This window comes from Akebia trifoliata, chromosome 8 (assembly GCF_017979445.1).
Source record: "Akebia trifoliata isolate Shusen 1 chromosome 8, ASM1797944v1, whole genome shotgun sequence".
NCBI lineage: Eukaryota > Viridiplantae > Streptophyta > Magnoliopsida > Ranunculales > Lardizabalaceae > Akebia > Akebia trifoliata.
In genome coordinates, this window is record NC_141382.1 from 34,259,277 (window position 1) to 34,331,365 (window position 72,089).

Here is a 72,089-nt window from a genome sequence, read left to right on the forward strand (position 1 = left end):
GAAAATGGATTGGTTTGTGGTTGCTGTAAAAAAATGAGAAAGAATGAGTATGTGTTGCAGGTTTAATGAAATTTTTTCTTTTTTCGTTTTTTTTTTTTTTGTCAATGGCAGCAAACAAAAAGACTCATCCTCCTTTAGATCATGGTGGTTCTTTCTTTATAGTCAAGAGAGGGAGGGATGGAAGAAGAAGTGGAGATGACAACATGGGTAAAGGGAGTACGTTGGAGAGGAAAGTCATGAAGGGAGTTGGAGAAGAAGACAACTACAAGAAGAAAAAAAACGTGGGGGCATGGCCACGTTTTATTATTTTTTTTTAATTTAATTTTTTTTTTAACTTTTTTTTTTAGATAATAGGGTGTGATCTGGTGCTACTCGCCTTAATGGTAGTCTATTGTCATTGGTTAATTTTTATTTATTTATTTATTTTTGGTTGAATTTGAATTTTGGATTTGTCGACATTTTGATTTGATATTTTAAATTAAATTTGAATTTGTGTTTGGTTTTAAATTTTGAATTTTAATTGTTAGATTAAAATTTAATTTGAATTTTGATTGTTTATTGGTCGATTATATTTTGTTTTGATGGGTTGATCGGTTCAATTTAATTTTGATTGGTTGATCGATTTGATTTAATTTTATTTTTACATTTTAATTGGTTGAGTGATTTTAAATTTGATTTTAATTTGAGTTTTAATTGATCAATTACTTTTGATTTTGATTTTGATGAAATTTTAATCGGTCGAGTCATTTTTATTATTATTATTTTTTTAATTTTTATTGAATTTTGATTTTTAACTTGTTGATTTTTTTAATTTGGATTAGATTTTCAATTTGATTTTCGATTTGAATTTGATTTTAGATCTTAAATTTTTTTTTTTTTTTTTTTGTTTAATTTTAGTTAAATTTTCGATTTGAATTTTATTTTCCTAAGGATTAGGGTCTCTATGTTAGAGTTGGATATTGAAGGGCATTTTGGTCATTTTTACAATTTTTCTTGAATTTCTCTGTTTTCATTAGTTTGGTCTCCTTAGACTCAAAATCACATTCTGAGTGCAATGGAGGTACTTCCGAGATTTTTCGGGGTCCAAAATTTATGAGGGGCATTTTCGTCATTTTGATATTTTTTTACGAATTTTTTTGAATTATATCATAAGGTTTCTTTCAATCACTGTGTAAGTATTTCTAAGTTCTAAAGTTATGTTTTTTTAGCTTAGCGAGATCTTTAAGTTATCGAATTGTGTAAGGAACCTATGCGAACGTGCTTACTAAGTTAGGTGTAAGATGTAGCGATCCCAAGCATGCGTAAACTTCTATGTTGAGTCGTGACGAGTAAGGGGATAAAAAGAAACTAGAAACAGAAGGAATCAAGTAGTATTCACAAGCCTTTGAGTTCTTTTATATTCATTATTAGGAATCCACCAAAATCGGGTGACGAATTGTCGAATTAGGTAGATGCAATAATGGAGTGACTACAAGTATCAGATTTTTCTCTTAAAAATGCAACCTAGGTGAATATGGAGTAATCATCGACAATTACTAAAAAGTGTCTCTTACCCTCTTGACTTCTAACTTTTTTTGGAACCAATAAGGTCCATACGTAGCAAGATTTGTTATCTTTTTATGGGTACATCGAATTTATTTACCTATCTAGTATTCCCCACAAACATTTCTCACTTGTTTACCCAACTTGGGTAATCCTCTGACCAAGTCTTTCGAGGCTAGTCAAGATAAAATCTTATAATGAACATACCTGAGTCAATGTTATAACTGGACTTCATCAAACTGAGTCATGTAACTAACAGTGGGAAGGGTGGTCTTCCTAGTGTTCTCGATAACATAACAGTTATCGGATGTGCGGAGACCTCTCATCAAGATATTTCCTTTAGTATCAAAAATCTCACACACATTGCGATTGAATCTCACCATATGATTTTTGTCATATATCTAAGATATGATCAATAGGTTATGTTTCAAACCTTAGACATAAAACACATTTTCAACCTTAGGCATACCCAATCCACTGATTGTGCCTCGCCCAACAATCCGAGCGGTGTTTCCATTACCAAAAGTAATAGAACCTTCATCAAACTCGTCAAAGTGACTGAACTAACTCCTATCACCGGTCATATGTCTGGAGTAACCGTTATCCAGATACCATTGAGTGACACTTCTCGTTTGCAAAGTAGTTTGTATCACGAGGCACTCCTCATCCGAAGACTTGATTCTTCACATCAAGGTCTCTTTTGGGGATTTAGGTTTGTGTTTAGGAGGAGTGGAAGTCTTTCTTCTTCTTCGCTTACCGTTCTCCTTCCTGAGCGAGTTTTTATAGGGTGATCCGTGTTTGTTGAGTGCTTTCGACTTGGTTTTCATCTTGTTGTCTTTTTTGCATCACAATATTTTTTTTACTTGCACCAAGGATACTTAGTGATCAAGGCTAGTTGTTTAAATAGATCCCTTATATGGTTATCCAATTTGGGAGTATTGACTATCTTATTCCCTTTGGACTTAAGTAGTTCTTGGCTTTTTGGAAGAGCATCCTTCTTACTGTGCCTATCATATTTGACTATAAAAGATTTACCTATCTAGGATTGGGTGGTCTTGGAGTTGTTATTTTTAGATTTCGTACATTCAAATTTTAGATGTCCCAACACTCCACAAGTATGGCACGTGACGAGCTTAACAGGCTTTTTTTTAGAGGCAGAAAATTCTTCGTGAACAAAAATAGTGGGTAGAGGAGGTACAATCGTAGTATACCTATCGTAGCCTAATCCTCATCTATCCCCATACGACTTTTGAACTCGTAAGAGTTTCTCAAGCTCTATACTACCTTGAGTGTAGTTACGCTTTAATCTAGTTTTTTTAGACTGCATCTCATTGACCTTTGACTTAAGTTTCTCATTTTCTTCACGATTCCTAGAGAGTTCAATGTTTAAAAGAGTCACAGAGGCATTTGCCATATTGAGAAAAGATCTTAATTTATTCATATTAGTGAGCACCTCATCTTTTTCATCTGACAGCTTCTCAGAGTGTGTGAGAAGGCTAGATTGTTTTTCATGGGCTATTTCAAGTTGGATTTTTAAATCATTAAGTTCCATCCCCAATAAGTGTTTGTTTTCGACAGCCTTGTCATAGTCAATCTTAAGTTGTTCTAATTTAAGGTTTTCTTGACCATGTTTTTTGGTCAGCTTGACATGACACATGGCCAACTCATCATAGGTAGATTGAAGATCCATGTCTTCATCATCTTCACCATCTTCTTTTTCTTCATTTGAGAAGGTGTCATAAGGGGGGTAAATTGATATAACTCATCCTCTACCTCATCATCATCCACTTCTAGGATGAAATAGGCGGTGGATTACATAAGGATCTGAAGGGTATTGTAATCTTCAGTGTTTGAAGATGTTTTTGAAGATGTTTTTGGTTCTTCCTCGCCATCTGACCCATCCAAGTCATCCTACGTAGCTTTCGCAACCATAGTTGTGCCCTTAGTCTTGGGTTTTGCAGGACTTTTAGACTTAAGTTCAATGGGGCACACATTCGAGGAGTAACCACGGCCACCACACATGTAACACTCAACATCTTTCCTAGGTCTAAATGAAGGTTTTCCTATATGTGCACATCTCTCTACCGGAAGATCGCATTTACTGGTGTTACTAGGTCCTCTTCTTTTGGAGAACTTTTGAAGCTTCGAAACCAACAAATCCAAGTTTTCATCATCCGACTTCGTCTCATCATGCTCCTCATTAATGATTTTCTTATTGTCATAGGAAGATGATTAAGACTCGTTATGAGATGTTCGCTTCGGTGCGTATTTCGAAGAAGATGCCTTCAGGAGTTGAGCCTGCCTTTTTTATGGAGGACCTTCGAGATGGAGTTCAAAGGTTGTGAGTGAACCCATGAGTTCTTTAATTATCATAGTTTCCACATTTTGATATTCCTCGATTGCGGTGATTTTAGGATTTTTGCACAAATCCTACCCTGAGGAACTATCTCCCCAACATAAAACATAGAGTTACAAATGTCACTTAAGCGTGCATAAAATTCTTGGACAGTTTCACTTTCTCCCTCTTAGTATTTTCGAGTTGAGTTTGGAGGAGTTGAAGTTTGGACTTCTTGACAATACTTGTACCTTCATGTGCGGCCTCTAGAATTTTTCAAGCTTGCTCGGCCGACAAACACGTACATATCCATTGATACTCATAATTGGAAATGGTACTAGTAATGACATTTAGAGCCTTGAAGTAATTGCTATTGTCTATTTTATCTTGTTTCGACTATTTCTTTGATGGTCTTGAATGGTTGTAGAGACACCATCTACCTCAACGGTATCAACGGGAGGTTTCCAACCTTCTTCAATCATGTTTCACACATCCCTATTTAGGAAATTGATGTATATCATCATCTTGTTCTTTCAAAAGGCATACTTGATGCCATCGAACATGGGTGGATGAGTCGAGGACCATTTATCGACTCTAGACATGATTTAAAAGCAAATGATCTACTTAAGGTTGTTAGACCTTTCTAGAGTAACCTACTCAAATACCAATTAAAATTACGTGCTTTGAATGTGTCAAGTCCTAGAGGGGGGGTGAATATGACAACTTAAAATTCTTTTTAAAGGTGTGCATTAGATATTTATAATTTGCCTACAAGTACGTTCTAAGTGGCAATACCCAATTTGATGCTAAGTCTTACGTGTGCAATTTGATGAATTATGCAAAATCTGATTTGGGACTTTCAATACATGTCATTCATGTCATATGGGTTTAAACATACAAGATACATTCATTCATGACAAACATACAAGATTTTGCACAAGTTTGCAAAAATTGAAAGATGCATGAGACAAGTAATTTATAGTGGTTCGGCAATCGTGCCTACGTCCACTCTCAAGGAAACCAAATCAATTGTTCTTTGGTATTCACTAAATCATAGGTTTTTTGTTTACTTAAAACTGTACATAAAATTTTACCTAGGCTAATTTTAAAACATTAAGATCGAGTAATTCACGTCTACATGAAATGAAATTTTTCACAAAGTCAAACTACAAAATCTTAAAATCGAGTGAAAAACATCCACTCAAAATGTTTGAGTTTTGTCCTTCGAAAACTCAACAATTTTTCATACTTCACTTGAGTTCGTGACTCAAACAAGTACTTGATTTTTGAAAAGAAAAATCAAGGAAACTTTTACAATGTTTGGAATTTAAAAACAAACAAGGACTTACTTAAAATCAAAGGATTTGCCTATCGAGTACGTTGAGTTTTTCGGTCCTTGGTTCTTCGCTTCTTTCGAGTCTTTTGCTCCTTACTTGGTTTGATTTGCCTATTTGATTGCAAGAAATATGTAGAAAGTGAAGGTTGATCACTCGTGACGTTTTGACGTGATGGACATTGTCTCAAATTCACACGAGAATGTCTTCTATTGTTGGCGAGGCTCGTGAGATTTGCCTATGGGTATGAGCTTCGAAATAGGCTTGATAATCAAGAGGGAATGAAGCCAAGTGCTTCTCATTTATAGAAATGAGCATTCCAACGTCTTCCTAACAGTGGCACCTCCATCTTAGTGGTGGCACCGTTTGTGTCATAGCAGTAAAAAATATGACAGTTGGACACTGGAGGCAGCACTGGCGGTGGTACCATTAGAACTATGGTTCTACCACCTTCAAAACTTGAGTCATTCGAAATGACTCATCGACTTCGGAAGCACTTCCACGTGTTTTGAAAATCATAATTTTATCAAAATTTTGAAAAGGGGTGGGGATAAAAATGTTCAAAAATGAACATGTACAAACACGTTCTAATGTCCCATGGGTATGTCTAATGAGTCTTGAGTTGGTCCATATACTTGAGTTTGGCACTTGAAGGATAAGTCGATGAAGTGCGTGCGCGTCTATGTGTCTGAGTTGTGTCTGCATGTGTCACTATGTGTTGCGATGTGTCTACCATGTGTCTTCACGTGTCTTGGACGAATTTACCTATTGGTTACATACTCGACAACATACGGTTGGCTCGGGATTGACAAAATGAGGTACTAACAAAAATTAAACCTTAATTATCTTCTTTTAATTTTCATGAAAATAAGACTAAATTTTTTATTAGCTAGGTTTAATTACTAATGGATGTTTCAAATAATAAATTTATATTATCTTTCCCAGAATCTTATCTTGATAAAGATAATTTAAAATTTTGAACTATCAATTTATAAAAAAAAATGTATGGTTAATGTAGTTCTATTTGAATTGGGGCTTGTTTATTAGTTTAGACCATTCTTTAGTTTGGTTTTTAAAACACTAATAACTATTGCAGCAAATGCGTTGGGTTTTGATGGCTGGGGTCTTCATCTGGGGCACCTCTACTTACCTTTCTCAACCAACTCAACCTGTATGTGCTTGATGGTAGGCCAACAATATTATAAATTGGGTTGAAGAATGATATTTTTTCAAGGACCCAACATGATCTACAATGCCAAGATTTTGAAAAATTCTTAGAACGTCATAGAATTACTAGAAGATGGCATCTGGAAACCATATTTATAAAAAATGCTCCTTTATAATTTAATGTAGTCATGATAAACAGACTCATTATCATGATTCTCGTCACAACTCCTATTGTTTATCAAATTTTAATTGAACAGAGATGATGGATCATAAAATTATTATTATTTTTATCAATAATTATATAATTCTTAATTTTATAGAATAAAAAAAATTTCTATATATGTTGTAAATTCTTTTAAGGTTTTGGCATTTCATGGGTTTTATGCAATTTTCATGATTTACTTTGCACTTCATTGAAACAATTCCAACGGGTATATCTATTTTTCGTCTCTATTTTGGTATATTCTCACGTTTTAGAGATGATTCTCTTTTCTGAACAAAAACGAACTCTAATGGATCCCAACCTTTAAATCACTATTCACATATCTAATTCACTATTCATATAATAAAAAATAAAAAACAACAAATTTGCTATTGGCAATCCAACTTTACTTATTACACCCCTAGTTAAATATATAAAGTTTACTATTGGTAACTCAACTTTGCTTGTTACACACCAATTTAAATAAAAATCAAGCAATTATATGAGAAATCAAATTTGGTCTTATCATCTTATGTTTAGTAGAAAAATATAAATTTATACATTTAAATTAATTTCATTTATTAAAAAAAAATGAATATTTATGATCATTTTTTTTATTACAATTTTTTGTCGATTTTGATCAAATAATTGATTAAATCTGAGTTTAAAATATTTTTATAAATATTTAATAAAAAGAATTAAAAATATTGAATAATAATAAATGAAACTAAATAAGAGACAAAATTTATATTTAAAATATTTTTTATTGAAAAAAAAAATAAAAATGACATTTATGTAAAATGATGGGGACACGTACAAGATGAATAGTGAAATAGAGACTATCTGTATTTTTATTTTATTTTTGTTGCTTGGTCTCTAATTCTAGAGACATGAATAGTAATTTAGAGGGTGTCTTAGAAAGTAAGAGTGCGGTTGGAGCTTGGCTCAAGGTAGGGGTGTCAATGGATAGCCGAAATCCTAATCCGAATTCGAAAAATCGGATATTATCCGAAATTTTCGGATATTGGATATCGGATTCGGATAATTTTGAATATCCGATAACGTTTCGGATACGGATTCGGATATCGATAAATGAAATCCGATAATATCCGATCCGAAATCAATAATAAATAAATATTAATTTATTTTAATTTTAAAATTAAAGAAATTTACACTACAACATTTTTGGCCTACAGCGGCGTTTTATAACAGCGGATCCGTTTATCCGCCTCTATATATATACATGTTGCAGCGGATATAATTATCCGCCTCGATAGATACCTAAGCAAATGCCAACCTCATATATTCAATTGCTATAGCAGCGGACCAGTATGTCCGCCGCTATAAAACCAAAATTTCTTTTATATTAAAGTTCGATTTAGTGAGTTTTGCTTATAAAATTATTTGTATTTGAATATAGCAGCGGATATGAAAATCCGCCAGTAAAAATTCAATTTTTTTTAATATAAAACGTTCTGTTAATGTGTTGCTCCTTACCAATGTATTATAAAATTTAATATAGCGGCGGAGTTGGATATCCGCCCCTATAGAATGACTATTTTAAATATTTAATGAAAATTGACTATAGCAGCGGATTTATATATCCGCCACTAAAAAAAATCAGATTTTATTTTATTATTTTTTTTGAAGTATAAAAAGTTATGTTGATGAGCTCCTTATCAATTTATTTTTAATTGAATATGGCAGCGGATTATTATTTCCGCCGCTATAGAATGATTTTTATTGAATAAAAATAATTTATTTTATTGAGAGTATATATAGCAACGGATGAATGGATCCGCCGTTAAAAAATTATTTTCTTTTTTTTTAAAATTGAGTATGGCAGCGGATAAATTGTTCCGCCACTAAAAAAATTAGTTTTTTTAATATGAAAAATTCGATTTATGAATTCGTCTGTATTAATTTTTTTTAAAAAAATTAACATAGCAGCGGATGATGGTATCCGCCACTAAAAAATAGTTATTTTAATTGTTTAGGCTTGCGAATTTTTTTTTTTAATTTCCTATGAGAGCGGATTGTTTGCTCCGCCGCTATACCATATACTCCAAACGGCCGATCGATTTGGCGCAAAATTTTCGCGGTAATTTTAAAGGACGAAGGTTCAAAACTTCATTTTCGTTCAGCCATTTTCTCTTGTCTTCTTCTCATTCTCTCCATTTCTTTGAAATCCCTAAATCTTAGAGTTTTTTCCCTTTGTTCTTCCGTTTGAGCTCGATTGGAGTTTCAATCGACCCTTCTTCTGTTTAGAGGGTTGGTTCAGCCCTTGATCTCATCGTTATTTGTAGCGCCAGCTTCGTGGTCACTGTCGTGAGGGTTGACGTCGGATTGTACTGCTAGGAGCGAAAGGAGGGACTTGAACCCTCAACCTCAGCTGCCACAAACTCTCCTCAATCTTCAATTTGGATTCGCATCTCAGGTACTCTTTTGATGTTGAACTACGATTGTTCTACTTGTTGTCGGGTTGAAACCCTTGTTTTTTTATGCAAAAATTTGAAATTAACTTCGAGTATGAGATGACTGGGATCTCAGATTGGATGAGAGCTTTATTTCAGATTTCTAAATCAGAAAGAAGAATGAGGGTAGAAAATAAAGGGTAGAAAATAAGGGTAGATTTGCAGTCTTCATAATCAATGTTCTGATGAAATACATTGGAACATATAAAATTGAAAATTTAATGGGAAAAAAAAAAACTGTTACTTAATGCATCAGAGTCCTACAGAGTCTTGTAACAAACAAAACCATCCAAAACTGAGCTGTTTCAAACCAAGAAAAAGACCTTCACACCCTAAATAAAGATTGTGAAGTCCTAGCAAACACTTTATTTCCAGATGCATTTAGGGATATTATAATAGAAACCACCACCGATCATCCAACAAGCCTCCTCTAGTGAGAATCTTTGACCAATTTCTGTAATGAGATCACACAAGTCAGAATAGTTATTGGTGGTTTTTTTTTTCCCCTTGTAATTTACCTATTTCTCTATTGAATGGAATCTTTTTAGAGATCAAACAATCCTGGTTATTCACATTATCTCAATGGAAGATTGGGCATCTACACAGAATAGTCTTATTATTGAATGTAAATATTTTATTTTTTACACTTGTTAGCTCAATGGAAGATTGGGCAATACTTTGGTAGTCCTTTCAATATCTAAGTTCTAGCACAAGCAAAGCTTCTATTACATTGGGATAAATAGGGGGTAGTGTTAGGGGTAAATTGGGCAAGTGTTCGATGGTATCAAGGAAAACTAGGAAATAACTTGGGCAATTTTTGTGGGGGTTCAACTATGTGGGTTATTGGTGGCTCGATGTTTGAAATTAGGAAGGTTGGGGAAAGTGGACAAGTTTTTGAGGTTCGTTGAGAGATGATGCGGCTTCCAAAAATGGCAAGAGAATGAAGGAATGAGTAAGAGTAGGTGAAAGAAAAAGAAATGAAATTGAGAGTTCAAACGTGTGTGAAATTAGGAGGGGTGCAACCTTTTTTATAGTGCGGAGAACATACCCATCTTGAAGACCAGTCTACTGTTGTGGGGAAATGGGGACAGCTGCTGCTGTGGCTACTGTTGTGTTTGTGTTCAATGAGTGTTCTGTGTTTTTCGTAGCAGCTGATACATCCACCACACTTGTCTTAACCAACTGTTTAAGAAAATCCCAGCCAAGAGGTGGCATATGATTCATAAATATGAGTCGATTATTTGATCTTGGCAATGCATAGTATGGAAGTTGAGTCCTTTGAGAACTATGAACCTATGATTCGTCACATAGTTCTCAAGTGTTGTGTATTATCTTTGTTGTGCATACTACCATTGGATTCAATTGAGTTTTTACATATATAGTTTTTTATCAATCAAGTCTGCTTGCTTAAGAAATACTGAAGATATGTTTGCTACATGTGCCCTCCATTATGAATGCCCAATTGATGAGCCATATCTGATATTGCACACACTTCCCAGACTTGCACTGTCCTATCAATTGCATTAGTAATCTATTAACTTGAACTATTGCTTATGAAATTAAGCCATTTAAGATGGCTTAAAATCAATATGCCACCGTTGGTCCTGCACATTAGTTTTTAGAAAGGAAAAAAAAAGGTGTAGTTTTAATTTGTATATTTACTATGTTGCTACTTTGCTTCCATATTCTGTTTGTTAATTCATTTGTTTGTGTGAATGAGGTAGAAACTTACAGTGACTGGTCAATTGTTATGTGGTATGTATAGTGTGGCGTGTTTGTGTGCATAGAAACTACATTACTGATTTGTGATTTGTAAGTAGTATTATTATATTCCAGTTATTACTTCCTTTGGAAACTATAAATAGGGTTGCTTTGAAACATGGTTCAAAATTTTGTGGTTTTTGAAATGTTTTGGTGGGATGTTCTGGTTTTGGCTTGTGAAATAAGAATAAAACCTTCACTCGAGATATTTAATATTTCAAAAGGTTTATTATATTTGGTTGGGACTATTTTGGTTTTTCCTGAGATCGAAAAATTTTCCGCAAACATGATTCTAAGACTTGCTTTGAAGGCATGGTTTTAAAATGAGACTGAGTCTTACAGCAAGGTCCCGTTGTGACAATAAGATCTCAGAATAAGGTGTTTCGATTGTTATCAAAGTATTTCAATCTAATCTTAGATGGTACACCTCTTGTCAAGCATGGTTCTGATCTCATCCCCATGATGTTTTAATTTCGATATATGTAGACTGTTTTTAGTGATAATCAGTTTGCTTTTACTTATCACATCTCAATTTCTTCAATATCAAGTAATCAGTCCCATCTTCAGTTGTTCCATAGCTCACGATTGTCACTGCATGATCTAGGTGTTTGCTACAAGGTCCAGTGAATATACCCTGTGATCATAGTCAATTAAATTCAAAGACAAATACCACTCCCCTAGTAAGCTTTTTCGATATGGGTCTCGAAATGAACTCTATATATGAGTTCATTGCGTTCTTCTCGAGCTCAATTTTAACATTGTTTAGATAAACGGGCTGTGATTGGTCTTTTTAATGATCCAACTTTAAGCCTGAATGTGTTAACCCAAGTTATATTTTTGGCCCCAGATTATTCCTTAAGGGATATGAAAAATCCCAATTAGAAAATATCGATTTTAGCAAAATTACCAGCTTGAAAACCCAGGGGTGTATCAAACAAAAGGATTTGGGGCCCTTGTACTATTGATGAGGGCCACCATTTATGTGTGTATCTGTCTGTTTCTTTCTTGAAACTCTAGTGCTTTATTTTAGAGTGCCTAAGTTAGTCTTTTTTTCATTATTTTTTTACCTTTTTTCCAATCAAGACCCATACATTGCTTAGAACAAAACAATGGTCAAAAAGTCCATCATCTTTAATTAGAGATTTTGGTATTGTGGTTTGTGCTTTAGAACCAAAAGTATAATCCAAAGCTGCTTTCTTTCCATTTTTCTCAGAGCATCTTCACTAAAAAACAGAATTAGCTTTGCAGATTTTTAAGTTCTCTCCACCACACAAAGTGATTGATTATGAGGGATGTATTGCACACTAGAAAACTATTATTACACACTTATATTCAATTTGGGGGTTAGGGAAGAGTGAAATTAAACATGAAAGCTAGAGGTCTAAAAGAGGTACACAAGGAGAATCAATAAATGTTTGTTGTGCCTTGTATTCTATTGGTGGTTATCGAACTGTATGTGTAGTGTTTTATGTAAGTGAGTTCCAATAATTACTGATTAGTATTTTGATTTTAGAGTTATGTTGTTCGTTACTCATTACTAAAATCCTTCTCTACTTACAATTATCAGATTTTAAAATTCTTATAGCTTCCATTAGAGCACTTATTCATGAATGGATAGCTAACTTAATTTGTATGTATCTCTGGAGCATTCATGTCATGTTTGAGAGTTTGTAGTCATAAATTTTCATTGTAGGCCCATTAGCTTGTCTAATCATTTCTAAAATTTTCTCGCAGGCTTTTCTGTGAAGCCAATAGATTGATTTCTTGTGAACATTGGCTGCACTAACTTGTCTCTCAGTCTTATTTGCAAAAAGGAAAACGAAATTCCCAATTTATAAGAGATCACTGGCAGTTCAAGTTGAGTATAGGTATTATTTTTATTTTCCATTTTTTCTATTGCAAGTTGTACCAGTGATCTCTTGTCTACAAATTGAATTTTGCTGTGGTATAGGTGGGAAATGGGGAAGCAATTGAAGTTGGGGAGTTATTTGAACTTTGAAAGATGTCTATTGGTATTATGTTATGGGTTTTGTCACCTAATAGTAATTCAAAATAAGGCTCACATTACATGAGCCAATATCACAGATTGACACAAATACCATTGGCATTAGTTCTGCTTCATATAACATTAGTGATTGGTTTCAAAAGTAACAGATTGGGTAAGACTTTCTAGGTAACTATTATAGAAGTTCAATAGTTGAAATGAAATGTAGCAGTTTTGCCAAGCATATAACATTAGTGATTGGTTTCTAGGTAACCTTGTACAGATAACGGAAGTCATAACCATATTATTGTATTCACAAGCATCAAACTAAGAACTTACAAAAGCATAACAATGGCTTTGAGTAGAAAAAATGTCCTAACCTTTAGATGCAAGGTGACCCTTCCATCACTTGAGTCTGACAAAGGATATGCTTCAATGTAGCATAGATCACTACTACCAATCAAAGTATGTGCAGTTGGAGGTACCTATAGGAAAGTAGAGTCAACACCTTTTGTCAGCCAAAGAGTTAATTCACTAGGATCTGGCCTCCAAAGTCTTGAATAGCCTTGTGAACCAATCCCTCCAACTTTCTGTCTTGAGCTGCAGATACCTCATAAAACTAAACCGTAAGTTTGTGGTGGCTAAATGGGTAATCTCCTCTGCTTTCACTAACCCCAGCCCAAGTGAAATGATAAATGATTAACACAACTACCTCACAGGTTTGCTTGCTCTACATAAATCAAGTTTAGAGATCATAGCTGACATTCAACACCAAGGCACTTTAATAAGCCATGTACTTAATTTTAAGCAGAACACATCCAAGGTGGCCCTCACTATTAATAATAGTGGCAGTTTTTTGGTATTTGCGGCGGTTTTGGGCTCCATATGTCTAGATCTAGACTAGAAGAGACAATAAGCCAAGGTAACACTTGTGTGAGTGAAGAGAAACCCCTCATACAACACAAGTCAATCAACTTGGAAACTAGTGCTGAAAACATCTTAAAACAATAGAGATTATTTTATAACAACAAACACAAATTGTAAGAAAACCAACATAACAAGAAAAACCCAAACCTTAAAAACAGTAAAAGATTATTCTCTAACACACATAAATTTAATATAAGAGAAAACCCATATCAAAGAATAAATTTACTTCAACAATGCATTATCAAAGTTGAAAAACAACTAAAAATGAAGAAAATGAAACAAACCCAAGATCCTCAAAAACTGACCTTGCTCTCTGATTCTTCATGAAGTTTGGTCCTTGTTTAAGAAATTCTGTAGTCTCTCCAAAAACTGGCCACCCCATTGTACCAGGAGGCAAGCCTTTCCTTCTATATCTAACTTCATTCCATCTTAACAAAGCAGAGCAGATACAGAGCAACACAACCACTACAAAAACCATCACCAAAACAGCTATTGATGCTCCCAAGATGCTTCAACCCACTTCAGAGAAAACTGTTAATGAAATGGGTTGAAATGGTTTGATTTGATCCATTTTGATATGGTAACCTTGGATCTTGATTGAGAATTTGGGTTTTCACTAATGACCTTATACATAAGGCTTTGATTTGATAATCTACGACGTCAATTTTGAATCAACCACGCGCCAATCCAATCCCAATTTGTAAAAATTGTGAGATAGTATGTAAATTATACTATAGTTTGTTTAAATATATGAAGATTAATTATATTTGTAAATCAAGTCAAATTTGATCCAATCCACATAAATCTAATTGTTGTCATATCGACTTCAATACTAATGTTAAAACCCAATCTGACCAAGTTCAATCCAATCCTTATTTGAGTTGTCCCTACTCAACTCGATCCAATTTTGACCCAATTTAGTGACAACGCTATATGATTGGCCTTAGAGGTGTGAGAGGTCTGAATGCTTGTCTTATTTGTCTGGGAGCCAAGGAGATCACGTTATAATCTAATTTTTTTTAAAAACCACGTTGTAATCGATATGAACAAGATTTTAAAAAAATTCTTAAGAAGTGAGTTCATACCCACTTTTGCCATTTCAATTCACTTTTGTAAGGTTTTTCTTTCACTCCTTTATAACCTTCAAATCCTATATTTCTTTTAATTGGGATTAGATTATAATTGGTCTTTATTAAACTTACCAAAACTGTCTCCATTGACATTCTCTTGTTTATTATTCATTTGAACTATCACATTTTCTTGAATGCCTTAATTTATAATTTTGATTTTTCTCAACATCTGTATCACTAATATGCTCGATCTATTAACATGAGTCTCATTATCGAAGAACAAAATGCAACTTCAGCTTCATACCTGTATCAACTAATATCCTCTGGTGCCCACTGTGGGATGCTCTCCATTACAGCCACTCTTCACATACTAGAAGCCTACATTACAAATTCCATCCAAACCCACTGAACTTCAATGGATTGATAATGCTGGGAAGGTAGGAATGAAAATGGGTAACATAAAAGGGACTGCAAGACCTTCATTGGGAAATAAAATATTCTTTAATTTATTAATCAGGTTCTACAAATGACCATAACACCCGTGTCCAAAGTCACATGTTCATTTTCTCAGGTAAAATATCACTGCAATACTACTACTATTTTAGACCCTAGAACAGAAAATAAATCCTGATCAAGATGACAGATGGTGAATCACCATTAGCTCCACACCAAGGCCTATAACCAGTGTATATGTATTCAAGTCATGCCTCCACTTGTTGCTGTACGTATTATTTGAAATAAAGCTGAAATAGAACAAAGAAAGTAATTAGTAAAACCAGAGGTACTAAGTAGGCAACACCTAACCTTCTCGGACAATGAACAATATGACCAGAGATCGTTTTAATTCTGTTGATTTCTAGTCAGTAATATTATATGATGTGTTTTCCAAATGAAACTTTAATCCATTAATGACTCTATCATCGTTTAAGGCTAAAAGGAGAAGCTCGTGTCTCGTGTTTTAATCTTTGATTACTTGAAGAGATGCCATATGTTTTTTTTTAATCGATATATGCATTACAGAGATTTGAAGAAGAACCCTATTTTATTGATTTTGATTTTTTTTTTCCTTCATAAATAGGTTCAAAACAAAAAATATAAAAAATTCCTTATTTTTCTGTGGAAATGGGGTTTTTCAAATCTCCATTTTTTCTTTTAATTTCTTTACAAATAGTTTCATTTGAAGTAGAATAGATGAAGGAGTTTTTGTTGTCTCTTTTGAATCTTAGGAACTATGGTGAGCTAAGGAAATCATCTAAAGCAAGGATTTTGAACACTCAGAGAAAGAACGGGAGTTGCAGTAAGAAAAAGGTTGAAAATTATTAAAAAATAGGAAATTTTTTTAGAGAACGGGTTGGAGTCCCAGTGGCGTTCCATTGAAGATCGATTCACCGCAAACTAGGTATAACATTCGCTTATTATTTTTGTTTCCTTCCTCATGCATTTATTTTCATTGGGACCAAATTTGCATTGGATTTGGTTTGAAGGATTATTAATCTTATATGGTGTTTTAGAAAATAAATTTGAAAATTATTTTCCTTACCCCTTATAATATTTGGACCAGTGGCTCCACCCCCGTACCCTTGGGAAAGGATGCTACCCACTTCACCCCCTCATGTTGCTCGGTCAATGGGACTCTCAAAGCTCTGCATATTGCAATAGTGACATGTGAATATCTTATAATAAAAAAAGATTGAATTGTGTCAAATATATATATTTTGTGATTATTATGAGCTATTACTTAGGTTTCTATTGTATATGCCTTGGATTAACGAAGTAAAATTAACCATGAAAAGATTTATGGATTGGATAGGTTATGCCATCAAAATTAACCCAATGGCTTGTCGGATGGCCTGTTGGATGGTCTACCCAATGGCTTGTTGGATGGCCTACCCAATGGCTTGTTGGATGGCCTGCCCAATGGTTTGTCGGATGGCCTGTTGGATGGCCTACCCAATGGCTTGTCGGATGACTTGTCCAATGGCTTGTTGGATGACCTGCCCAATGGCTTGTTGGATGGCATGTCGGATGGCTTGCAGGATGTTTGTTTACTTGGGGTGTAAGTAGTAATAGTTGACCTGCCAATATTACCTATTTTTAGAAATTTTCAAAATAATTGGGACAAACTTTGAATGAAAAACATCATTCTCTTATCTTCCCTCATCGTATCTCCACTTTTGGAGATAACCAAATTTGACATTTTTTCCCTTTTCTTCCCTCTACTTTTCTTCGCTTTTCTCCCCACTTAACAATCCAAATAGGAGAAAGGAAGATAAAATTGCATATTTTCTCTTCTCTTCTCTTATCTTCTCTCAATCTAAATGGATTGTATAGAAAACCTCACATTTGTTATAGTCTTTATAGTATTGTTTTTTATAGTAATTTTTGAATTTAGGTGTTGAAGGAAGTGATGGATAAGAGTTGGATGAAAAAGTCGAGGTAAACTCATCTAGTTATGATTCATTGTCAATGTTTATAACTCAATGGGATTTGTTTTTAAAAATTCTCCTACATTATTTTCTAATGTAGGGTGAGTAGTGAATATATAAACGGTGTTAATAAATTCCTCGACTTCGCATTTGCCAATACATCAACCGGCCTCATCCCATGTGCATGTAAGAAATGTGTCAACCTTAAGCTCTTGAAACGAGATGTTGTCCAGGAGCATCTCATCATTTATGGAATTATGGAGCATTACACACTATGGAAATATCACGGGGAAACTTCTTCCACATCCACACCCACTATTCCATGTGATGATGCTCTAGGTGGTGTTGATATGAATGGAATCTTGCACGATGCTTTTGGTATGTCGGGTGTGGACAATGATGTACCTGATGGAGCAAGTGTTCCTACACAAGGACGCAATGCCGAAACAGAAAATTTCTTCAGGTTGCTTCAAGATGCAGATAGAGAGTTGTATCCCGGATGTACCAAGTTCACAAAGCTCTCTTTCATTGTTCGACTATATCACATAAAGTGTTTGTCTGGATGGAGCAACAAGTCCTTCGACATGTTGCTTACGCTTTTGAAGGAGGCATTACCCGAAGGAGAGTTGTTGCCAAAGTCTTTTTATGATGCGAAGAAGATCATTAGGGACTTGGGACTTAATTACAATAAAATTGATGCATGCCCCAATGACTGTATGTTATATTGGAAGGACACAACCAATGATCAATTATGCAAGGTGTGCGGTACTTCGAGATGGCAGCAAGTTGAACATAATGAGAATTATGAGAATATTTCTCCAAGGACGAAAGAAAAAAAGATTCCTGCTAAAATATTGCGTTATTTTCCATTGGTTCCAAGGCTTCAAAGGTTATTCATGTCAACGAAGACCGCATCATTCATGCGATGGCATGACGAGAGTCGGACCAAAGATGGGTCTTTGAGGCATCCAGCTGACTCTCTTGCCTGGAAAGATTTTGACATTAAACATCGATCATTCTCTTTAGACAGTCGCAATGTTAGACTTGGGTTGGCAACCGATGGCTTTAATCCATTTAGGACTATGAGTATTTCTCATAGTACATGGCCTGTCATTCTAACAGTATACAACTTGCCACCATGGATGTGCATGAAGCAGCCTTATCTCATGTTATCATTATTGATTCCAGGTCCTTGTGGACCCGGCAATGATATTGACGTGTATTTGCAACCATTGATAGATGATTTGAAACAACTGTGGGAGTTTGGCGTAGACACATATGATGCACACAACAATCAAACCTTTCAAATGAAAGCTGCGCTATTATGGACGATTAGCGACTTTCCAGGATACGCTATGTTGTCTGGATGAAGCACCAAAGGGCGTCTTGCTTGTCCTTGTTGCAATAAAGACACTTGCTCTCGACGTTTGAAGCATGGTAGAAAATTTTGTTACCTAGGTCACCGTCGATTTCTACCGACTGATCATAGGTTTAGATTTGACAAGAGATGTTTCAATGGAGAACAAGAACATCGAATTATGCCAATCTCGCCATCTGGTTATGAGGTTTTGGAACAAGTAGAGGGCATGAACATCACGTTTGGAAAGATTTCTAAGGTTGCAAAAGGTCGCAAGAGAGGGCGAGAAGATGATACGAGAGATTTTTACAATTGGAAGAAGAAAAGCATTTTCTTTGACTTACCTTATTGGAAACATAATTTGTTACGGCATAGTTTGGATGTCATGCACATTGAAAAAAATGTATGTGATAATGTCATTGGGACTTTGTTGAACATCGAAGGAAAGACAAAGGATAATTTGAAGGCTCGTCTAGACTTGCAAGAAATGAAAATACGAAATAAACTTCATCCAATTAGTATGGGAAATAAGACATATTATCCCCCCGCGTGTTTTACAATGAGCAATATTGAAAAAGAGAAATTTTGTAATGTGTTGAAGAATGTTAAGGTTCCAGATGGTTATGCAGCGAATATTTCACGATGTGTACACCCCAAAAAACGTAAGATTTCAGGACTCAAGAGTCATGATTGTCATGTGTTGATGCAACAACTACTCCTGATAGCCTTGCGAGGTACATTGGTTAAGCATGTGAGCGCAAACCTAATTGAGTTGTGCACATTCTTTAGGGAGTTGTGTTCTAAGGTTGCACGGGTAGATGACTTTGAAAGGTTACAGTCTCGGATTGTGTTAACATTATGCCACTTAGAGAGGATTTTTCCCCCAGCGTTCTTTGATGTTATGGTGCATTTACCCGTTCATTTGGCTGCCGAGGCACGAATAGCTGGACCAGTACATTATCGATGGATGTATCCTATTGAAAGGTATGCATTAATTTTTGTCTTCTTTTTTGTTTTAGTTTCACATGCACCACACTATGCAATCTCATAGTCAAATTATCTCAATGCATGGTTATAGGTACCTTCTTACACTTAAGTCGGGCTTACCATCATCAACAACCTTCTGAAGTATCATCCAGTATGTCAAACCAATTTGGTGCTCTTATTTCTACACTTAGCTTGCTTTGCTTCATCTAATTTTCCATACGAGGGAGATTGCATATAATAGAAAATTTTCGTTTATGTCATTTAATAGTCTTTCACACTCTTGCTTTACTTCATCTAATTTTCCGTACAAGGGAGATTGCATATAACTTACTGTATTCCTTGATGGTTGTTTCTACTATAGTTGTTAAAGTTCTTATCACTAGTGCCATTAGTAGATTTTCGTTTATTGCAAAAATGTTCTATAAGCAGAAATTTGTATAATATAAGCAATGACATATATGGTTGGCTAATGAACCTTTGAAAAGGTCAGATGGCTTAAATGAACAGGGTTTAATGATGAAGGAACATAATAAATCGTGTTTTTCAATACAGTTCCTACTGTTATCTTTTAGAGAAATTCCCAGGCTGATGAATGGCTGAGACACATATATGGCCTTTTCTGAAAATCAAAGACAAACTTGCAAGCATTATTCAGCCTATATTAATGACAAATTTTTGCAAGTGTTAGAAAGTCTTAAGTTATAGATTAGATCTAGATGAACTCAAGTAGTCTAACTGGAATGGAAAAAGATCTGCAACAATACTACATAAACTATAGCATAATATCCAAGAATAAGCAAAGCCATAGAAAATTGTACCCAGTTGTACCAGATGGCAATAATTTTCAGTTTTTTCTAAATGCTCCATACACAACCATCAGGAAAAAAAACACCTAAAAAAATTTAGTACACTCTTCAGATATTTCAAGTCAACTTACTTGCCAAAAAGGAGATATTTCAAATTGTTCTCTCCTAAAGTGGCAATTGCCAGATGTTCTAATGCATCCAAATAAGATCACAAGAGTATACCTTTGACGATCGTAATGGAGACACATAGACGTTATGTGCTGCAGAGACTTTCTTTGGAGACATGTCAGGGAGACTTGGAAATGCAGTTAATTTGGGTGAGCTGGGACATTGGTCTGTTGAGCCAAAAAATAAAGACAAACTATTTTGCAGCCAAGGAACTACTAAAGAGAAAATAACTAGTATAAACTGCCAAAGAAACCAAGCATACCATCATCAATATTAACTTCATTTGGCCGGTTAGGTTTTTGAGTAGCACAAGCAGGGCCAAGCTCCAGTAACAGAGGCTTCACGGCTAGAATAAATATTTCATTGTAGAATGTAATAATATCAACGTGCTCCTCCCCAGTTTTCTGTATCCAAAGCATACATGAGCTTAGATTTTACTCGAAATGTAAGAAAACAGGTCAAGAAACATACCCCATTACGGCGAGTTGATAACTAGTCAACGAAGACACTACGGAAAATTTGTGGTTTACATTGTGGTTGCTTCCTATAGTTGTAAATGATTTCCCTAAAGGTCAGCTTTAACGGAGAAATCTGCAAACCATCACATGAACTCAGTAGAATAAAAAAGCTTACTAATTAGATACCCAATTGGGTTAGTTAACGCATTACTAAAGTGAAGCATCCATGAATTGTTTGAAGGGATTTATCAGATGCTCACTCCTAAGTCATTGTTAAAAGAAATTTTTTCATGTGTGGAGGTCATACAGGGCCTATTATATTATATCCAAATTTTTTCAACACTACTTCCTTTGGCCTCAAGTTTCTGCTGTTACACTTTCCACATTGTTGGGTCTCATAATAATTATTAGAATGGTGCAACCCATTTTTCAGATTTAATAAGACGTGCTCTTACAAATTCAAGAAGGACTGAAAAAATGAAATAGAATATCCACTTAATTGCCTATAGCCACGTTTTTTGTTAAGAATGTTCATATCCACTCTTAATACCTAAATCCATGGCCTTTTTGATTTTCTTTAATACGAGGAACTACTAATAAAATCATGCATAAACTATTGAACCATTTTTTTCATTCATATATTATCATATTGGTACCAATTTCACTATTCAATTTCCTGTGTAGGTTTGTCGTGTGCAGATTTCATGGAGACACTTGACAATCTGAAGGCAAGAAACTCAATTTCAGCAACCACAGCAATGCTGCATCTATGACAACCAAATGGGAGAAGGTTGGGTCTGGAGTGGGAAGCCTGAGTGCTCCACTCCCAATGCCATCATCTTCAAAAATAACACAACTGGGACTAGGCTGAGGTCCTATCAGTTGCTCTGGTCAGTACACTCCTGATGGTGATCAAAATGCCATCATATTTGGAACAAATTTAATATCGTTGTGCTTTTGCTTCGTTGATTATTCAAATTTCTGTTTAGTGGTGAGAGAGGAAATTACTGATTATGCCTCCTCAACTTCACAGGTAATTTGAAAGATGTGAGAAAATCGCAACCACCTCAAGTAATGGAACCTCTAGAGTCGAAACATGGTTAAGTGTGCTATGTGGACAAAAGAAAAAATTGCATGCGTAAGCCAATTTTTTTCGATAATGACAAGGATTTGCATATCTTGCACTAAAATTTTCTTTTGTTCATCCATTTACCTACATTTTCATTAGCGTGTGCAATTGGCAAGTCTTTCGTTAGTTGGTCATACTAGAGATAAGAGAATATTTCAACTGCAATAACTGTCCATGAGTAGGTACATATCACCATGAACCAAAGTAGAAACCTTTTTGTACATGTTAGAATCAAATACAGTGAGAGATAAATTGGGACATTCTGGGAATATGTAAAATTGGGCATACTATTATGCCCATTCCTACTCCATCATTATCTATCAACTCTTAGTGCCTAATGACTTCTAGTCTTAGGTAAAACTCTTAAATAACTTGTGCTCAAGTTAAGAGTATGGCATAGAGAAATCTCATGAGAGTTGAACGACGAAACAGGATTCATGTTGCATACAACAACCATCTGATATGTTAATGTTTTCTTTCATATTACATGTTTTGGACTAGATTGCCATTACTACCAAAGGTCAGAGTGGTACCCACGATTAAGTAGCCTCCCAAACCCATCGCATGAGTGATTCAGAACAAGGGGTACCCATACATAACGCGAGGGTGTAGGCATTTGGGGTAATGTTATAGAAGCAAAGTGTGAAGGGAGAGTTGAAAACATCTAAAACTCAATAGTTTCCATCTTACTCTATGATGTATTCTCTGAATTTGCCTTGATTGATAAATTTGAATGTCTTGGAAGGAGGAACAGTGGCTTGAGAAACAGAGGAAAGGATGAAGAGGAAAAGGAATATGAAGGAAAATGTGAGTGAAAGTGAAGAAGACATTGTTGGATGGCTATGTATTATCTTGCCTCCAGCAATTTATTAATAAAGGATCAAGTCAGAATATTAAGTTTGAACCTGGATAATGGGTCTCTTTCTATGGCTTGTTATTGTAATAAAGAGCCAATATTAGACTTTGACCACAACTCTTCATTATTTATTTATTTAGATTTTAAATCATTATAATCTGACTATTCCACGTGGCAAACTCAATCGACTACTCTGACATGACAAGTTCAAAATCGTAGATCTACTCTCCTCGGCATTCACAACTGTACTTTCCCATAAAAAAATGTATCTAGAGGGAACCATGTATCCTAAGGAGCACAGATCTATGCTGCCCCTACTTGTCACGTAGTCGATGGAGTATACCCATGAGATAGTCAGGTATCACGACTCTTTAGATTTTATAAGCAGACTTCAACTTTTAGTTAAAAACTATACCTTTCAATTATTTTCTAAATACGTGTACACGAGCAATGGCAGTCTTGCTTCTCATTTATATAGTAAGTACAGATAGCTCCTTCTTCTTCTTCTTCTTCATATGGATTTTATATGTTTATTTATTGTTGTTAATTTATCATGTTGGCAGGTCAAGCATCTTTGATGCAAAGGCTGGAATTGCTCTGAATGAGAAGTTCGTGAAACTCGTGTCTTGGTATGATAATGAATGGGGTTACAGGTAATTTCACTCTCTAAATGCTTGTATTAATTATCCCTCTCATGAGTTTTTTTGCTCTTGCTGCTGAAGTTACTGTGGTGCCACCTTCACAATTAATGGCTCTGATTGGTCAGGCTTTGAAATGGCAACAGCACCAAGGTAGTAATCTCTCTGAGTTGTTCGATTTGTGGGTTAAAAAATTGCATTTTCATTCATTTTGATGAACCATGGTGCTATGGAACGCAGTTTGATTTGTTTCGAGGGACAGCTGCAATGAAACAAGATGAAGATGATATGTATCTAACTACTCTTGGGTACACAATCAAGGTATATATTTTCTTATTAACACATTCAATGCCATCTATTCTAAAAGTGCAAAATTTATGCAACCATTATGTGTATGGGGTGTTATTTAATTTAGAAAGTGGTGCTTGGCTGCGTGTTACTGTGTTTCACTATTGCTTCTAATCAAAGGATAACTTTCTGTTTTTGTTTTTTCGAGTTGTATAAAAAAACATAGAAGTGTAAAGAAGGCACACATGCTGGTTGTTCGGTTATACAGTTGACACTTCTCAATTTAACCATTTGTTTCAGTCTTTAATTTTTTTCTCCACTACGACATGACCCTAATTATATAAGCTTAAACATATTTCAACCATTTCTTAATGTTGGCTTTATATCCCTAATGCACTAACCATAGCTCTAATCCCATCAGCTCATGTTATTAACTTTTTATTTTTAGCTCAATTTTTGCAAATTTATCTCATCAGCTCATGTTATTATATCCCTAATGCACTAACCTAGTTCCCTGTTTTACTGTAGTGTCTGAATCATTTAACACAATTGAATACCAAAATGAGGAAATAATAGAGTTTTTTTTTTCTTGAAGTATTCTTGAGCTAACAATCTAAATTGCACACAGAAATTGTCATGCAGAGTTGTTGCATCTAAAAAGGTTGTACTTCGGGCTTTGAAACTATTGGCCTTTGGTCTTTTGCTTCAAGGTGATGTATTTCATTATTTTCCTTACTGTATAATTCAATATGCGTTTGGTTTTCCTCATTTTTTTATGCTTTCAAAGTGCATTAGCATGCATATTTTTTGTTCTCAGTTGGTACACAAAAAAGAAAGGAAGCTTGTAGAGAAGTGTTTGAAAATAGTTAATTTTTTTCTAACTCTAGTCAAACATATTAGCAAGAGGCATGTAAAACCCATGTGATATGCTTAAGTCGAGAAATTGCCCTTTAAGAAATGCGACAATCACTTTTTCTATTGCGTTGATAGTAAAATACATGAAATTATTAAGAGTATCGTAGTAAATTTACATATAAATCTCAGATATAAGAATAGTTAAATAATGGAGCCAATGGAAGCATTGTTGAGTTTGGGTTAAAAGTTAAATCTTTTCAAAATCTCGGGAGAAAAACAATTATGAAAAGAATACCAATTCAGTATTTGAAAAGAGAAAGGAAAAAAATGCAGGAGGCACTTCTATTTTTTCTTGTGGGCATCTTCCCTTTATAACAATTTTTGGGGGATAGAAAGGGAGAATACTCAGAAGAGGAGATCGACTCATCTCTTTGAAGTTCAGGAACAAGAATATATTCTTAAAAGACATAAATACCCCTTTGGAGATTAAGTGAAAGAATTATTTTATAGGTTTATTTGAAGATTTTGGCAAAAAATTTGTATATATATCTAAGCAGCCCTGTTCTTTACAAGTAGTAGATATTAAATTAGAACTTTAGCAACTCTCTGATGAATGCCTGCAGCAGTGTAGGAAAATATTCGATCTTATTTCTAATTTGTGTATTTTCCTTCTATTTAGGAGGTTATTTTCATGGACTCTATGATCTAACTTATGGAGTTGATATCAAACACATTAGATGGACGGGTATACTGCAGGTATTTTTTTTCCCACTCCATATGCTACAATTTAGGTCATGGGATATATTAGCATGGCTAGCTGTTTTTTTTTTTTTTCCAAGTTGGAATTCTGAATTGTTTGAATCTGGTGAGAGTCCAATAGAAACAATATGTTTTCTCTGGATGAATCCATGCCAGAAATCAATGTTAAGTACAAGTACTGATAACTTGCAGCATTTTCTGCCTTCGATTCATGGAGACCAGCCATGGAAATACTAATACTCTTCTTTATCCCTTTGTTAGAACACTGGTGTTATGTGATCTATAATCACAGAAATGGCCATTAAACGGTGTTCACATTTGAGTTGGTTTCAGTTTGTGTAAGCTTATTTGTGTCTGAAAATTCTGGTTAACAAAGACATGCTTCTTCGTAGAGAATTGCAATCGCTTATCTGTTTGCCGCACTATGTGAGATTTGCCTCAAGAATGATGATGTCGTCTATATAGAGATATCCTTGTTGAGAAAGTATCGGTTCCAGTGGTGATGATGCGTCATCAGGTCTATTAATTGGGTGTCCTTATTGTGGATTATATTACTTACTAATTCTATTGATAAAGGAGAAAAAACAGATCATTGTTAATATTCAGGAAAAAATATTTATTTTTTTAAATTTAAAAATTTACCTATTGTGGCGGATATGAATATCCGCCGCTATATAATGTATATTCTGATAATTGAAAAAATGACCTATTGTGGCGGATCTGAATATCCGCCGCTATATGATATATAGACTGCTAGTTGCAAAATTACCTATTGTGGCGGATCTGAATATCCGCCGCTATACAATGTATATTTTATTAATTAAAAGATGAACCTATTGCAGCGGATATGAAAGTCCGCCGCTATAAATTGATTATTCTATTAATTTAAAAATTGATCTGTTGCAGCGGATTTGAATATCCGCCGCTATATGTTCAATATTATATTAATTTTAAAAATCGATCTATTATGGCGGATATGTATATCCGCCGCTACAGATTGTACATTTAACAGCGGATCTAATGTTCCGCCGCTACATTTAACGACCGAGGCTGCAGCGTCGGATCTGCTTTTCGCTGCTCATCGCCGCAATATCTTTTACTGGCGGAAAAATTGCCATTTAGCGGCGGATATGTCCGCCGTTATAGACCAAAAATGTTGTAGTGTTATATTTGTCTAGGGTTCGAAGTTCAACTTCTTTTCTGTTGAACAGTTGAAGTCGAACACCTCGCGGCGACGAAGCACAGATCTCTCGATCTGTCGAAGTTCGACTCCCCGTCGTCGTCTTCCACTTCATCACAGTTGCAGCATCTCCTAATGACCTCAATAATCGAAGTCGAACACCTCGCAGCAAAGCACAGATCTGTCGATTTGTCGATCTGTCGAAGTTCAACTCCCCGTCGTCGTCTTCCTCTTCATCACAGTCGCAGCATCTTCTAAAGATCTCAACAATCGAAGTCGAACAACTCGCGGCGAAGCACAGATCTATACTACAAGTCTTCAACGATCTGTCGAACCTCAACCCCTCCGGTCACGACTTCATCTGCTCAGGCGCTCAGCCCTTCAGGTGCTCAGCATCTCTTAACGACCTCAACCCCTCCGGTCACGACCTCTTGGCTTAGGCGCTCATCGGCTCAGGTTCTCAGCATCTCCTTTCAACTATCCATTGACACTCCGGTCACGACCTTTCGGCTCTGTTTTTGGTCTTCTCTTCCGACCTTCAACATCGGCGTTGGCTCACCTTCAAGCTCGTAAGATTTTCTTAATGTTTGTTAATTTTTTTTCACATTGAAAACTAATCATCTTGTTTGTCTAATAAGATCTGATTTCTTATCTGATATTTGTAATTATTTCATAGTTAAATTTTGTAACTCTGTTTTGGTCTCATTGTGGGTTCAATTCTGATGTATTTTGGGTGCAGGGAGATCTGTTGAAGGTGAAAGTGAACAAGCTGTCCTTTACAAAAACACAGCTCCCCATTCTCTCCCTTATTGTAGCTCTGTTTGTTTCTTGCTAAAAAAAAACATGAATTTGTCTACTTGTTCTTATTAAATTTCTAAACAAATTATGTTGTTTTGATGTTAGGGGGAAATGGGTCTCTCTTGTTCTTTCTAAATTTGTTGATAATTGGGAATTTCTTTGTTTTCATGGTTCTAATCTGAAATGATAAAACAATTAAAATTTTTTTTTTTCTGTAATTTCTTGAGGTAAAAAGGTTGTGGGTAGTCTTTTTCTTCCCTAATTTTAGTTATTAATTTGAAAACTGTGAACTTTTTCATATTTGTTTCCTGTTATTGTAATCTTTTGTTCTTAGTCTGTATCTATAATTGTGGTTTTGACATTTTTCAGATAATTTTTCGGATAGTAATTAGTTTCAGATAATTGTTTAATAGTAAATAAGTTTCAGATAGTTTTCGAATCGGATAATATCGGATATCCGATAATTTATTCGGATATGAATTCGAATATTAGTTAGTGATATCCGATCGGATCGGATTCGGATATCACTAAAAAATTTCGGATTCGGATATACCACTATCCGATCAGATAGCTATCCGTTGACACCCCTAGCTCAAGGTGTTTATATCTCTAGATATAGAAATATTGAGACGTGTTGGAGACATGGAGTTGCTGTCAGACATTTAATCATGCTCCACATTGATATATAACCATACAGTTTGCACGTGCCTCGCACGTGCAGGTTCAACTAGTTTTCTAAAATTTTGGAGTCAATTTCCTTCCTAAAACCTAGAAAAAAAATAGGGGTGCAACTTAATTCGGTTCAAACCGAGAGTCGAACCAAATCGTAAAATTTGGATTGGTTTGGTTTAGTTTAAATTAATTTCGGTTCGGTTTCGGGTTTAGAAAATAAAAAATCGATGAATTCGGTTCGGTTCTCGGTTCAGGTAATATAAAAACCCGAACCAAACCGAAAATCGAATTCCTATTAATTTAAAATAAAATATTTAATTTATATTTAATTTTAAATTTTAAATTTTACAAAAACTAACCTAACCCTCATCTCTCTCGTCTCTCACGCTCGTCTCTGCGACTTGTTGCCAATGGTTGCTAGCCAGCCACCGGCCGATCAATCAATCTCTCTCTCTCATGTCACTCTCGCTGGTCTCTGCGACCTACTGCCAGCGGTTACCAGCCTGCACCGGCTGATTGCTCGTCTCTCACTCTCGCTCGTCTCTGTGACCTGTCGCCAGCGGTTGCCAGTGGCTGCCATCGGCCGATCAATCTCTCTCTCTCTCTAGTCTTAGCGACCGGTTGCCAGCCTGCCATCGGTTGATCTAGTCGCTGCGACCTACTGCCAGCCTGCAGTCAACTGATTTCTCTCTACGGCTGCAGCTGCAGCTGCGGCTTCGATTCACGACTAAACCGTAAGTCTCTTCGCAACCCATGGAACTGAACTGAACCAAACCGAATAAAGGGTTGGTTTGGATTGGTTCGATTTTAGAACAATTCGGTTCGGTTATGATTTTGCACTAATCCGAACCAACCGGAACCAAGTTGCACCCCTAGAAAAAAAATAAAATAAAATAAATCAGGAGTTAGAATCTCTGCGGAACACCAAGACTGAAAGATAAGGATTTTGTTGATTTTTTGGGTAGATTCTCTGTCGAGAGAGCTCAATCTCCTGTTTTAAAGGCGACCCATCTCAAAAATCCGAACTTTAGACCAGTATTTCATCTGGGTTTTACTGATTCGAGCTCAAGAAGATCTTTTGGGATCGTTTGCTGCAGTGCCGATGCGAAGGCAATCAGTGGGGAAATGTTTTCTGTTACTTCTTCGAGTAAATCAGAAGTTGATTATCTTGGAGAAAGCACGAAAGGGGATTTGAATGTCAGGCTGGAGCATTTAGAGGCCTTTGGTAACTTCATGATTTCTCTCCCATTTCGCTTATTAGCTGTTATAGAGTGTTTTGTTGAGTTTTATAACCTTGACATTGGTCTCAAGTTCAGTTCTTTATCTGTTTTTCTTGGACAAGTTCGTATTTTTTTTTTAGTTGTAGGTTGGCCCATCTTGATTATGCCTTTCGTAATTTGTTTGAAGTTCTTTACAAGTTTTTATATAACAATTGAAGCTTAATTAAATAACATCGAATACAAACCAATAAAATCCCATAGTTACTATTTACTCATAGTTTTGTTCATTTGTTTCGCTTGTTGGGTCAACTCGCCCAACCTTGCCCCTATCAATGAATTTCGGCTTATCAAAAAATAAAAAAAATCAGCTCTTTCTCTATATTTTCGTATATGCAAAGCTTGTTGAACTAATCTGCGTCATTCTCACAAATGGAAATCAAGACCTTTTGTTTATTCTTTAAAGTTCCAATTTTCAATATGTAGATGACATGAACGACGTCATTGAATTGTTGAACTTCAGGTATTTTAGTGTGTAATTCTTTTTTAGAATAATTTGTCAACTTAGCTTGTAAACATTAATGTTGATAAGTAGGTCCGTTTGGAAACACCAAGTTTTTCAGACCTCTCTAGTTAGTTTTAGATTTTTCAAAGCCTTTCAAATTTCATTCTATAACTACTAGTCTTTCAAGTCAATTCTACAATGCTTACTGTTAGAGTTTTAGGAGCCTACTTGTTATGTACAGCAAAGATCCAACCTTGAATCGTGTCACATTCACTGGTTGCTGGAAATCGAAAGTCCAAACACCCATCACGTCAATGCTACTAGAGCAATCACGAACTTCCCACCCCTTAACCTAGAATCTCGCAGAATGTAGAGATGAGAAAAACAAAGAGAACTATAGATATTTTCTATGTTGTTTCTCACGTACGAGTCTCTATCCCTATTTATAGGAACATTGGATTCTATAAATTGCAATCTCCTAATCAAATAGGAACTCAATCAAATTCAGACTTTAACTCCCAAAGGAGTCCTAATATACGTTAGTGTGTGTGTAATGTGTTATAGGAGTGGGCTCACATGGACGCCCAATTAACCAACACTTACTTTTGTTTAGATTGGAAGATCATACATCTTCCATTCTAATTGGCTGTTACGTGTAACATAATGGTGAGGTTAATTAGAATGGGTTTCAGCTTAAGCATTTTTTTATAATTATAATCATGAATGTAAACATGAACACAATACCTAGACCCATTGTTCATGAAAATGTGGTTTCATTTCTTGTTTCTAGTCTTCTCGAACAGGGATTGATGGTCAAAAACCTTAAGAGGGTCCAATTGAGGAGATAGCGAGGATGAAGGCTAAAGAAGCAAAGGAATTGCTTAGTGACTTGGGAATTCTGATATAGCAAAAGCAATTATTTTTAATATTCTCTATTGTTGATAGCTCTTTAATATTCTCGACCATGGATTTTAGAATTAAGTATTTTATTTGTTAATCTATTCATCTCACATTTATTCAAAGTTGGTCAAGTCACCAAACTGATGCCACATCTTGTAAGAGGAGAATAGTCCCTTGAATCAACTCAGAATAAAACTACATGGCTGACTTGGTATTGGTCATATGAAACTATATGGGTAAATAATCATTTTACCTTATATCAAAATGTATCATTGAATACAACTTACAAAAATATCTCTACTTCTTTTTTTTATTTTGTAAAACTCATATAAGAGTAGAATGGGAGGTCCTAGGGATTTTTTTGGGTCGATTCTTCTACTTTTCTTCTTGTTCTTGATTGTTCCTATCTTTTATTTCTCTTTAATTAAGGTCAATATCTAATGAAAGCATTCTTTGAAGTGGACCAAACCAAGAGAAAATTGTAGTGTTAATTGTACATGGTAATACAGTACAACTAAAACAGAGTGACTATTTTCCCTTTATATTTTCATAAGGCGCCCCCTTGGTGAGCAATACAAAGTCAACCATACCATTTGTCCATCCAGGTCATCCCCCCTTGTAAAATTATTCACTTGAGGTAATATTCTTAGGTTTAGTCCTTTGTGTCAAGATAGAAAATTTTATTTGCAATTTTTTGTGGAGATTTATGGTCTATTTTGGTTTTGACTTGTTATTAGCTAATAAATATTTCTCTCTTTAGCTCAGTATATTTGTGGAGAGCAGTTATATCTTGTTTTGATAACTTACTCCCCCCTCCCCTCTTGAACCGCCCTTAATCTTGATTAATTTGGTGTGTGTAGGATCCCTTCTCATCAAGACATTCACCGCCTGGCATATTTTGTAGCCGGACTTTAAATCTTTGGTCAATCAGTGCTATAGGTTATGACATGGACTATACCTTGATACAATATAATGTGATGGTAATCCTTATTCTTTAATCCTTGTTTTACACATTCTAATAAGCATGGAAATTTCGCAGACTAATTGGGGTACAATTGCTTTGATTGTGCAAGTGGAATTTACAATTCTGTTACTAAATTTTATTCATGTTCTTTCTTTGTCTTTAAATACATCTGTCTTATTTGAGTGTCTGTAATTGTTGTAACGTTTAAAACTTGGCAGTAGCCCAATAGATTCTGTGACAAGTTTTGGATAAGTTTTTTTTTCTTCTAGTACTTTGTTAAAGAATCCTTATTTTCTACTCAACAGTACTTTGGTTCCTCTTTATCCTAAAGGATAAAGTATTAAGTAAAGTGAATTGATTATTCCAGTGAAAGGTTTGCCTATTATGATGTTTTTTTTTTCATTAAGCTCCCATTTTATTTCATCCAAACCATTGAATGACAAAAATTTCTGAGAGATGGGCCATTATGAACTTTTAGAAATGGGTTTGATTTCTTGCAGGCTTGGGAAGGGCGGGCTTATGATTACTGTATGGACAACCTAAGGAGCATGGGTTTTCCAATTGATGGACTTGAGTTTGACCCCAACTTGGTAAAATCTTTATCTATGCGCATGTTGAAGAGATTATAATCTTCAGGCATTGTCAGTTTTTCTAGATTTGTTTACCTTCTTTCATGTGTTTTGAGCTTGTTTGTTTCACTTTTCTCTGTAGGTTATTAGAGGACTCGTCATGGACAAAGAGATAGGAAACTTGGTTAAGGCCGATCGATTTGGTTATGTGAAGAGAGCTATGCATGGCACCCAAATGTTATCTAATCGAGCTGTAAGGCGTGGTTACCTTTTCATTCTAACTATTGATAAACACTCGGACAAAATTCGAGGATTTTTTTTGTAGACTGTAAGGACAAACTAAAAACAATATAGAGGGACATATGGCGTGGATAAAAAGGGTAGATGGGACACACTGTCTGATGGGTCCCCCCATCTTGATCATTTCCATGGTTTACTCTATGAATAGCTTGGTTTTCATCAAACATCTGATCAGTAAGATCTTCATGCTTGTCGAATGTGTATGTATTGCAGTGAGATATATGGGAGGGAACTGGTGGACCTGCGGAAGGATAATCGATGGGAGTTCCTTAATACACTCTTCTCTGTTTCTGAAGCTGTGGCATTCATGCAGGTTATTTGATGATCTATTCTGAACTACAGATTGAACACATTTTGGGTGATAGATTTAGATAGCTTCTATTGCCACGCCTACTTTTACTAATGCCACCCCAAGATGTGTGTTAATTCTTTGGTGATTTACGTATGAATTGGGGTGGCATTAGAAAATTTTGGTGTGGCAATAGAATCTGTGTAGATTTATTTTATTTATCTTATTTTCTTTTACTCTTCTTCTTGTCGATGTTCTTTACATCTCTTTGGCTTTTAGTTGTAGGACTCCAAGGGACGACTTTTTTTCTCTTTGTTCAATTTGTTGCATGTTAAGGTCTCCCATGGTTGTATTTAGTAAATTTGCAGTGTTTGTAATCTACGCATCACAATAAGATTTAACTGTTTCTTGGTTCCCATAACTGAACATTTATACTTGCCAAACTATTAACCCCTGAGTGCACCTTTTGCTGGGAAACTCTTACCAATAAGATAGCCTCAAAAACTACCCACCAAGCAAAACAAAAGATAGCCTTAAAAACCCACCTATGGGATAGTATAGGGTTACTAACTTACCTGCATGTAATGAGATCTTGAGAATATGATTTCAATTGAATTGTGGTCTACAGATCAATATATGGGGTACACACATCATCATGCCTTTGATCTATCATGTTATGGAGATTCATACTACCCTAATTATATTATAAATATCTTATAGTTTTTCTAATTCTGTGGTATCTCTTTCATTATTTTATAGCATTTCTAATTTACAGGTGATTTTAGTTCCGACTCTAAACTTACACTACTTTTCTTCCTATTTATACCATCAACTACATGCTATTTTCTATTTCACATGTGTGATTTCTCTTTCAGATGGTTGACAGATTGGATGGAGGAGAGATACCAGCAGAACTTGGCCCACTTGACTATAAAGGGCTTTACAAGGCAATATATTACACATTTCTCCTTGTAATGGTGGCTTCAGCTATATATCATTTTAACCTTTTACATGGTCTTTCAGGCTGTTGGGAAGGCCCTTTTTAGAGCACATGTAGAAGGTCAGCTTAAGGTAATTGCTTTGATGGGTACTTGTGTTTTTCAGTGTTTGAATTGGTAAAAAAGATATATATATATATATATATTTTAAAATAAATATAAGACCAAAAAGTTTCAGTTTTCCATCTTGTAATTTACAAGCAACATTCACCCGTTGTTACCTGTGCAGAGTGAGATAATGTCTAGTCCTGAACGCTTTGTAGAGCCTGATCCAGAGCTTCCTTTGGCACTTTTGGATCAAAAGGAGGTATTTCTTTAACGTTTCCTGAATGTATCAAATCATATATATGTGATAAATGATGTAACAATCAGTTTAAATTCTCCTTTTGTAATTTGGATATGCTCCATCAGGCTGGTAAGCGGCTGCTACTTATTACCAACTCAGATTACCAGTATACAGACAAAATGATGCAGCACGCATTCAATAGATTCCTCCCCAATGATATGAGCTGGCGGGATCTATTTGACATGGTATGTCATTTGTGATTTTTGAACTTTGAATTTTTTGTCATTTATTTCCAGTGTTTTGCAATTTGTCTAAGTTGTATTGACTTAGTTCTCTGCTGGATGTCATTCAACTTGAAGCTGAAGAAGCTTCACATAAGTTTCTCTTGGTCCTCATACTTATTGTTAAAAAAAATAAAATATTTGTTCCTAAATTATTTTTACCAAGAAAACACTCACTAACATTTGAACTTCTTCCTTTTCTACTTTTCTTTGGGTTCTTTGGAAAATTATAAAGGGACAAAATTGGCCATTTATAAGAAAACATAGATTTTCTTTGCAGAAAATAAAATGAAAAAAACTCAATATTTTGTTGAGCATCTGATTTGTTGTGCCTTGTGATAAATCACTGATTTTCGTCTTTCAAAATTTTTGAGAAAAAACATTGCTAGATAATCGAAGTGTCGTTAGAATGTTTTTCTTGAATTAGCAAGAAGTCTTGAAAAAATATTGCAAGATATTCAATTTGTTGGAGGCATTTGGGTCATAGTAGCTTGAAAAGTATTTTTCAATGCATTTATTATTATAATTTTTTTTAACTGCAATATCATTAAATGAAGAAAGAAGTTACCAAAAAATGTTGGGTGTAGTGGCTAGGGCCTCCCTCCAAAACGAGAGAGGTCTTGAGTTCAAACCCCCTCGTTGGCCATCCCCCTGGTGCTTTAAGAGGGCAGAACACTTGGCACATGTTGGAAGGGGTGACTCACGTGTCCATGGGAATAGTTGGACTAAGCCTGGAGACCCATGTATTGAAAGAAAAAATGAAGAAAGAATCATACTAGAGGAGGTTGAGGAGACCTGCCTAGACAAACAGGGTAGGAAACGAAAGAAAATGTGTGTAGAAACTCACTTGCTCCCATCTAAATAAGAAATCGTCAGTGCATTTATATTTTATAGTTGTGCTATGTAGGTTATAGTCTCAGCAAGGAAGCCGGAGTTCTTCCAAATGTCACACCCAATGTATGAGGTTGTTACAAAAGATGGTTTATTGCATCCATGTTTCAAGGCCAGTCCAGATGATTTCTTCTTTATTGTGCTCATGGTCATGGATACTTTATGTTTGCCAAATCAGCATTCCTTACATCATAAAGGTTTTGACAAATAAATCTGTTGTTTGCCTCCTCATGTTTTTACACACAAACATTCTTTATTCGGTAAATTTATTTAAGATACATGGTATGTAATTAATCTGTAATTCCTTGGTTATCCCACTCACTATTTCGAATAATGTTGTGAAGTTGGACTTGTATATTTGATTTGAATTTTTTACTTATAAATTATTTCAACATTTGTAAATTATTTAACATCTGTTATTTTTTATCAGTTAGCTTTCGTTGGGCGATGAATCTCGAGAACTTGCCATTGGGATTTGCTAATGTCTAACCTAGTCGTATTAGTTCATTTCTTGGTCATACAATGTGCCCTGGAATATCTTGTTTACTGTTACTCTGTCAGCTAAGAACATGTTCAATGAGCTTATTTGCTCATTCTTTTGTCTTCTTTTGTAGGGGGACTTGTACTCAGGTGGAAGTGCTCAGATGGTTGAGAGTTCCATAAATATCCATGGAGATGAAATCTTATATGTTGGTGACCACATTTACACTGATGTTAGCCAATCCGAAGTCCATCTACAGTGGCGGACAGCACTAGTATGTCAAGAATTGGAAGAAGAGGTCAGTCCACGTCTATTCAATCTGTATCCATCTTTTTCATGCCATGCACTATATATTTGGTCATAGTAGCATCAACAAGGATGGGCGGATCTACTTCTTTTCCAGGACTAATTGTTAGCATAAAAATAAATGTGATTTGAAGTCTTAGATTTTAGTATAGATGTGATTTTGAACCCAAATAATAAAAGTTTCCATGATGAAAAACAACTGACAACAGAGATAGGTAAATAACGTAAAGTGAAAAAGGAGCTCAAGTAACATTGTTCTAAGCTCCAATCATTGTAGATATGGAATTGCATTAGCTCTATAAATGATGTAGGACATCTACCTGATGTAGAACAAATTGCTCTTGAGATGAGAATTTTCGTGGCCTAATCAACCCACCAAGATATGCCTGAGTTGACTTGTCACGCCCCGAAATCCCAACACGAATCCCTATGATTCATCAGTTATAATCTCGAGGTGTGAGGTAATCAATCACACAACCTGATAGAACATGCACAAGTAATAATACTTATGAAAAAAAAAAATATACGCAGCGGAATAAACATTTAGCTAATATCTATACGAGAGTCTAGAGTAAGCGGAAACAATTATCAAACACTGATATCATCCAAGTCCTTAGTCTCATAATATATGGAATTATAAAAATTTCTAAGACTAACATGTTTCTTATCTACAATCAAAAATCGCTAGGATCCTCTACTAATCTTCAAAGACATGGCGGCAGCAAGCATCAATCTGATCCTCCTCGGGGACCTCCTCAAGAGCTGAATAATCTGAAATGTGAAGGATAGGGTGAGTAACAAGGGAATGTTACTCAGTAGGATAAACGTCGTTCTAACAGTGAGTCATACATGCACGAGTAATCATCAAAACAATTAAATGTGCAAGTTTTCATAATGTAACGTACGATAAATGTCTAAGTATACTCAATAAACAGTTATAATAACTTTAATCTATCATTTTCAATCATTTAAAGTAACATATGCATCTTTTAAATGAGAACATCTATCAATCATTACAAAATAAGAAAAATATACATAATAAGAACACAGCGGTGTAATCGATAAGAGAGCAGAGGAACACGCCGATATAACTGCCTCGGCTATGGCAATACGATATTCCAAACTTAACTTCCCATGTGGAATCTCATCATTATAATCTGATTTTGTGGCCGGTCTAGCATACCACGGTTGGATGACCATTTATTCGGCTCAGACTGGCCGTTGACCAAGAACCCAATACTGAGTTCAACTAACGGTGAGGTCGACTGTTTGACGACTACAGACTAAAAGTGATCACTAACTAGTCTAGGAGACCCCTCGCGTCGAAGCCTATCAAGAGGCAATGCATGTGAACCCCGCCTACCTCTACACTATATAGAGACCGTCTTTACACAGCGTTCCTCAGAAAATTAGTAGGAGAAATTCCCGGATCTCATAAGCTGTAATATGCTCTAAGGTATCCCATACTACCGAAGAGCATATGACATTTAGCGCTATCTTAGATTGACGCGTCGCTTCCGGATACACAGCAACGCGTCACTTTTTATGGGTTTTTTACAAACATTTACTGGTAAACAAAATAGTTTATTTTGTATATAATATATCATTTCTTTTAATCGAAAATACAAACAAAGTCTGGTAGTGTTCTCCAGAGACAGTTATCTGTCATTTCCATATATCAACCATCTCATCCCTCTATCTATCTATCACGTTTTATGTGGTATGGTCACTACGTAGAACTGGAGGCTCTGTCCCATCAATCAGTCGAGAACATACGTTCTCTCTATCCATCCATCAATTAAATCGATCAATTTCTCATCTAATTTCGTACATATCTATCAAAGTAATTTCATCTTTAAAGTAATTTGAAATCCATAGAGCATCAACTAATTCCATTCAAAGATTTTGGTTGAGTCGAAAGACTCGGAAATAAAGATAAAATCATAAGACGTAAAAGCTGGATATCTGTGAAAATTTGGCTAAGTATTGAAAAATGATTTTTTTTCAAAGTCGAAATTTATAATGGGTTATTTTTTATTTTTTTATTTATTAAAGAACTTAAAGTAATACTTAATTGTTTTTAATGAAATAAAAGTAGGAAATGGGTATACATACTATATGGAAGTAACAAAAAAGTAGGAAATGGGTAAGATTTTCAGCTCATTACCCGAGAGTGGAGGAAATAGTCACTCAACACTCTCCCCCACCCATAAAAGGGTGGAAAAATCGATCCCATGACCTAGACGAACCTAGCACTCTAATACCATGTTAACCAAACAACTACTCCAAAAGGCCTATCTTTTGGAGAAGGGGAGAACTATGAATATAGGAGGGTCATGGGGCTTACCTGGAGTGGGGGCATGATACACCCGAGAGTGGAGGAAAATTTGCACTCAACATCCTTGACCACGTTGGCACACTACAAGAGTATTGTACTACTTTTCGTTGGTGCACTGGGGTTTAGGGAAATATTAACAAAAAGTGTGAGATGTTTGGGTTTGCTTTTTTCTATTCCTTTTCCATCATTTGGCCATTGTTGGCAATTTCCTTAACCAACAACTTTTTGTTCCTTCAGAAGAGGAAATGAAAGTGAGACAATAAAGACTGAGGTCCTGTTTGGATACTAGGAGTAGAACTACTGTTCCAAAGAACAAGAGTTGGTGTACTCTGTGGAGGAGCTAGAAAAGTAATTCTGTGTAGAATGGGCGTTTAGCAATCAAACTCTGTGAAATACTGGCAGAAGTACTTTTATGTTAGAAGTCTGTTTGGGAACCATACTGACTTCTCATGACTTCTGGAAAAAAAATCAGAATACCCTTATATTATACCAGTTACTGTTTTTTATCTTTTAGTGTCATAATATGCCTTCAAACTATACTGTTTTTGACATTTTAACTATAAATATTAATATAATGTGTATTTAAATTCAGTATACTCAAAATTTTAAAAAAAATTGACATCTCCCTTAAAAATTGGATGTTTTAACCTATCACCTATTAAATTATCATATATATAAAAGATGTCTCAAACATACAAATCCTGATATATATTCATACTTAAACAAATCTCATATATGCAATCTACATATATCTATGTAAGAAATAACATCATAACTAACACAATTATTAAAATTAAAATTGTTATAAACTGCAATATATTGCATTCTATTGATGCATGAAAAAACAAATCCTTGGTGGTTTTTTGTTCATTTTTCTTCATATGCTTATCAGTTACATCAACTTCATCAATAGATTCAACTTCATCAGCCCATAAAAATCCTCCAGTATGATTCTAGAATTAAAGAATAAACAAATTTCATTAGGTTCTAATAAAATATATATATTGTAAGATAAATATGATAAGTTCATATATGTCTTATTGACAATTATTATCTTTCAAGATGAACACCGATAAAATTTTCTACCTTTGTTTTCTTTGGTTCTAATAGTAATAATAACCAACTCTCGACCACATGAACAACAAAGTGCCATTAAAACTACAATCAAAGATTTCAAATGCATGAAAATCAAAATAGATAAGTTTAAAACAAATTACATGAATAACGAGTCAAATGTTTAACAACATTTAAATTAAAGTACTGAATTTAAGACAAACTATCCTTATACATTAATATCATGCCGATCATAGGCCTCTTTTATAGTTTTTGCTATGACTTCTCTCTTTTGTTTCATAACCCTGTTTGCTTGACGATGTGAATGCACAATTGAATTTCTATGATCTAAAGATGTGGATCCTTCTTCTACAAAATCATCTTGATCATATTGGGCAAATTTCACATCTGCTAAACCTTCTTTTTGAATCAAATTGTGTAATCCATATAAGCAATCACAATATCCCGTTGCGTATCAAATGAATACGAATGTATGTCACGTAAAATTGCCCATCGCGCCTTGAAAACACCAAAACACCGTTTAATGACATTGTGTAGGGAAGAATGTAGATGATTGAACAATTCTTTGTTCCCTTTCTCCCATGTCCTTCTCCGAAAATCTTGTAGATGGTAACAAACACTTCTATATAGTGCCAAATAATTGTCCATTAATACATATCCAAATTCAACTAGATAATATTTACCTAACAATCAAAATGAACAATTACAATCATTATAAACATATTTAAGTAAATAAAGTATTACCTCGATTAATACTTTAAATACCGACCTTCTGGTAGGTGTGGAAATCTTGAATTGGGATCAGTGATGGTTTTCAACAATATATTTGAGTCATTTGCTTGTTCCTCCCAACCAGCCATGACATATGTAAAAAACATGTCGAAAGAGCATATAGCCAACACATTTTGTATTATGCCCTTTCAACCTAAGAAATGAAGTTGGTCCGCTGCAGGAATAGGTGCTCCTATATGAGTACCATCTATCACTCCCACGCAATCCTTCATATTAAAATAATAATATATAAAACAATGCATCAATTAAAAAAATATATATTGGTGTTAATAACAAAAAAAAAATCATAAGTCACCTTAAAAAAAGGTTAGTATCTTCGGCTAGTTCGAATTTCAGGAGGGATCTCATTCGAGTACCGAGGCACGATAAGAGTCCTACATAAACGTAGCACCGCCTCCAAAACTTTATGAAAATGCCTGCTTATGGTCTCTTTCGAATGTTGAAATCGATTGGCAGTCAATCTCATACTTGCATTTTGTCCTAATATCATTAGGAACATTGCCAAAGAGACTTATAAAGAAACGCATCTCATACTCTTTAGGTTTGTCTCATCGCGAAAGATAATTTTTGAAAAACGTGTTTCTTCATTCTAAATTGTTTGACCTATAGAATTATTTTATGATAAAACATATTTTATATAATCTTCCCCAGTAAAACCACAATTTGTCTTGAGTTGTTTATTTAAAATATGTTCTTGTTGAGGTAAAATCTGAGTTACTACCATACCAATTGCTAATAGTTCAAGACTATTATCCGAAGATGAATCTGTAATGTCCTCAGCTGACGATAAATCCATCACATCTTCATCCGATGATGAATCCATCACCTCTTCATCCGATGATGAAGACATCAAAAACGCATCCGACGATGGCTCCATCAAGTCTGATTGTTTTCAAATATGTTATAAAATATCAAAAATCAAATTTATAAACAACCAAAATACCATGATTTAGCGATAATAAGTTAATCAACATTGATTTAAACATTACATAAATATATCCATTACATCCGACATAAATAAAGATAAAAAATACCTAACAAAAAACATAACTATCTCCATTACATCCGACATAGATAAAGATAAAAAACATCTGTCATAAATAAATCCTACATATTGTTACGACCACCAGAACTACCACTAGTTGACTTTTGCCTTCTACCTACCAACCAATGTAGATGTGCTTCTTTCGTCTTAAAACAACAGAACATATATCTAAATCCTTTTTTTTTTTTAAGTTATTGCATGCCCAACCATACAACTCACTCATGAATGGAATATCATCTAATAGTTCGTCTAATAACGCAACACAATCTGCGATATTAGTTTTTTCCTTATCCTTAATAGCTTGAACAAGTTGACCAAATTGTTCTTCAAATATATAATTATTTTTGGTTGTCTTCTTCTTTTGTGATTGGGATTTCCCACCAAATGATGTCTTTAAAGGTACACGAGTTATGTTCTCACTTTGAAGATTATCTATATTTTGAGACATATTTGGTGGAGGTTGGGTCTCGGATTGCACTTTTGGTTGAGTCTCAGAGACCAAAGTAGGATTATCATCATCATCATCCAGATTCTCTTCAACAAACTCATAATTCATTATATGAGATTGGGCATGAGAACCAGTGGATGTAGTCCCACCGAATATAAGGTTCAGCTCATGAACAAATTCGAGTCCTTTGGAACGAAATTTACTTAGTTGAATGGGTCTATAAAGAAGAATAAATATTATATAAATATTTGATAGAATAATTGTAATTGGATAAGTTAGGTTAGAGTATTAACTTTAACCTATCAGCTCACCAAGTATAGTCCATAATAATGACATTCCTTACTCTGTCATATCCAATACCATTCATATTCATCAAATCATTCCAACTCTTCCAATCAAGCTTGGTTTTATTTCAATGGTTCTTAAGTTATTTTAATTCAACGTGTACATTTCCTCTATTCTTAAGCTCCTGCCGAAGGTCTTTCCAACTTTGTTTTTCCAAAGTAGGGTCATTTCTACGATCTTGTTGGACAAATTCAAGACATATATCAATAAATGTCTTGTGAATTTTTCGAGTCCAGACAAATTTTGTTTTGTCTGATTCAGAAGTCAACTTTTTTCTCTTACGTTGGTTTTCAGACATTTTCTGTTAACATTTAAAGTAAATGTACAAAATTTAGACGACAATAATTTATGGACACTTTTTCCCCTAGTACAGTAATGAGATTTTTAAGAACAAATCAAAAAATCCATGAAGAGATATGACATGAAAACAACAAGGAATGCTAATCATATAATATAAAGATTGAAAGAAAAAACGAAGAGAAAAACATAATTTGATTAGTATGTGATTTGAAGGATTAGTAAACTCATTGGTATTATATGAGGATTGGTAAGCTCATTACTAAGAATCGTGATAATTTGACTTAGGCAAGTGGAAAAATAAGATTAGGATTTCATGTGTTGTTTACACAACCCAAGTATTATTATTTAATCTGAAAAAAGAAACGTAGACTGTGTATGGTAAGAAGGTTTATGCTAGTCATTGTGTTCATTCAACACTTTTTTTAAAATTAATTTCCTGCAAACTGCTGTTTTTGACAATGGTCGAGCAAATGTGTAGGTGATCTTAACGAAACATATTTTGTGGGAAAAGTTGATGAAGAATCTCAACAGTTGGTCCGATGTACTTATGAATGCTTGGAGAAAGCTATATCTATAGGTACTTGTTGGGCCTACTTTTGCACTAACTGTTTTCTTTCTAAACATATTTTTTTGTTGGTATTTCTTAGTGTATATAGTATTGCATCATTGATTTTTTAAACGGTTATTCGGTTTTGCTGGAAATGCCCTCAATGTGGTGTAGTAGTTAGTATTATATTTTTATCTTATATTTGCTTCATTGCTCCTATATAACTCATGGAAATTGAAAATTTGATGGAAGTTATCATTTCAAGTTCTATTCTTTTCTTATTTTTTTTCAGTTCTTCAGTAATTAGTTTATAGGAAAGTGGTAGTATATTGCTTCTAAAGGGAAATATTTTTTTACCAATAAAAAAAATTGATGGAGCCAATTGGTTAGGTCTGTGCAACCTTATTATATTCATGGCTCCTATCATCTTTTACCACATTAGACACTGTCCTATACCTAAATCAAGAAATTCCAAATGTTCTCATCATGGCTGATTTGAAAGTGGATTTTTTAATAATTCATCGGCTCTTGAAATGCCTCCTGGATTTTTTATTTTTTTTGGGCATGAATTTGATATGAACTAACAAGTAACAACGTAGTAATTGGTGTAATAACAACCTATTTGAAAACTAGTTTCACATGTAGAGTGGACAATGTTGAGTTCCTTATTCATAAATGCTTCATTCTAATATATGTTCTGTGAAAATGTTTTTCATGCCTCTTCATCAGTTACTCCATCTGTGGATTACTAACCCGATTTAGTGATACTTTCTATATCTCAGTTAAACCTGGAGTAAGATTTCGTAAAGTTGGGGAAGTTATTGATCGTCATGCTTCGATGTCAGGGCTTTTTGTTGTAATGTGATATCTACTTGTACAATTAATCGATTGTGCCAGTTGCATTGAAGTCGCTAACATTTTTCCAATGTCTATTTGCTGTGAAAATTGTTAAAATAGGTGAAATCATACTGTGGTCATGGTATTTTTTCTCTTAGACTTATCTTTAAACACCTTGGACCCATCAAAAGCCCAAAAAAAGGGGACCATCACAGTACACACTTCATGCATAAATCCAGACCTCAACACTTTTTTAAAGAGGAACTCAATAAAATGAACAAACAATCCAAACAAAAAAATAATAAAGCAAACCCAGGAAGCATAACCAGTATCTCTAACATGCTTTAAGTAAAAAATAAAATATAAAAAAAATAAAAAATCTTGCAATGGGTATTTGGGAAAATGAAAAATGAAAATTGAAGAGAGAGAACCGATAACAAGCATGAAAAAGATTAACTGAATAAATGGAACCAATTAGAAATTGAGTTTAACATGAAACAATCTTCGAATGGGTATATGAGAAATAGCTTTAACATCCCAAAAACAAGAAAACTGAGCATTACAAACCAGATAATAAAAAATAAAAAACTGGATCTTGAAAGAAAATTAGAAGAACTCACCGAGAAGTAATTGAAGAGCTTGCAAAGAGATGGAAGAAGAAGAAGAGAGAGCTTCTGATAATAAAAAAACTAAGTCGAACGAACGACGGGTTTCTTTTGTTTGGTTTAGGGCAAATGAATTTAGGGATATTCTCATAGAAAACTCAATAAAGTTAAGGGTATTTTGGTAAAATGAACCATTAGACTCCCCACAAGATAAGTTTTGAGAAATAGGTTTTAGTGACTTCTTTACAAAGAGTAATTTGTTGCTCTTGCGCAGAGTAATTCTTTGAAAGAGTTGCTCATCCAAATGCATCCAAATGACTTCTAGCTTCCCGCAAGAGTCAGAAGTAGCCAAGGAGTCCTATCCAAACGACATCTAAGTTCATGAATTATATTTCTTCCATTATTTTCATTAGTTGGGACTTCACTTTTGCTTTTATTGGGGAGATCTACTTTTGCTTTTATTGGGGAGATCTAATTTTTTTAATTTCTTGTTCAGACTCTTGTCACAACTAACATGGATGATCAAGAACTCACAAAAAGCATGCAGAAGCTACTTATTGTCATGCAAAAGACTAGATTAGAAAATTGTTCCCATGTTAGAAGCAGATGGGGAGCACTTCAATAAAAGGTGGAACATCGTAAAACTAGTGGCTTGGAGTTGCTCTCCAATTTGCAATGCGAACTAGGTTGTTAGTTTCTTTAAATTACTTAATAAAATCTGTGAATAATTATTGACCATCCGAGACTATTTGTATCAGATGGGGTTTTCTTTCTCGTGCAGGTTTGTGGGATAAAAGCCACTTGATAAGACAAATTGAGAAGTATGTACTTAACGCTTTGGAGGAACTCTAATCAATTATTCCATTCAAGCCCAATAAAAGAATGTTATATATATTAAATATCTTGTATTCTCTTTTTTAATAGTAATTTTGATTTTTTTTCTAATTGCAGATATGCTGATATTTATACTAATAGGGTCTCGAATTTCCTACATTATACACCATTCATGTATTTCCGTTCACAGGAACAGGTTTGTCTATTATTCATGTTCTCTTCACCAATATTTTGGATTTCCTGACACTTATTTTTATCACTAATTTATGTATGTACTTTGTTCTGTGCAGACACTTGCACATGATACATACTGCTATTACCCTCCAAATCTTGATGGCTTTGTGGTTGATGATCTGAACAACTTTTCTTCCTTCTAAGTTGATGACAACATGTCATGATGACGACTAGTTGGCAAGGGAGACTCGTTTTGCTCACTTTCTTCATCCCACAGTTTGGAGAGATGGAATTTGTGAGTTAAATTATAATGGCATAAACAGTTTACTATATATGTTCCACCATGTCACATCTCTTATTCAACTATTTGGGTTGTTGTATGATGTAGAAGAATATAATTGTATTCAGCTGGATTGAATTAAAAAGAACCCTATTAGGGTTTTTATGGCAAATAAGGGAAAGAAGTCTCAACTATAAGTAAACTCTAAATGATACAAGATGCTTTTATATAAGCCTAATCTTATCTAATATTTTGGTGCATCAGAATACAACATATGACCATACATTCTAAACATCATTTAGTGTAGTAAATACACCTAATTGAAATGCATGATGCTAATATTCGATTATGTAAGATCTAATCTTTACATATTGTGCAGTATTAATCTGTAGTCATTCCCTTCAATAACAGGTTGTGCTCATGGCACTGGTATGAAAATATTATATTGAAGAGTAACATTACCATACACAATAAACAAGCTTTTTTTATTGAGCTTACATACAACATTCCATGTTATCGACTGTTTAATTTTAGCTTATAATACATTCTTCATGCTTCCCTGTTTCTTTACTTTTAGTCTTAAAACAAAACAGCCAAAAGTCGACATATTCCAGACAGGTTTTCAGATCAAGCTAGACTCATCATCTGATCAAGCAAGGATGGTAGGTGTGTCCCTTAAACGCACTATGTCATCAAACGAACACCCTTCTTGGGTGTAGGTGGTGATCCAATGATGTTGATGGGGATGATACTAGAGCCTTGTATGGGCACGATATGAACTGGATGACCCCACCCATAGTCGACCTGATTGAATCCCAATCGACCCCATTCAGATATGAACAATGTGGTGTAGATAAGTGGAGGAGCAAATGGGTCCCTGTCATCGACAAACTCACCACCCCAGCATCCACTTAGTGAACTTGCCCGAAAGCCTTCCCTTTGCATCTTGAATGAGTTTTACCACCTCAGCATTTGATGCCTCCACAAGAGTCGCACTTGAGATTGTGACAGTCACTGGGAAGAAGCAATTCCCATAGAAACCTTTGGGTAACGGTGGGTTCAAGAGCTGACGTCTGTTAGCAAAGAACATGAGCTTGAGATCAGTTTGTTTTGCTAAATTAATTGCTCGGGTTCTACGGCTCCATATACTAGCAGCTATGACTTCAAAAGTGGAACAAAATTTACCGGTCAAGTCTGAGAATTCGCACTTGAGTCTGTTGATTCGGTCTAGAGAAATGTCGATAGAGACATGTTCTAGCTGGTAGTTTGGTATCATGGGTGGTAGTGGGGGGTGGCAGTTTGGGCTCTTGAGTGTCTTATGTCAGCTGTGGTGGTGCTGGAAGAGCTTCTCTGCACCACACTGGCTCAATGCTGGGTTGTTGAAGGCCTTGAGCAAACTCACCGACTGCCTTTAGGAATTGTGCAGCTCCCAAGACATCGCAAATGCTGTGGCAGAACTTGAGCCCAATCACGAACCCGTCTCATGTGAACCGTGTCACCTGAGAATGGAAAAATCAAAGTGAAGATTTCAGCCTTTTGGCTTGGTATCTTGTGGTAGACTTCTCTTCTTTTAATTGGAATTAATCTTATACTTGATCTCATAAACCACAAAGATAGTGTAATCTTGGAATAAAACTGAATGTTATTTGATAATTTAGATGTACTCCTCGAAGTTTTGGTGAATATTTGAGATACCCATTATGTTTGCAAACTAATGACATACTCCTTTTGACCTCAGAGACCCTCACCAGATATTAATATATAATGATTTAAATGCCCGTCTTCAAATTGTTCAACCTCTAAGGTAATATATATATATATATATATATATATATATATATATATATATACATATATATTTTTAATCCTATTTGACTTCAAATTCTATATCCTATCTTGTGCTTGAGGTTTGAAATTGAAAGGAAATAGATCTTAAAGAAAAATCAAGGGTTTTGGTAAGAGATTGAAGCTGAGGACATTTAGATAATTTTTTTTATTAATCTATCAGAGAAGACAATCATCAAAGTCAAGGGGTATACCATCAGTTAGAAGACTCGTACATCTCAAATATTAACCAAAACCTGGATGGGAAATCAAAATTACCCAATGATATTTGGCCTTAATAATAATCATTAATTTATTTGATTGTAATCAGATATTGTTAAATTAACAGATCCATAATTACTTCTTTGAATTGATCAGCATATGGTTCATGACAGGACACGGATCAACCATTGGATCGAAAAATCTTAAGTGGGGCCGGGGTATCAAGGGTGCTTTCAAGCATGAGTTTGGATGAGATACCTGCATTAGGACTAATGGATCTATGCCTTCTGTTTCTGGTGGAGGATCAGGAAGAAGATCATCATGTGGGACCATGGGCACATTATCAAAATAATTAACAGCATCGAGGCTACAATTAGCTGATAACTCGACAAACCACACTCCTTCACCAGTACAGGTAATCTGAAGTTCACCCTCGTTGGATTCTTTCAGTCTTCCTGCAAGAGGATGGTAGGACCAGTGCCATGGACAAGGCTTCCTTTATGACCTTAGCAGCCTCGTGTCCATGTCTAAACACGTGCAATGTTCGAACAATGCATCGTAAGACTGGCAACCTATCAATCACTGAGAGATCGAGTATGCCAGAGGGTGTAGACTCTGATGGCCGCACGATACCCCGAGATGACCTGATCACTGAGAAAGTCATTGTAGAACATTGAGGTGAGGAAGAAGTACATTAAGGCATTCATATGTATAGCCAATTTTTTTTTTTTTTTTTTTTTTTGGTTGTTTGTCTTATTTTAACTATATATTTTATGGGTTATTATATGGAATATAAAATATAGGGCTTCTGATCTACAGTATATATTAAGTTTGGAATGATTTGACTTACAAGGTTAGATTGCTTTTCCTATTGTAGGGTTGGTCATGATATATATGCCATAGCTTTACCTGGACTCACTCTCCCAAGCAAACAAACTTGTGAGGGGTAAAAAATTGTCATGATGCCACATGTCATCTTTAGATGCGCATAGTCCAAGTCGATCACTTTAACTTGTTGCACAACATCGTCCATTAGTTTTACACATGTGAAAGATCCACATGCAAAAAATATTTTGATAGGATGCATTCGTGAAAATAAAAGAGTAAACTTTAGGGGAGGTATGTGAGTGTTGATATCATGTGCTCTATCAAAACCTGCCTTCGACCACTAGTTACTAACCACCAACTGCCAAGCGAAAAACAAGAAATATTTCTAATTAGAATTAATGTGCAAGTTGGTGGTTCAAGAGGATGAATTGAGATTAAAATAAATAAATAAAGAATTTTTAATTTCTGAAATATATACATGGGTCAAATATCTGTTGACTTAGCAAAAGCGATGCATAAAAAAACATAAAATCTGATAGTCGAGATTAATCTCAAATGTTGGATTTCGGGCTTATACGGTCAAGATTGTATGTGAACACATTAGTTCACTTCCATGAGTCTATATATATATATAATAAAATGGTGTCTAAATATAATATCCTAAGATGAAAAAAAGGTACAAATAATGTAAGACAAGAAGAACTTAATGCCCAAACGGCCCTAATGGGAGTAACTGTCAAGCTTGTCACTGTTATGCTTTCAATACCATTCAGTTTTGCATATTTTCTTACAAATAAAATTGAAGGATATCTCACATTTGATATATTTTATATTGTGGTTCAATTCTAATCAAAGTTCCAAGTGCACGACATAGGGTTTTACTTACAACTCTATCACTCCAACTCTACCTGAGCACCCTGACACTCAACATTTTGTATTAGATATTCTCCGATTATTCCAACTAAAGTGGATAACCAAATAACGGAATTCATTTTAAGAATTGCCCCAACTCCCAATATTACTCCACCTTCATTGATTCTACCTATCAAAAATACAACTTTTTTTAATATTCCAATTAACCTTAAGAATTAAATTAACAGAATTATTATCTTGAGAGGGACTGAAAAATTAAAATTGCAAGGACAATCTCTTTCTACAAGAGAAAAATTTGTCACTTATTGGCAGACAGTGTGGCCTTCCTGAGCTTACGTTCATCGGATAAAAGTTTGGCGAAGTGAGTAAGGGCCACTTCATTGGTGCCCTCTCCTTTAACCTCTTCAGACTATCTTGTCACCAAATTTATCCTTTTGACATTGGCTTATTTATCTTCTTATACGCTTTTACACGCTTCTTCCATATTTTGTTGTCCACTAGGTATGTCTCAACAGGGACTCCAGGAATAGATCCACTAGATATTCTGGGAGGGACAACATTAAGCCTGTTAGGAAACACCTTCGCCTCCAGCAACTTCGCCGGGACTGTTAACTTCGGGAAAAGGAGTTACGCATGTCTCCATCTTCTTGTACCTAAAACATCCCCAAAAGAATATATATATATATAGGGTGCAAAGCTGGTGATGACAAAATATAGAAACCCAAACTAAAAATATAAAAACTTTCATTAAAACAGGTAAATAACATATGATCATATTCATTCCTGACAAGTTAATGATTAAAAAGAAAAAGGAAAAAAAAAAAAAACCTACTAAACTCATCAAAAGGAGAGAAAACCCCAAAGTTGTTCCAATGACCTTATAATGTTGTGTGTTTAGAGAACAACACAATCCCCGATGGGCAGTCAAATGTGATCTGGGCACTCTGCAAAGTGCAATTAACATTTAACAAAAGTCATGTGCTATATGAGTTCTAGAATGCAAGCATGATACAAAAGGGAGTGCTCTAAGCCAGGTTGCAAGTATGTCATAAGTGTGCTACAGATTGCACAACTGCTAAAGGAGAGCAATAACAACCAGGCTGAAGCACGACTTTTTGTGCTATGAATGACGGACTTAGGTCTCTATAGTTTCTCCATATGAGGAACAACAGACGGTGATCATGATTTGGTGATAGCATAGTGGTTGAGAAGTATTAGGGTAGTCATGATAATGAGAATAAAGGAAGTTGAGTAGTTATTGTAATGGGTTATTTATTGTAGTAATGAGATTATTCTAGTTGCAATAAATATAAAGATTTTGCATGGCTTAGTAGTGAAAGAACTTTGACTAAATCTTATCCGAGGAGGCATAATGATCATGTTTTTCAACAGTATGATCTAGCACCATATCACTCCATTCTCATTACAATATTTTGTTAAATTTGGTAAGACTTCATAGAGGAAATTTAATATCTAGTAGAGTAGTTAACCAGATGTAGCTACTAGCAAGTGATGGCCACATAAAGATCATATATTGTACCCTAATAAGTTTGGCTCTAGGGAATTTGTGAACTTAGTTTAAGTGTGATGGTGGGGTTTGATCCTAAAGGCTAGGGCACTACCATTCACAAACTTTACCACCTCACCAAGATGGCACCTTCAATTATGCCCATAACTTTGCTTCTAACATTAGCAAAAGATGGAATCAAATTGGGTCCAAGTAAAAATAATAATAATAATTGGTGCATCAAGACATCATCTGCATTTGTGGATTCACACATATTAGCTTGAGAATCATCTCTACCAAGACATGAATTGGCATTTACTCTCTTTCTCCAAATTGCCATTTCACCCTTCTCGTGCGCTTCTTTTCCCAGCAAAGTCATTTGGCGATCTCCTCAATCTTTCTTTGTTCTTCCTGGAGTTCCTCCTTGGGATGTTGCCATGACTTGTAGTTATTTTTCCAATTGATGGGAGGACCAGAAAGTACCCAGTAACCACCAGGTCTGAGAACACGATCCACTTCCATCATGTACATACCATCTGCAAATAGAGGAGCTCAAATGTTGTCAAACAGTCCACACAATCATTATGCAATGACCCAAAGTTGACGTTTGTTCTAGGTAAATACATGTGTGTTAATGTCAGACATGCATATGGGGTGTGTCTAACCAGGTACTTTCAAGAGGCCCAAACCGACTAACCTTACTCAATAAGATTTCAATTCTAACTAAGGGTCGTTGACCTCACCTTGTGGCATACAACACCATGATCCGATGGCTCAGGGTTGTAGATTACAAAATTTTATGAACATTGAAAGCAAAAAAATAAAAAAATAAAAAAAGGTATTTTTCAACGTTGAATTTTAAACTTAAATTTGGGAGTTGTCCAAAATACTTCACTTCTACACGTAGACTACACTACCTACACTCACCATTTGCTCCCCATGGAATTAAGCATCGTGAACAATGAGCCATGTGCTCTTGATGGGTAAGGGAGCTTTATGGTTCCAAACACACCAATTACTGCAGGCACACCCCTTTCCAAAGCAAATTGCACTTGTGCTTCGTGTGAGTCCCTCAGTGCAAATGACATGGCTATCACATTTCTTTTCAAAAGGTACGCACCCCAACTTGCAACCTAATCACATTTTCCCTCATTTATCAGATCAACTAGAAAAATAAAAATAAATAGCAGTCACCAAATCAAAACTTGCTGAAAATAAATAGATTAAGCATCATTCAAAGATTTAAATATACCCTACAACCAGTATCCAATGCAGTTCTCACCATCTCATTTTTAATTGGAATCACAGATGAAAGTTGATTAATATATGCATCAGCCCCTTGGGGGAACTGTGTTCCTCCACCGGGAATCTAAACACATTGCCCTCATATTGAATTCAATTCTAAATAACCTTCTCAACCGTCAAGCTCTTATATGAAGCATTTGCATATGGTACATAGTCACGACTCTTGGGCCATGGAAATGGGGTCACATATCCTTTCGGTGCAGGGACAAGGCAATACAGCTTTTCTTCCTCGGGTGGACAATGTCTCTCTCTATAGTTCACATTTTCTCTAGGGAAGGTCATTGCCCGTTTTTGATCTTGGCAATGTGTGTAGTCGGTAAACTTAGCATGACAAGGTTCAAAAACTTTTAATTTTATTTCAGACTCATCGATTGTTACCCCTGCTTCGCCACTATGGTGTGTTTCAAAATTTAGATTGGATATAATACTACAATCTGTCTGCTTGGTGATTTCCAAAGCTATGCTGTCTCCCTTACCAAAACCACTCTTCTGCCATGCACCTAAAGTATAAAGAAACAACACAAGCCAACTACAATAAATATAGACATGGAGCTCCGAATTCATTTTCTCCATGGTGTACCTGGAAATAATTCCCAGCCCATTTTAGTACTAGCATAAGAGCACTGACAAAAGAAACAATTTAAGACAACTCGAGCTTAATAAATGCCCATAGAGGATAATTATTAAGATAACAACATTGTGATTAATTAAATGAAAAGTCGTCATTTTTCCCTCTAAAAAAAGGTCTTCTATGAACAAACTTGTGGCCAAAATGACTTCTACCATCTATCGTAACTAGTAGAACATGAGGATCGACTGCTAAAGATAAGCTTTCTTTTTCCTGACGAAGTGGCCAAAATGACCTCTACTATCCATAACTTGTAGAACATGAGGGCTGCCTGTTGCAAAAAATAAATTTTTTTTTCTCTTTTTAGCTCTTCATATAATTCCATAGTGTGAAACAAGGAGTGAGTGTTCTTCCACATTGGACTTATGCAGTTAAGTTAATAAGACGATCAAAGAACAATAAAGTAAACCTGACTTTTTACAGCTAATTTTCCCTATTTAAAATTACTACTTCAAAATAACTCTAAAATAAGTAAAAAGTAGACAACAACACCAGTATCCATGAAAGCAAGAAAGATACTAAAGAACCGTTCCAGAAGATGAACAAACGTAGTAACTTTAGTCTGTCACCATGTTTGTAAAAATCACCAAACAATCAAATATAAAACTTACAAACTATTGCACTTTCAACAGACCTTTAGCATCTCTCTGAAGAATTCAAGAAGCTTTTCCCATATTAGGCAAGAAAATAAAAACATGAACTTTTGAGCACAAACAGCTAACCTAAGTATCTAATTTCCCAAATATTCTACTCGGCAAAGCAAATCTAAAGTAAAACAGATTGATCAAACTAAATTACACTGATCCACAACAGCAACTAAAAATTCACCCAAAAAAAAAAATTAATTTTCACATTAAATCTACAAATAAAATCAGTGAAAAAGAAACAAAAGATCCAACACAACGAATCATAATTGAGAGGAAATTAGATTTGTAATAAACGCTCAAGATGACTTACAAAGCTCATGAAAGATAAAAAAACTAATTGCAGAATCTAGATCTCGTAAAATATAACTAATCCTGCCAACTTCATTGTTGATACAAAGAACTTCTGCTCTACAATGGTGGATTTAGAGCAGAAAGAGAAATTACAAACTAAGAAAATGAGGAGATATGGATTGCTCAATCGAAGAAGATGTGTTTGCCAATTTTTCGAAACCCTAGATTTGGAGGAGTAGAAGAAGAGGAGCAAAGTATGTGATTTAAAGAAAAGAAGCTCGAAAGGCTGTGTTTCTAAATTAGATAGAGTCAGAGAGAGAAAATGAAGAAGAAATACGTGTTAGAAACAACAGATTTCCGCCATTAATACCAAAAATCCTAGAACCCTAGATGGAGAGGAAAGGAGAAGATACAGAGAGTAGAGAGAGTGACGTTCGTTTCCAAATCAATTGGGTAATTTTCGCGCAAAGGATAAGTGATTTGAACACAAATTTTATAGTGACTGGAATTTTGACCATCACTAATATATTGTCGTTAAAAACCCACGATTTTGTAGTGTGAAAATGTTATTTTGGAATGGATTAATATGAATGTTTTTTTTTTCCCCAAATTAATTAGGGGAAAATTTAGAGTTGAATCACAGGTGAAAATATATAAAACAATTCAATATGTGATGTTTATAGAACTCTTATTATAAGTTTCTGACTGAGACAACAACTGTTTCCATAACGTAAGTTCAACTTTAAATCCAAAATAAAAGATAGAACTGTAGAGAAGTAACTCTCCACTGTATCATATATTATGTCTTGTACATTGTTTCTCATATATATATAATTGAAGAGAGATGATAATTTAGATTAATAGAAGGTTGACATAACGAAATATGATTTTGAGGCCGTGGATTCTAAAGAGATGATCATGTGTGCATGCATGCACCACCAAATCATACAATTCATGTTATATGTCCTATTAAGATCATGTGATAAAATCAAAATAGCAAAGAGACAAAATTGTACAAAACTTAAAAATTTACATGGTTGGGCATTGTGCCTACGTCCACAAAATAGAACAAGAACAATCACTAGATTCTCATGTGTTTTACAGTCTTAGAGATCTTTATTTATAAAATCGGGAGTTATTAAAACATGTAAATCTTCCTCAAATAAAAAAGTCATAAAAAATAAAAAATCCTTCAGAAAATATTACACTATTGACTTTCTCATACCTCTTAAAAGAGTAACAAAATACAAGATATTTACACAACAAATCGAACATGAACATCCATCCGTCTTGATAAAAAGAGCTTTGTTAACATTTTCCATGATTGTTGAGATCAATAACAATGAAGCCCTTTTATCAACGGTCCTGGTTGATAGTTATGATTTATTAGTGTTGGTAAAAAATTCGTGGTTCGTTGCACCGGATCATCCATGTCGTCTGTAACATGACAAGAAGGTTAGGACTCAAGGAGGAGATGTTTTTGTTCTTAATGAAGAAAAGTTTGCTCCACCACTCTTTCAAAATGACACGTGGCATTTTTTTATTTTTATTTTTATTTCTAAATCTAGAATCTAGATGTTTGAGTTGGTTCTAAAACCCCATATCTAGGAATCACCAATCAGGATTATTATTTCATGTGGGACCATCAATGATTGGATGAAACATTAATGGTAAGCCGGCACAACCAAGTAGAGAAAACTTTGAAACGGCCAGTCCCCTTCAAATTTCTGAAGAAAGCATTTCTAAATCATGACATGTCTTCTCCACTAACTATTGAATTTTTATATATACTGCTCCACTTTCTAGGTGAATTTTGTAAGGATCTCTTTACACATTGCGGTTTTCAACATTTTTGGAAATTGGCTTAATAGCTTAGGTCCCGTTTGATTTAGCTGCTAGAATCTACTGTCAGAAGCTGAAATACTGAAAAGCTTGCTTGATAGAGCTTTGTAAAAGTGCTGTGCTATTTACTAGAATCTGATAATTATTGTTCGATACAACTTTTAGAATCTAATGTATTAGGATAAAATGATCAAAATACCCTTAAGGTTGATAGTACACCCAAAATACATCAAAAATTGCTAGAATACCCTTATAAATATATAATTACATTAAATATATATAAATATAATAATTTTATATTGAAATTTTATAAAAATAATTATTTTAATTTTAATAAGTTTATAATTATTTAAAAATTTATAATTTTATAGAAATTTTGACAGTATCTCCTCTTAAAAATGGAGATATGAAATTTTCCTGATAAACAAAACTTGCATAATACACAATGTTGATAATGCACCTAGAATGCATAAAAAATTATTAGAATACCCCTATAAATATATAATTATAATAAATATATATAAATATAAAAAATTATAAAAATAATTGATGTGATTTTAAAAAATTTATAATTCTATAAAAAATTTACAATTCTATAGAAATTTCGACAACATGTCCTCTTAAAAATGGACATATGAAATTTTCCTGATAAACAAAATATATGTATAGTATGCAATTCAACATTCACATTACATTGTATATACATAACACATCCACATTACATCGTATATACATAACATCTAATTTATATTCTAGCATCATTTAAACATAATAATCATAGTTAATATAATAAGTAAAATTGAAATAAATAAAAACATGAAAAATATACATCCAACAAATGCATACAAAATATATTTTTCATTCTTCTTATTTGACTCCGTTACTTTATCTTAAGAAACATTATCATTAATAATGTCAACTTCATTTGCCTACACAAAAGACCCTGCATGTCTCTATAAAGTAAAATAATTCATGAATTAATATCAATTTTATCAAATATATATACGCACCCAACATTAATATCAATGTCATATTATCTGTCAAGATGGACACCTATAAAACATCATCCCATAATTTTCTTTTGTTTTAACTGTTACTAATGTCATCACTCGACCACATGAACAACATGATGGATACATATAGTTTGCCATCAATGTTATTCATCATACACAAAAAATATAAATAAATAAGTATAGAATCTTTGAAATATACTTAAAAACAATATAATCTTTATTTCAAAATCGAATAATAGTATTTATAATTACAATACAAAGTAAAAAAAAAATATAATATGAAAATATATCAATAATTGTCAGTAAAAATGACATAAGCTGTTGAATCCCTATGTATTTTCATTATTCGTTGAATCTGATAACCTACTAATGGGAGAACTGGATACTTTTGATCAGTGATACCCTTTTCTTTCACTCCCGTTGATCATTCTTTTTTGAATTAAGCAAATTCTTCATCGATAATCGCATATTTTTTGATAAAATTGTGCAATGTCATGCAATTAACAATAATGTTTCGTTGTTTGTCTAAATTATATAAATGCATCAACTTCAATATTGATTATTTTACTTTTAAAATCCCAAAGGTTCATTCGATCACATTTTGAAGTGAAGAATGTAAATGATTGAATAATAGTTCTTTTCGACCATTTGCCCGTATTCTCATATAGTCTTGTAGATGGTATCGAACACCTCGATAAGGTATGAGATAACCATCCATGAGTAGGTAGCCAACATCTACCAAATAATATTTACCAATTATCCAAAAAAAGTATTAATTTTTAAGATTGAATATAAACATATATAATTGATAAGCTTTTAAATATAAACTTGGTGGAGGATATGAAAAATTTAAATTGGAATTATTCAATATCTCAAGGAAGACACGTGAATCATTAGTTGACCCTTCCCAACCAACCACCACATGAGTGAATAATATGTCAACAAACATGTTGCCATTATATTTTGTGTGAGTCTCTAATGTCTTCGATATCGATTTGTTCTGTTATTGGTACAAATGCATTAACATGTGTCCCGTTTATTCCTCCAATACAATCTTACATATTTTTAAGGTATATTAATATATAAAAATTAATAAAATAAATATTTTTCAAGTATATATATAGATAATTACCTTAAAATATGATAAAAAATAAGGATTGTTATGGATGTGCGAAGAAACTTCATTCAGATCGGGAAGTACAATTAAAGACATTGACAAGTTCACAATAGTCAAAATAACTATATTGAAATACTTGCTAACCGTTTGAACTAAGTGATCGAAACGATTTGCAATTATTCTTTGTCCTTGATTATGTCATATTATCAATAAGAACATCGCTATTTGTTCTTGAATAGTAACATAACGTTCCATCTTCAGTAGACATCGTTCTTTCAAAATACTACACAGATTCAGAAATACGTGTCATTCCATTTTAAATAATTCATGACACGTCATACGATTATCATTTAGTGTTTCTCGCACAAAGTCAATCCCCTTTAACTGACTATTATTAGGTGGGTTTCTACATAAGAAATTCTCGCAATAAAATAAGGAACCTAGGACCGTTTCTATAGTGACTATACTTAAAACACTTGAGTCGACAGTATATGTGATATTACCACTTAAATCGATGATATCAATCATATTATCTGACTCGATAGTATTTGTGGTATCAACATTTGAATCCATATGACCTGCTTATGAATCCATATTAGTGGTATATACACTCAACTTACAATACACAATATAAAAAATACAAATAAATGATATCCGCCACATACGATAGATGTCTAGGTTCTACAATATTAATCACAATATCAATCCAACAACAAATAAAATATCCATCTAATAGAAAATATAATGTACATCCAACAGAAAATCAGATATCCATCAAATAAAAAATAAATTATCCAAACTTCAGAGTATATTGCACCATAATAGTGCAAAAATAACCAACGTATATTGCACCCTATAGGTGCATCATAAAACCCACATAAATATAAAAGTAACATATAAAACATATCTAAAAATCTCTCCCAGCCAAAAAATCAGACATCTCGTCCTCCAACACCCAAGAAAAATCTCTGCTGATCGTAACCTACAAAAAATCTCTCTGAATTGTTTGCTCTTCATAAACATCTTTAATGCAAAACGATAAAGAACACCATTGGGGGTACATCTAGTAATTGGTCTAAGAGGTTGATTGATTCTTGAATACTATATTTCTTAACATGAATGGGATTGTTACAAACAGATGTCTGACTGTGAATAACATCTGCGAGCTTCTCCAATGACTGGGCAATTCGCATAGTAGTAGTCATTTTTTGCCTACAACCTTGAGGTTATAGAGTATCGTCACTTCTACGTCGAGTGGGGTCTGTGGGTGGGGGTACAGTAGGGTAGCATCATCCTCAAACTTATCAGTATCATTAGGAGTAAAGTCTAGAGGTATTTGAGACTCTAGAGGCTGGGTCACCATGACATCATCTAGATCATCCGAATCAAGATTCTCATATTGGGATGTTGATGTAGATGGCATTGTACCACATGCAGGCGAGTATATTCGGCTACTAGTAGCATGTGTGCCTCAAAAGATGAAATCTAATTATTTCACAAACTTCAAAGGTTGCTTTCAGAATATTGCATCTTTTGGGTGATGATATAAAAAATAAAAATCCTAATTTACATAAAGAGACAAAAATTTTAAAATAAATACAAGGACAAATTAATAAAAAAAATGTACCTCTAACCACCCATCCCACCACTCATCACTTGCATCTAATATGTCGATTTCAACATCATAAGAGATGCTAGTATTCGTGCAAATCTTATTCCAACGTCCGTAAATGCCTTTTTGTCTATCTCACTTGTTCTTCATTTGCCCTCTATCATAATAAACATTAGTTCTTTTTTTAAACTCTTTGACCAAGAATTCATAACCGGTCTTATCAAGCACTTTATGTGGTCTCCTCCTCTTCTTAACTAATTCATAACAGATCTCGACCCAAACTTCATGTTGCTTGGGTGTCCAATCTATTTTCGCACTCTTTGAATTGTTATATTCCATCTGCCAATGATAATAATAAAAATAGTGCATAAAACGAAACATGTCATATTCTACTTCAATTCATTATGTAATATAAAATAACTTTACGTATTATGACTACATAATTTAATTTACTATAACATGATTCATTGGCTGAACAATAATCTAAAATTATTATAATTATAGATAAAAAACAAAATTTTAAATTATTTGATTACTTATACCATCTCAACCTACAATTTTTGCACAATGTATAATCAAAGAGAGAAACCATGAGGCGATGTCAGGTTATCCTATAGATAGTCGGAAAAAAACACAGTTCTCAGTCCCATGGTGAGGGAACCTTGTGTTCTTAATCTTTGACTGTCTAGAGTACAATAATTGATGTGTGTGTGTGTGTGTAAGTTAAAGAAAAACATATATATATATATAAATATTGACTTTTGCACAATGTATAATTAAAGAGAGAAATCAGGAGGCGATGTTAGGTTATTCTATAAATAGATGGAAGAACGCTCAGTTCTCAGTCTTACAGTGAGGGAGTCATGTGCTCTCAATCTTTGACTAAATAAAGTACAATAATTGTTGTATGTGTGTGCGTGTGTAAGTTAAAGAAAAACACACACACACACACACACACACACACACACACACACACACACATATATATATATATGAAAAAAGTGTATGAAGAAAACATTAAATAGAAATAAGAGATTGAATCAAAGCTTAAAAATCGAAATCCACGACACAATAGTTTTATGAATCAAACACAATAGTGTGAAGTCAACATTTCACGAAAAGAAGAAAATCGAAATCCTAAATTCATCAGACCCATTAAATATTAATAATTTATGTACTCAATTCATACCCATAACAAGTTCAAACTGATACAAAATGACAACAAAACTTAAAATAGAGAGGTAACAAGAAAAATAAATAATTGAATAATTTAAAGCTTCAAAGAGCAAAGGTAGAACAGATTTGGAGCGAATGTCTGGTTTGCCTTGTAGTCGATCAAAAATAAAAAATAGGATCATGTTGATCAAACTCAAACCTTCAAACAAAATATACCAAATTATCCTACGTAGAAAGATTTATGCATCCAAACCAATGAAACCGAGTATATCATATTAAACACTATCAGTACAAATTAAATCCAGAGAATTTTTTTGAAATGAATAGAAATAAGCATCAAATCAATGACAATCATTCTTAAATAAGAACTTTTGACGATGAAAAATATACCCATCGGATCAAGATTTTTCGGGATCAACTCTTTCTAAAAATCAACAGTGTTAATGGTGACATGCTAGGAATACCCGATAACATTCGATTCAATTTATTAAAAAAATTTAAAAATTAGATTATTGAAAGTCAGATAATATTCAATTCGAACGCATCAAAAATATTTATAAATTTATAAATTAGATTATCGAATACCCGATAATATTCGATTCATAAATTTGATTATCGAATACTCGAAAACATTCAATTCAATTTATAAATAAAAAATTATAAATAATCTATAACTCCCCTAAACTTTTGATTCGATTTATAAATATATAATCAACCAAAACCCTTTAAAATGAAAAATCATTTATTTTTACATACAAATCGAGGGTTTCTATGGCAGAGAGAGAGAGAGAGAGAGATGAAACCTGTACGATCTCCTTGAGGTTGTAGATGAAGTCGAGATAGGCTCAAGTCGAAGAAGATAATGCTTGATCAGATACTGTTGAAGTACGTTGTTTGAGGGTTAGGGATGTGTGAATTTCTGTCAAAAAGAAGTCGAATCAAATAGTTGTGAGGGTTAGGACTTTGTGTAGTTCTATCGAAAATGACAAGCTGCTTTGTGCGGTTATGTCGAGAATGAAGATCTACAGGACTGCTGATGAAGATCTACAAGCACAGTTGCATGCTGTCGAGAATAGAGAGAGAGAGAGAGAGAGAGAGAGAGAGAGAGAACTTGTGCAAGGCTTTTATAAGAAGAAGAGAACAACGATCGCTGTGTGCGGTTCTGTCAATAACGATGACGCTATATGCAGTTCTGTCGATAGAAAAGAAGAAGAGAAATGAGGTAAAAAAATGATGGGCAATATTGTCTTTTCACATGAGATGTTTTTCGGTAATTCGCATTTCCCGCAAACGCAATTTAAAAAGCTACAAATTAGCACTTTTCATATATGCATTTAGAAATGCAATTTCGTAACGCAAAATCGTAATGCAAAACGAAGGCTTCGTTTGATTTAGCTTCAAAACTCATATTCACATCGCAAACGCTATAAAATCTACGTTTTGAAGTGGAATCAAACACCACCTTACTTTTCAACTAGATTTTATACACTTATGTCTCATCATCTTTTCAACAATAAAATTTACACTATTTTCCCATAACTATATTCCCTTGAAATTTGTGTTTGATTAAGATTTTATCTATTTCAACCTTCAAAAAAGTCACGTTCCTCTTTAATCTTAATATTATTTCTATCTTAACCTTCCTAACATAAGACTAGGATAAAATTTTAACAAATCGGCATAAGAACTCAATAAAAGATATAAAAATTTAACAAAAATTGTTTCAAAATAATAAAAATATCAAAATCATATTAATAATTATCATATAAATTTTGAATTAATAATGAAAGTGCCCTCGATCTGCGAGGTGCGCGGATCCGCTTTTGACCTTTGAGGTTTGGGAGTTGCCACTTAGTTATTACGGTCTAGGAACCGAACTTTGACTCTAAAAGACAAATAAACTAATCTACGAAAGAAAAACTGAATCCAGGGATCACATTACGGGGTTGGAAGGTGTTAGGCAGCAACCTCACCCGGCCAATGCCGGTCTCTACTTATCCCAAATAAGACTACATTGCTAACAAAAAAACCTAAATAGAAAAAAAAAATAAAAAAAATTTTACCTTCGAACGCAACGATTCTATTCCCTTAGATCTGATAAATCCGCTCCTTGTACCGTACTCCTTGCTTCGTTCTGTCTCCAGATTTGATTTTCGATCTCTAAGGCAAGGTATCTCTTTCTTAGATTTGGATTCTTCGATTTTTTTATATGGATTTTGGGATCTTTTTGAAGGACTTCTAGGTATTTTTCAAGCTAGAATTGAAGTATGGGTGTTAGGTAAGGAGTTGGATCTTCAAAATTAGGGTTTATGAGAGGCTAGGGATGCTTTTTGACCTACTTCTCTTAGGGTTTATTATTTGATACGAAAATAGGGTGCGAGGACCCTATTTATAGATTTTTTAAGGGTTTGTTTAGTAGAATTAGTGTTTAATTATAATTCTTTTAGTTAGAGTTATATTTTAAGTAGAATTATTTTAGGTAGAGTTGTATTTTAAGTAGAATTTTTTTAGGTAGAGTTATATTTTAGTTAGAATTCTATTAAATAAAGTTATTATTTAATTAGAACTCTATTAGGATTTTGACTTTCGATCTTATTTGATTGACTTAAAGATTTTGACTTTAGTCTTACTTGATTGACTTTAATATATTGACTTTGGTTTTACTTGATTGACTTTAATTTTGATTTTAGTCTTACTTGATTGACTTTAATATCTTGACTTTATTCTTGCTTGATTGACTTTAATTTTTTAGAGAACCCCCCTCTATTATATCTTTAATTCTTTGGACCCCCAGATGGAGATATTTTGGCAACTATCAACAATTTTGCTTGAGAGCCTAATTAATCAATTTTTTGTTTTAAAATTTTAAATTAATTTTATTAATGTTTCACTTTAATTATTTAATATTTTATTTATTAATTTTTAAAATTTTTAATTATAAAAATTGTAAAATTATCGTTTTGTCCTCGGAGAGGATTTTTCGCGTTTTAAGTCGTTTTTCAATGTTCCAGGATGTTTTGGAATTGATTTTTCGTAAGGAATTTAATGAAAATATTGATTTTTGTCATTTATGAAGTTTTTTATGCGAAATGATCGAGAACTTTATGAGGGGTATTTTTGTAATTTTGTTAAATTCTGTGAAAATTGGCGTAATGATTTATTTGATTTCAATGTGTTGTTTTATGTGTTTGAATGAGTTTTTTTAAGTGTAACGTAGGCTCTAGGGTTATTTTGATGTTAGGGGTATTTTGGTAATTTGATCATTTTTAGTTATTTTTATCGTGAAGCTTCTTTTTGTCTACAAGATGATGATTTCTATATTTCTAGGATCGTATTTTCCTAGCGTAGTGTTATTTCTACAGTTTTGTCAGTTCGAGATACCTCATCCGGATTTCTAAAACATATCTAGTAACAAATAAAGCATTGGAATAATCATCCATCATTGGGAACCGTTACGATCGGGTTGACGAATTGATTAATCAGGTGAATGCAAAAATGGGGTGTCTACAGATGCCCCTCTTTGGTAGAGGGTTGAAGCAAACTAGATGCAAATCTATTTTGATAGATAGTGTGATATCCGAATGCGAAAGCTAGTGACAGTTTATTTTACAGCCTGATTTAGCAATTCGTCGGGGCGTTCGGATCCTTGAGCGTAAAACTCTCCCCGAACTAAAAGGTTGTCAGGTCCTTGAGTGAGAACTCTCACTGATAGTATCAGATACTTGAATTTTAGAAAATTCTCCTTGACTAATGTAACAACTGTGCAAGTGTGTGGACTTAAAATTCGAGACAAATTTCAAAGAGTTTAGGTTGGAACTAAGTAAAATGTGAGCACAAAGTGAATATAAATTAAGCATAAATTGAGCATAATCTGGGCATAGACTGAAAATAAACTGAACATAACTGAGCATAATCTGAGCATAATTCCGAGAAAATCCTCGGCGATAACTGAGCATAATTCAGAGAAAACCCTTAGTGGTAATTGAGCATAGTTCCGAGAAAACCTTCGGTGGCATTTGAGCATAATTCCAAGAAAGCCCTCAGCGGCAACTGACCATAATTCTGAGAGAGCCCTCGATGGCATCTGAGCAAAATTTCGAGAAAACCCTTGGCGACATCTGAGCATAATTTCGAGAAAGCCCTCAGCTGCATCTGAGCATAGTTCCGAGAAAATCATCGACGACACCTGAGCATAATTCCGAGAAAGCCCTCGGCGGCATCTAAGCATAATTCTGAGAAAACCCTCGGCGGCACCTGAGCATAATTCCGAGAAAGCCCTCGGCGGTATCTGAGCATCGTTCCGAGAAAGCCTTTGGCGGCATCTGAGTATAGTTCCGAGAAAACCCTCGGTGGCATCTGAGCATAATTCCGAGAAAGCCCTCAGCGGCATTTGAGCATAATTCCGAGAAAGCCCTCAGCGGCATCTGAGCATAATTATGAGAAAGCCCTCGGTGGCATTTGAGCATAATTCCTAGAAAATCCTCGGTGGTAACTGGGCATACTTCCCAGAAAACCCTCGACGGCATTTGAGTATAATTCTGAGAAAGCCCATGGCGGCAACTGAGCATAATTTTAACAAAACCCTCGGCGGTATCTGAGCATAATTTTGATAAAGCCCTTGATGGCAACTAAGCATAATTCCGAGAGAGCCCTTGGCGGCATTTGAGCATAATTTCGAGAAAACCCTCGACGGCATCTGAGCATAATTCCGAGAAAGCCCTCGGCGGCATCTTAGCATAGTTTCTAGAAAACCCTCGGCGGCACCTGAGCATAATTTCGAGAAAGTCCTTGGTGGCATCTGAGCATAGTTTCGAGAAAACCCTCTGCGGCACCTGAGCATAATTTCGAGAAATCCCTTGGCGGCATCTGAGCATAGTTCGGAGAAAGCCCTCGGCGACATTTGAGCATAATTTCGAAAAATCCCTTGGTGGCATCTGAGCTTAATTTCGAGAAAGCCCTCGACGGCATCTGAGCATAATTCCGAGAAAACCCTCGGCGATAACTGAGCATAGTTCCGAGAAAACTCTCGGCGGCATCTGAGCATAATTTCGAGAAAGCCCTCTGCAGCATCTGAGCATAGTTTTGAGAAAGCCCTAGGCGGCATCTGACCATAATTCCGAGAAAGCCCTCGGCGGCAATTGAGCATAATTTTGAGAAAACCCTCGGTGGCATCTGAGCATAATTTCGAGAAAGCCCTTGGCGGTAACTGAGCATAATTTTGAGAAAACACTCGGCGGCATCTGAGCATAATTTCGAGAAAACCCTCGGTGGCATCTGAGCATAGTTCCGAGAAAGCCCTCGGCGGCAATTGAGCATAATTTCGAGAAAGCCCTCGGCGACATCTAAGCAAAATTCTAAGAAAATCCTCGGCGGTATCTTGCTGAGTAAAACTGAGAATGAAGGAATAAATCTGGGAAAGACCAATTGAAAATGAATCTGGAAAAGAGGGGTTGAATCTGGGAATGAATAGATCTAGGACAGCATGAATGCCCTATCTCCTATGTGAGATCCAAAATGCATTTGTTTGAACCTCAAGGTTTTATCCAAAAGTTTTATGAATTTAAAACCTGAGTTTTTATTTCTTTTGAACCTCAAGAGTTTTTCGAAAAACTATTATCAAGAGGGTAACCTTAAGTTTGGGGTTCTCATTATCTTTTAGGATTAACATTGCTAAAAAATAAAATGCCCCTAGTTTGACAATAAACATGGCATTGAAAATAATTGAACACATAAAAAAAATGCCCCTAGTATAAGGGGGAAAGGTAACATATTAAAGAAAAAAGAAATGCCCCTTGTATAAAGGTTTGAAATATTTGATTACCACAAGCGCAATAAAGACTCAACTTTTAATTTTGATTAATTTTATTGAAGGTTTTGAGTTGGGCTCAAGAGAAGAAAATATTTTCTTTTGAGACTTGTCATAGAATTCACTCTTCTCTCCCTTGGTTCATTTGGAGAAGTAAAAATTTTCAGATCAATTATAGACAAGATACTTGTGGCTTCTGAGTTTGTGTCTGGTTTAAGCTAAGTATTGAACTTGATTATTCGGACTTCTCATATTTCAGCTTGGACCGCTCTTAACTTTTTAACTCTCCTAAGATTTTCTTATATTTTTCTTTATTGCTCTAACTTTTGCCTAGATTGTCCTTTCAAATTTTCAATTTAGCGAGCTTTATTTTTTCTTTGCTCTGATTATTGCCAAAGTTGTCCTTTCGGATTTTGAACTTTGCGAGCTTGCCTTAATTTTTGCCTAAGTTGCCTTTTTCGGGTTTTTAACCAAGTAGGTTTTTTTTTTCTTATAGAATTGCTGTCTGATCATGCTTTGCTATCTTCCTTGACTTTTCGCACGGTACTTAAGAGGAATTTTATGGGTAGGCTTAAGACTGGGCATAAAAAAGAAAGGGATTTTGAGGTTCAAAAACCTAAATGCCCCTTGTGTGGCATTTCCTTTTAAATTGTTTTATTTTTCCTTAAATTTTCTTCCCCATTTTGAATGATATTTCTTTTTTTTTTCTTTTGGATTTTTCTTTTTAGATTTTTTCTTCGTCGGGAAATTTATATATATATATATATATATATTATTTTGATGTGGTCGGGCTTGAAGTAACTTCTCAGGTTGCCTACGTACCCCATAATTTTGGAATCAGACCAAGACGTAGTTCGAATTTTTCCCTCCCCTAAGTTAGGTGATTGGGTTGAGAAAGAAAAATGTATTTTTTTTAAAAGACTGCAAAAGGCTTGAGAAAAGATATATTAAACTGGGTAATAAAAGAATTGATTCGACCAAACGTGGCCTCCTTAAATGTAGTACCGTTCTATTTGGTCAAGGTTGGTTGATTTTGGTAATTCAATTCCATCATGATCTTGAAGTCTGACGACTTTTCCAGACAGTATTTCCTTAATGAATTAATTTCTCTAATTGGGTTCAGACTTCTTCCCATAATCAAGGAGGAGTGCTTAATTTTCTCTGAAGTTTGGTGATTAAATCCTTGGTTTGTAAGTGACGAATTTTAACCTTCTTATCAAACGTGCGAACGATTCTTTTTTGATAAGTTTGCACATGGTACAAAACTTCTAAGTTGTTTTTCTTCAATCAAGTTTAGCTCTTCGCACCCAATGATGAGCCTAGTCTGTTTCTAGTAATTGACTTTCCATGAAGACCTTGAGATATGAAATTTCCCTTTTAACAGGTAGGACGTTTCTGTACCCCCGTAGTGTGAATGGTAACTTCTCTATCTAATCGTAGTGTGATTGACGCATTGTCTTGATAATTGTTTTGAGATTTTTTATTAGCTGCTTCAACTGCTCCATTGGTCTGAGGACGGTAAGGAGATGATTTGTGGTGTGAGATTTTGAACTTCGAATACTGTGTAATAACTTCGACTTTGAAGTACGATCCATAATCAGGGATCAGTTCAAATGATACCCCCATATCGACTGATAATATGTGATTTGCAACTCAATATGTAGTGAGGATAGCACTGATACATTTTATAACATATCTATCGATATTTTCATCTCATCAAGCAAGTATCTATTCCGTCTTGAACAACACCCAAGCTTGCACCTAACAGATCCTCATTGGATCACGCGAACAAGTCTTTTGAAAATTCTGAGTAAATTCATTATCCCCTTGTGTTCCTCTAGGGATATGAGGATTTCTATTTGCATCTCTTTAGGAATTATTTTTTGTTCTGAGGTCAATGACCTTTGTTTTCTCGATTAAATGTTGTGCCTGACTCTTATCTTCTTGATCAGGAAAGAAATCTATCCTTGAAGCCAGATTAGTAGTTAATTCGTTAATGTACTCGAGGTATTTAGAAATTTCCTTTATCCAATCGAATTCAGATGGAGACGACAAATACTTCTATGACTCGACAACATAACTCGACTCAATAAAAAAAGAGTCGACTCGAAAAGAAAACATGACCTTGCTAAAAAAACAAGGGACTCGAACTAACCCAAATGACTCATGAAAACTCAAGACTACCTACAACGGACTTGATTAGGACTGAGGACCGAGACATTGCTTACAATCGGCATGACTGAGGCACTGTGATCTTCAAAGAACAAGTGGGCGATGTTGAGAAATTTTGAGGTCATTTATGATTGTTGACTTGATATTGACATTTACTCTTACTGATCGGATTTACAACCCTAGCTAGACGATGGACGATGGAGCTTAGATACAATGATAACCTAGTAACCCCATCAAATGTGGATTATCAATTCCAGTGTTACCCCCTTAATAATATTTTAAATGAACCCTGAGATTTTATTGAATTATATACACCAATTCATTAAATAATTCATTCATAAAAGGAAAATAATTTTATTGCACTCTTGAAAATTATTGAAAAATAATGTTTTTATTGAATAATAATTTTCACAAACATATTTCAATAATTTTTCATGCAAAAATAGATCTTTTGTAAATCATTTTTTTTCTTTGAAAAATATTTTTCTTCCTTTATTTTTTTGGAAAACATTTTCTTTTAGAAAATATTTTTGGGAAAGCATTTCTTTTTGAAAAATCTTATTTTTTTGGAAAATATTTTACTTTTGGAAAGTATTTCTTTTCTAGAAAATATTTTTCTTCTTTTAAAATAGGTTAAAAATTCAAATTAGAAAAAAATTTGAATTTCATTTTGATTTAAATGGCTCGGCCCATAATGATCGTTGGATCGAGATGGACTGGGTCAAGTTTAAAATGGATTTTTTATTGTGTTGGTGTACCCAGTGATACTGTAATTTCAAATCAAGTTAAACAACAAAAAATTTATCCTTGAGGACAAACTAGCACATTCCTGATCTCATCATTCATATACATTCATCTCATCATTCACATGCGTTTTGATCTCATCATTCACATATATTCATTTTTCACAAGGCCTTATTCAATGAACAACCTAGGAACACCCACCTACAGGGGAGGTTTCTAGACCCTAAGCTTACTATATGCAATGCATTTTTATCTTGCCACCCTTGCCCAAGTACACCTATATACCTCTTGAGCGTACTCAATCAGACGGTACGTGGTGGCTTGGTTTGTTATATCATATAGGTGATAATCTCAAACTTCAACTCATTTCTCTGAAGTAAAAAACAGCGAATTTGATCCCCAGTTGAGAGGTGGCGCACGATGCTGAGCAAGGGCCCACTTAAATACCTCTCGTCTAGAATAGACGTAGTCTATCCCCTTCGTACAGTAGGGTACAACGGGACAGGATCTCGCTTAGGCACTGATTTTGACTAAGAAGTGCAATTGATGTACTTGGATTATCTTTTATATACCTACGGGTACGAGTCAAGAGTTGTAGCTTTTATAAATGGTTTGGCATCCCACGGGGGGACCGACCACGTACTAGTAATACGTTGGCAATCGGGACATGTGACTGTGTGGCTCACAATAGGTCAAAGGTTCAGGTCGCTCCAGCCTAGGTGCATCGATATACCGTTCAGAGTCACCTGATCAAACAGTACTGATGCCCCAGTTTGATATACCCTAAGGTACATGATTGAAGTTGTGATTTTCATGAATGACGTCACATCTCCGAAGAGACCAGGCCACGCACTACTGCCACGTTAGCTATATGGGACGTGCAAGCGTGAAAAATAGTAAACGTGCATATGGTGTATGCAAAACAGGGTGGGGTGTGCCCGTGGTCTTTTCAAACAAATGGGCCCATGGGCTTGATTATACCATCACACATTGATACCATATGAATATTAACCAAAATAAATACCAATCTAATAACATCATTAAGATCACCAATAAGCACATCAACTATATATCTGATCAAGATTAATGGCAAATTAATTAATGAGCATGGTATAGAATGATTGATCAAACCCAAACATTGCAATAGGCATAATTTTTATAATTTTTAAGGTCCAATCGATGATCACTTTTGGGTGATCCAAAATAAATCGAGATTTTAATAGATGTTACATTGATGATATAATGATAATTGTTGAGATGAGGAGTGATGAACCCTTTTTTTTTAAATTAAAAAAAAAATAGAAATACATCCCTAAAGAAAATCAAAGAAAAAGATCCTAGTGCTAAATGAGTTCGCTCTCAGGAACATTAACTGTGTTAACACTAGATAAATTCGGATTTTCTGTGAATTAGGAAAATACAATCTGAACTTGCATCGATGATATCTAAGGCTCCCGATAAAGAAATTGAGTGAATTCAGATTCTAAATTAATTTAATCGATGGGATCTACGTTTCATTAATAGGTGTCCAGATTTAATTCTGACTCGAATGTTCTGTAAAAATGTTTTAACATTTCTGTCTCAACCTTCATTCAGCAACAATTCCAGATTTACATATTGAACTTGCATCAATGATATCCAAGGCTCCCGATAAAGAAATTAAGTGAATTTAGGTTCTAAATTAATCTACTTGATGAGATCTACGTTTTATTAAGAGGTTTTCAGACTTAATTCTTTTTAGAATATTTTGTAAAAATGTTTTAACATTACTGTCCAAATCTTCATTCAGTAATATTTCCAGATTTACAGATTGAACTTACATCGATGATATCTAAGGCTCCCAATAATGAAATTGAGTGAATACAGGTTCTAAATTAATCTACTCGATGAGATCTACGTTTTATTAATAGGTGCCTAGACCTAATTCTAACTAGAATATTCTGTAAAAATGTTTTAACATTGATGTCCCAACCTTCATTCAACAACAATTCCAGATTTACATATTTAACTTGCATCGATGATATCCAAGGCTCCCGATAACGAAATCGAGTGAATTTAGGTTCAAAATTAATTTAATCGATGTGATCTACATTTTATTAACAGGTGTCTAGATTTAATTCTCACTAGAATATTCTATAAAAACGTTTTAACATTGTTGTCCCAAACTTCATTATTTTCATATGTCAATTTGAATATTTCATTATTTAGGGGTCATAAAAAAATGACCCTTAATTGGACAAAAATACAATACCCAAAATCATCCACAATCAAGTTACAAAAATAAATAAATAAATAAATAAATACAATAAATCGAACTAATTAAAAAAAAAACTTGGTCATCTTGGCAATGCTCCCATACTTGGGATTTTTCAAGTCCGATCCTCAATAGTCCCCAGCGGAGTCGTCACTAAAAGCGCCATCGATCCACGGGGTGCGTGGATTCATTTTTGACCTTTGAGATTTGAGAGTTGCCACCTAGTTATTACGGTATAAGAACCGAACTTTGACTCTAAAAGGTAAATAAACTAATCTACGATAGAAAAATTGAATCCGGGGATCATATTACGGGGTTGGAAGGTGTTAGGCACCAACCTCGTCCGATCAATGCTGGTCTCTACTTCTTCCAAATAAGACTACATTGCTAACAAAAAAAACCTAGATAGAAAAAAATAAAATAAAAGAAATTTTACCTTCGAACGTAAT

The 72,089-nt window shown here is 34.5% G+C and overlaps 2 protein-coding genes, 1 long non-coding RNA gene and 3 pseudogenes across 30 annotated transcripts; 3 read left to right on the forward strand and 3 right to left on the reverse strand.

Annotated features, from left to right (window-relative positions):
• The first annotated feature begins 8,510 nt into the window (after positions 1-8,510).
• LOC147396577 (uncharacterized) lies at positions 8,511-26,682 on the forward strand. Of its 26 annotated transcripts, none has more exons than XR_015180836.1 (11): positions 8,511-9,017; positions 12,550-12,683; positions 21,683-21,888; positions 22,032-22,136; positions 22,873-22,934; positions 23,553-23,612; positions 23,706-23,774; positions 23,862-23,942; positions 24,538-24,619; positions 25,444-25,520; positions 25,916-26,677. XR_015180836.1 is itself a non-coding variant. In XM_086451484.1 (9 exons), the coding sequence occupies exons 6-9, from the start codon at positions 23,889-23,891 to the stop codon at positions 26,024-26,026; spliced, it is 324 nt and encodes a 107-aa protein (XP_086307610.1). In that variant the 5' UTR covers positions 8,511-9,017; positions 12,550-12,683; positions 21,683-21,888; positions 22,032-22,136; positions 23,547-23,774; positions 23,862-23,888; the 3' UTR covers positions 26,027-26,682. The 26 variants fall into 26 exon arrangements, 7 of the variants coding, with proteins under 7 accessions (XP_086307610.1, XP_086307616.1, XP_086307615.1 ...); XR_015180831.1 differs by having other exon boundaries at positions 8,512-9,017; positions 23,547-23,612; XR_015180834.1 differs by having other exon boundaries at positions 8,512-9,017; positions 22,882-22,934.
• LOC147396578 (uncharacterized) lies at positions 16,069-18,596 on the forward strand. The gene is made up of 3 exons (XM_086449360.1): positions 16,069-16,195; positions 17,189-17,232; positions 17,323-18,596. Exons 2-3 carry the CDS (start codon positions 17,204-17,206, stop codon positions 18,590-18,592), a joined length of 1,299 nt encoding a protein of 432 aa, XP_086305486.1. The 5' UTR covers positions 16,069-16,195; positions 17,189-17,203; the 3' UTR covers positions 18,593-18,596.
• On the reverse strand, positions 20,534-21,141 carry LOC147396579 (uncharacterized). The gene is made up of 3 exons (XR_015180859.1): positions 21,012-21,141; positions 20,803-20,944; positions 20,534-20,707 (listed from the first exon to the last, which is right to left on the reverse strand). It is a non-coding gene; the product is annotated as an uncharacterized LOC147396579 (long non-coding RNA).
• A 15-nt stretch (positions 26,683-26,697) lies between the features above and the next one.
• Positions 26,698-48,682, forward strand: LOC147396580 (uncharacterized; annotated as a pseudogene). Its single transcript, XR_015180459.1, has 22 exons — positions 26,698-27,272; positions 27,443-28,907; positions 29,139-29,398; positions 30,699-30,794; positions 31,654-31,775; positions 32,260-32,349; positions 32,471-32,586; positions 32,842-32,941; positions 33,793-33,864; positions 33,941-33,988; positions 34,145-34,222; positions 34,327-34,446; positions 35,390-35,512; positions 35,988-36,152; positions 42,981-43,078; positions 43,779-43,905; positions 44,988-45,119; positions 45,250-45,312; positions 45,443-45,521; positions 45,616-45,794; positions 46,357-47,333; positions 47,999-48,682. The product of XR_015180459.1 is annotated as an uncharacterized LOC147396580 (transcript).
• LOC147396581 (acyl transferase 4-like) lies at positions 46,455-48,489 on the reverse strand (annotated as a pseudogene).
• A 1,518-nt stretch (positions 48,683-50,200) lies between the features above and the next one.
• On the reverse strand, positions 50,201-53,893 carry LOC147396582 (putative methyltransferase PMT2; annotated as a pseudogene). Its single transcript, XR_015180878.1, has 3 exons — positions 52,286-53,893; positions 51,961-52,166; positions 50,201-51,569 (listed from the first exon to the last, which is right to left on the reverse strand). The product of XR_015180878.1 is annotated as a putative methyltransferase PMT2 (transcript).
• Positions 53,894-72,089: the final 18,196 nt, after the last annotated feature.

Coding starts and splice junctions, on each gene's coding strand:
- LOC147396578 (XM_086449360.1), top strand. CDS start 17,204: ATGGATAAGAGTTGGATGAAAAAGTCGAG. Junction 17,233..17,322: donor AGTTGGATGAAAAAGTCGAG/GTAAACTCATCT, acceptor TTTCTAATGTAG/GGTGAGTAGTGAATATATAA.
- LOC147396577 (XM_086451484.1), top strand. CDS start 23,889: ATGAAACAAGATGAAGATGATATGTATCTAACTACTCTTGGGTACACA. Junction 23,943..24,537: donor CTCTTGGGTACACAATCAAG/GTATATATTTTC, acceptor AATTGCACACAG/AAATTGTCATGCAGAGTTGT. Junction 25,521..25,915: donor GATGGACGGGTATACTGCAG/GTATTTTTTTTC, acceptor GCTTCTTCGTAG/AGAATTGCAATCGCTTATCT.